The sequence below is a fragment of the Tinamus guttatus genome, unplaced genomic scaffold (genome assembly GCF_059628265.1).
Source record: "Tinamus guttatus ecotype Peru unplaced genomic scaffold, ASM5962826v1 Tinamus_guttatus_pri_ptg000260l, whole genome shotgun sequence".
In the NCBI taxonomy this organism is placed as follows: Eukaryota; Metazoa; Chordata; class Aves; order Tinamiformes; family Tinamidae; genus Tinamus; species Tinamus guttatus.
In genome coordinates, this window is record NW_028288794.1 from 1,650,049 (window position 1) to 1,722,137 (window position 72,089).

At 38.0% G+C, this 72,089-nt stretch overlaps 1 protein-coding gene across 1 annotated transcript; it reads left to right on the plus strand.

Moving 5' to 3' along the window:
- Positions 1-6,717: 6,717 nt before the first annotated feature.
- Positions 6,718-36,424, plus strand: TFPI (tissue factor pathway inhibitor). Its single transcript, XM_088526988.1, has 9 exons — positions 6,718-6,831; positions 15,367-15,486; positions 20,420-20,620; positions 26,229-26,267; positions 27,882-28,058; positions 29,642-29,734; positions 30,199-30,294; positions 35,677-35,859; positions 36,232-36,424. The coding sequence occupies exons 2-9, from the start codon at positions 15,372-15,374 to the stop codon at positions 36,336-36,338; spliced, it is 1,011 nt and encodes a 336-aa protein (XP_088383114.1). The 5' UTR covers positions 6,718-6,831; positions 15,367-15,371; the 3' UTR covers positions 36,339-36,424.
- The last annotated feature ends 35,665 nt before the right edge of the window (positions 36,425-72,089 follow it).

The window sequence follows — 72,089 nt, forward strand, 5'->3', positions numbered from 1 at the left end:
TCTGGAAGAAACTAATACATCACCTGTCTTAAAAAAAAAAAAAAAAAAAAAAAAAAAAAGAAAGAAAGAGAGAGAGAGAGAGATAATCTTGCTAGTTCTGAAAATCAGAAAACAGCATCTAGAATATTAATACCCATACTTATGTCATTCAGACTTCGATTTAATGACATCATTTGTTATAGCCATATCTGCTGCCAGTTCTATTTCTTTTGCTAAACAGTATGGTTTTTGTAATAAAACACTTTTGAACTCATCTTCCTTCCTATCAGTATACATAAATCATAAATTCAACTCTGCTCTGCTACATTTTCTTTCACTTATCCCCTACTATATATCTTGGAATTATTTTCTTTTAAGCTATTTTCGCTTAGTCTTCAGCCAAATGGTTTTACACATATAATGTTTACTTATGCATCCTCTTACCTACAAATAGCAGGTTTTTGTTGGTTATTATAATATTAAAGCAGTAGGATTAACAGTCAGAGGAATGTTTAATTGAATATTTTCTTACTTGTAATTTCTAGCTGTCATTTGTAATGGTCTTTAGCTCACCTCTCTTATAAAATTTAATAATACTTCATGCTTAGTTTCTTCAGTCATCAAGTAAATGTTTCACATGCGCTGACATTAACTTAATTCACTCCTATTAGACAATGAATATGCGTGTTTTGGAATTGGTTGATCTATCCAGTTACTGGAGTATCACCTCTGAACTTGCTAGGTCAAACAAGAATGTGGTAGCAAGTACAATTTCATATAGCATCTTGTTAAGTATTTTTCTCTTTTTAATAATAGTGGATTTTAAAAATTGATTTAATTGATGTAAAATCCATTTTTTAACAAAATGGATTTTTAATTGATGTTTTTAACAAATAAGGGGGTATTGGTTTGTGCAAAACTAGTACGTAGACAGAGGCATAATGATTTGACTGAGGAGATCACAAGAAGGCATATTTCAGTCTGGTCTAATAAAGGGACTCATTCGTTCAGGACTGAAAACAGGAAATAAATATAGACGTGAGGGATATTTCTTTGTAGTGGCATTTGGTATTAATCATTCACATCCTATAAATATATAGGAGCTTCCCACTGTTCTAGCTACTGTATAAATAGCGAACAACAGGTGGGTTACAAGCTAACATTTAAGGTGTGTGATCTGAGTGCCTCATTTAAACTGAGAATGCGTCACTGCTCCTCACACCTGACTAAGATGGCACGTTGTGTTGTCTGGGAAGCATTCACTGTTCCCGGCGTGATGGAGAGCTGGTGCACGGCAGAGAGCTGCCGTTGTCCTCAGCCTTCCAGGCATCACCAGCACTTTGTAAATACCCGTCCCTCAGTCTGTGCTGAGCACGTGCACAGCCGTAAGGCTGCCATGCAGGAGCAAATCGGCAGTTTTTGGAGGAGCTGTTGCTTGTCATGAGAACGTTTCAGGGCTCACTGAACTAGGAGACTGTGTAGCAGCTGAGGCTTACGGAGCACTTCCCAAACAACTTGTCTCCTTTCTGTATCTCCCAAGGGAGCCTCCTGCTCCAAGATGAAATCAGATGTTTTGGCGTTCAGGCAACATCTCCTGCCTCCAAACACACGCCTGCTTGGCTGCAGGACACCGGGGTGTCAAATGTGAGTTGCAGAGGAAGTGCTCAGCCCTGGGGAGTGCAGGCCTTTACCCAAGGGGTTGCTAGTGATGCTCTGATGCCTCTCTCTCTCTCTTTTTTTTTTTTTTTTTTTTTTTTAACTATTTAGTAGGTCTGGAAAAACAATGTACTGCTCACCTATCTGTATTGCCTTTGGGTGTCTGGTTTAGACATTAGGAGTGGGCAGATGAGAGATCACACAAATGAAAATGGGGACATGGAGCTAAGAGCCCCACTTGGCTGGCAGGCACTGCCCAGTGTGAGCTGAGGGGACAGACGGAAGCAGCTTTGGCACCGCAGCGGTGGGGGACGTGGGGTGGGTGCCTGTTTGGCAGGGCTGCTGGTGAGGCCTTCGTTACTAGCAGCTTGGCCTTCCCAGAGCTGGCAGCAGCTCACAGTGTCCTCAGCTGCCATCTCTCTGTTACTCATCCTCTCAAATTGCTTTTCTGAAAGCATATTGTGCAACTCCTGGTGCTGCTCCTTATGTCATAGTCTGAGCATCTCCTGTACCTTCTGGTTTTATTCCCTGACATACCTTACAGCGCGACTTGGTCTTGGAGGCTGCGAGAAGCTGTACTAATAAAAACCAGGGTGACTCACAGAAGATGACTTAGCTTCTATTCCTGGGAGAATCTATAACTAGTGATTCCTAGTCTGAGTCCCCGACAGCAAAAATAACTTTCAATCCTGTTCCTCCTTTGTCGTTGCAAGGGAAGTACCGCCATGAACGTAGCTTGCTTAGAAATCAGAAGAAATTCCAATAAACAGGAAATTCTGCCTTGTTTCTGGCTGCCTATCTGATATCGGGTCCTATTTTGTTTCATTTGGAATTGAGAATTGGAAATGATTAGATAGTGCTGTGACAGTGTATTTACAGATGTTGGTAACTTTGGCGTTTTGAGGGGTTTTGGAAGAGTCTCTATGAGAAACAAGACTCTAACTTCCTCCTAAGATACTTATGCACGTGCTTAATTTCTTGAATTGTGCAAATTATAAACATGTAGATTGTCAGTTTCTTCAGTGCTTTCCTTTTTCTCAGGTTTGTTAAGACAAAGGATAGGTATTTTATCTGTGCAGTATTTAATGCTTCAATGTTTATATGAACCTATCATGAAAACTACTTTGGAATCTGTTTTTAGAAACCTTATTTTGATACTACTTATATGTGTGTGTGTATGTATATATGCTATATTATTTTATATATGTGTACATGTATGCATAAAAATGTATGTAAAAAAAATGGTATTGGTGTGTGTGTAGTTATCTACTACCAGAATTATGTATATTACATGTATGTACAAATGCATTTGGAAATAAGAGTTGCAGAGAAGCAAAACAAAAGAACAAAGACATAACATATTTTAGTCAAAATAGAAATGCAATTTTGAAATTAAAACCCACTTGATAAAATAATGCTTTTTACCCCTCAGAGCATAGATTCGTCTTAAAGCCTGAACAGTTCTCACTCTTTTTGTGAAAAACTCACACTGATGTCATCCCGAACAAGAATTAAACCCATAATATTTAGGCTTTTTATATAAAAGATAAGAAATAAAATGCATATAAGCATATTAGACTCCCTTTTTCCTGACAAAGCTCTTAGTGCTGCAAGAGTGACATCCAGTGACTAAGCCACTTCTAGACTGGATCTGCATTTGAAGTGAATTGTCGTTGGTGCAAAATGAGGCTCACTTGCTAAGTGAAGCCTTTAGTGAAGTCCTAAGTGATGCAATAGACCAACTGATAGGATAAATAGTCAGTGTCTGAGAGTGTAAAACATGATAAATAGTTAATCTATAGGAATGATATTAATACTTGAATATGAATCATGGTGAGGCAGTGCATTATGCAAGTATGTGTAGTTTATCATAAAGCTGATCCAACTGAAGTGTAATATAAGTCAAACAAGAATTCTGATTCAGCTCAAAGTTTTCCAGGAGAAAGCTTTCTTTAGAAGTTGCCTTTTTGCTTCAATTTTTTTTTCTTTGACTGATAAACAACTCTGTTATCTGTATGGGCCATTGTCTGTTCATTCTAATTTCAGCTTTCAGACAGCATTCAAGATATCCAGGTGTAAGAACAAGAAGTTACAGGAAAAAATATGAAAGGGAAAAGTAGTATGTTATATAGACAAGTTTTCAAGAGCCAGCTGCAGGGTTCTGATCTTCCTCTTGCTGAGTATGTAGGACTCTCTTATATATGTATATTGTGAATTTCAAATATTAAATATTATAAACACCAAAATGCAAGTAATGCATTAGATAAGATATAAAATTATAATAGAGTCATTTGCAAAACTCTTATTTAAGGGTCTCTTTGCTCTCTTAGAACCTAGGTGGGGTCTGGAAGTTGCATGTCATGCACATGGACATGACCTCAACTAGAGAGGCTGAGGTGGAAAAGACTCTTTGGGGCTTTGCCTCGTGCATTGACAAGGGACTGCCAGCTCTTACTTTTAAGCTTAGCAGGGCCCAGCTGACTGGGTTGGTTGTGTTTTTCCTCTAAGGTTGCTACTTAGCTCCCTGTGAGCATTCAGAAATACTCATATTTTTTGATCCAGTTAAACACTGAGTACTAAGTTGTGATTTAGTTTGTTGAATTGAGGAGACTGGAAGTTCTTGCCTCTGGGAAGGTTTTAAGAACTAAGCAGTGGAAAAAACAAAGTGGCATCACTAGGTGGCAACAAAACATCACAAATTCTGCTGTCAAAGGACAATGCAGCCTGCGTTGCTTCTGAGGTGTGTCTGTAATCATTTTAAGGAGAACCTGGGTAAGCCTTTGTGTTTTTTTCCCAGTTACATAGTAAATCTTGTATCAGAGATTATGGAATTCCAAAATTATATATAATGTATAGATGACTCCTCCTCCCCTGCCCACCTTCCCTGCCTCCCAAAATAAAACAAAAAACTTTGCTTGCATTTCTAAGGTGGCTCATCCCGATTTTGGGACAACTGAACATGATTTTTTCCCTAAACTTCATGCATTTGACACTAAGGTTAAACAGCACAGGTGTCCTGTTAAAGCTTTTGTCATTAAGATTTTTACTCTTATATGCTAACTGCAGAACCAGTAGTCAGGCTAGTGCTCCAGTTTATTGCTGATGGAAAAAGTGGCTGTATCGTCAGGATGAGCTCCCCAATGAGAACTGCCTTTTAAGAATCTGGAACTGTAGGATCTTTCTTGGTGTCAGACATTAGTTGCTATGTCTTGCTGAGCAGTGTCTGTTCATTCATCAAGCTTTTAATGATGCTGATCTCTCTCATGAACCTCCCCCCCCCCCGATTTGTTTCATTCACTGGTCTCTTGCAGTGTAGTGTCAGAGGACAAAACAGGAATTATCCCAGCTTGGAGCTCTCCAGAGCCAAAACTCTTTTGAGTAAGATTTTCTAGGATTTGTACAAGACCTTTTATTATTAGTCTTATTATTATTATGTCTCTGTTTTCTCTTTCATTACTTCTGCTTGCATCTGTTTACTGAGATACACTGAGTTATAGAGGTCATAAAAAGAATAGAGCCACAAATAAAATATATTTTGATAGAAATGCAGTGTAAGCTGCCTTTATACTAATGAATCATATAAATGCCCTCCAGATTTTTCTGACTGTTATGCTCAAGCTATTTCAAAATAGGCCAGCAGAGAGCAGCTGGCAAAACAAGCTTGGATATTAGGTCTGTACTATGTTCCTCATGTCAGTGTAATCTGTAGAAACCCAGCAGGAAAAAAGAAAAACAGGTAGCTAACCTATTGCTTGTAGGTGCCATAAATGGTCTTTTCTCACACCCGTTCAATTGAGTGTGCAGTTTCTACTCTTATCTGGCTAGGGCCTTGGCTCTGTCTACTGTTCATGGGTGAGTTGGATTGCCTGGTCCTACGAAACGTCCAGAACACTTTTGTTTCCACCTTCACTCTGCTTCCAGTCTGTTAGGTTAGAGTGATGGTGCAAACGAATGCAGAGAGTCTTTTCTGTTACTAAGGAGAACTCCGACTGTGAAGTTAGGAGGACTAAATGTGGAAACAAGAGAGACATTAGCAGAAAAGAAAGCAAATACCCTCATGCAGTCGTCTGAGCTGAATCTACCGACTATTAACTGGGTCAGTAGGCAAATGGATTTAACTACCCTTAAGGGGGCTAAGTTAAATCCACTTGCCTACTTGACCCAGCTGATCACTGATTTATCCTGAAATGTGTTACAATCGGATTGTACTCGTGCAATCAGGAGCAGCAGAGAGGAGGTCACAGAAGGTGGCAGCAGCACCTGGGATGCCTTGCAGAAAGTTAACCTGGTATGTGCTTATGAGAAACTTTCAATCTGTTTGAGTACGGTAACAACTAGATGAATTTCAATCTTCCCTGAAGGTGATCTAATTTACTAATTTACTTCCCCAGAAAAGACTACTTGAGGGATCTGTATGATTACTAATAGTTACTAGCTGCATGTAAGGAACTGATGTTCAGCTGCTCTTTCTGTTGATCTTCTCATTGCCCTAAACCTGATTACAAATTCCCATCTTGTAATGTCCAGGGATTAGCATCTAATCTACTGCCTGGACATCCCAAGTCAACAGGTAACAGTTCTTCAGTCATGGAGCTGTATGACACTTTAGTTTGAGCATATATACTAGTGTGTTTCATCAGTAGGTGGTGTGTTCTAGCTCAAGGCAGAGTTGTCTTTGAAAAAAAAAATCTCTAGGAAATTCATTTGCTGAATGAAGCAAAGACTTAGACTGAATAGGTCATGAATGTGTTTTTTTTTTTTTTTTTTTTTTTTTTTTTTTTAAAAAAAAGGTTCTATTAAATAGCGAAGTCTGCAGCATATGTAAAACAAGGGGGCTATAATACTGTCTCCCCCACTTAAAAATTTAAAATTTCATTTATGGCTAATGCTATTTAGAGAAGAGTTACGCTAAACTGCAGGCAGATGTGAAAACTTTGGACAGGAAGCTTCCCTGCTGCAGCAGATCCCTGACTTTCACCCAGGGCGAGCGCGCCGTGCGAGAGCAGCGAGCGGCTGTGCGCCCGCGGGAAGATCAGGTTGCAACCCTACCTCGCAGCCCGGCACCCCGCGCTATCTGCAGCGGGACCGAGCGCAGGAGAATCCCGCCCAGCGCGGCTTCGGGAATTCTCCCCTTCTTATCCCAAGGACAGTTTCCAGGAGCGTGGTGAGTACTTTGTGACAGACTTCCAGTTTTCCGTGAGTAGTGTTTTTTCTTTACTGGTCAGAAAGGGATTTCTACTGCTATGTTTTCTTTGCTGTGTTAGATGCAGTAGGCAGATGTTTGAATTCAAAACCCAGCACTAAGTGCTGCAAAAAGGCTTCTTCCCCCGCCCATGAAACAACAGTGAAATACATGAAACTTCACTGTTAGTAATAGAGTTGCTGTTTGGCTCTGAGATTCTGAGCCCTGAGATAGCTTAAGCACTTTGAAAGAAAGCCATCCAAAAAGTGAGTGTGCTGATTTGGATCAGTCAGCTGGAGCTGACAAAAAGCTCTCATTTTTCAAAACACCATGTTCATGGCAGTATTGTGGAGAGAAGCCTGGTTCAGGTAGAATTTTCTGCCAGGATTTACAAATCTAAAGCACATAAGACTTGAAGTGTTATTAATATATTTTTTGAAGTTATTCATATATTTTGAGAAGTGCTACAATGTTTTAGGTGAACCAGGTTAATCTGATGCTAACATAAAGCAAATTCACCCAGGATGTTTATTGGAGTTTTGAGGAAACTGAGAATATGTGAAGGGGAAATGAATGAGACTTACAAACCTTGGTGCCGATGTGAAATGAAGAAACAAGCAGAAAATCAACTGTGTGGCTTGTTTGATTGGTTGTTTTATGTAATACCTTACTTGTATGAAACAGCCTTAGTTTCAATTTTAGTAACCGTGATACAGAAAACAGTGATACTAGTTTGTACTTAAAACCTATAGCTGAAAATCAGATAATTGAAGTACAGCTTAAATAAGGAGCAAGAGGTACAAAGCAATGGGAAAAGCGGGAATAGGGAGAACAATAACAATAGGACAGAGGGAGTGTGTGAAAGGTCGGTGTGACTCAGTGCTCTTAGAAATTAGTCACCAAAATGCTTCATGGAAAACATGTAAAGATATAAACCTTCCTTCCTGAATCTCATATGGACAGATGTGAAGACAGGAAGCTCTGCTGCCGGTTTGCCTTTCTCTTTGTAATCCTCCTTTCTTTGACTGAGAGCCCACAGTTCCCTGTGAAAGCAGTAGATTATATACATGTCCACTGTAAATTAAATTATTGTCTAGATTAAACTTGAGAACTGCAGTCATTAAGCAGTTTACTTTGTGCATAATGCTTGCAGTTGGAGCAGCAGTGAGGAGCTGAAGATAACTAAAACAGTCTGCGCTGGCCTTGCTTCCTGTGCAATATATGTTCCATGTGAAACAGGACATAGGAGGTTATGGCAAATGCATAACATAGGCTACTTTCAATTGAAATTAACTAACCCCTGTATCGTTACACTGTGTACTCTATAGTTCGTAATCTGGAGATACTTTATATCTCATTGTCAGTGTAGTCTATGACCTCCAAAGTCCCTCAGTATATTAGTGTGTTCCTCAATTAGTAAGTTGCTCATGAAAATTCACTTGTAACTCATCTAGTTAATTCTCTAAAATACAAAATGGCATACTGACAATGACAGCTTTATGATCTTAACTGAGGACACTTTGAACAATTTATGATACTGAATTTATCCTTAATCTCGCCTGGGAGTTAATATCAAAAGTCTAATGGTCAAAACTTGTTAATGCTTTCATGGTTGAGTGTCAGGCTGAGAGGGAGACGAGGCATGTTCAAAAAGGAGGCAGAATTTTTGTTGGAGAGGAAATTTTAAGAGATCAGGGAAAAGGTGGTTCAAATGTACAGCAGTACAGGTAGCGGTTGCAAAGATATAAAAGAACAAGCTTCCGAGCAGGCTGTCAGAGAAGATACCTAGGGCCTTTAGATAATTTAAAATCTTATCTCTAGTTTGACCAGAGTAAAATCAGTGCAGGAGAATTCCTGGATTCAAGATTTGGCTTTGAGGGCTGTTTATGGTTTGTTTGTTTTTTTTTTTCAATACCTGTTTTGTGTTAAAGGGGGAAACTCTTGGGGAACTATGGGGAACAAACACTGGCCTTCAGTTGGGTTGGGTGCTTATTTTTCCCTCCACTGATTTCTCTTCTGATACTTTTATTCGTGTTTTTTGTTTGTTTGCTTGTTTGTGTTTTTTTTTTGTCTCTGTGCATCTTGAATTCTTTTCTGCATGGGGAGAACACAGGCTGCTCTTACTAACAGTTGCTTACAGCCACGGAGTGAGGACAGTTTCTGGAAATACGAATAATGAATCCTTTAGGGCCAACAGAGAGGTTAGCCTCGTGTCTCATTCTGGGAAGCTGTTCTCATACTCTCTTTTATCAATGATGTTAACAGTACATCCTCCTTTTCTGTGCTTCAAAGTGAAGCAGTAGGTGGTTGAAGTGTTTTTTGCTGAGAGACGTTCAGTGTGTTCTGAGAACTTCACCCAAGTGAGCCAGGACATGTGCAAGAACTGAGGCAGGAAATCATAGAGCAAGAATGCATAACACCAGGGGGGAGTTTAGGGCTTTCAAGAATTAGATGACACTTGGGCATTGTAGTTGCTATCGTAAAGTCTTAAAAGAGAAGTTCTAAGGAAATCGGAACTGGATAGATGTTTTAGCAAGGATTTCTATGAACTGGGATCTGGATATCTAAGGCTCTTCCTTACACTTAAACCAGGAAAACAGAAAAGAGGCAGTATTGCTATCCTAATAAAAGCACAAATTACCCACTGCCATGTGTTTCCTATGAAACTGTGTACTTCACAATAGATGGTGGGACAGAGTATGCCTGGGGACTGCATGAAGCAAAACCATATGGAGAGTTGTGTGTCCTTTCCTGACAGTTATTTCACAGAAAAAGAAGCACTATTTTTAGTTGTCTTAATTTTTTCTTGTGCCTCCTTTTTCTTAACTACTTCCTGTTGCTGTCAATACAGTTCATTTTTAGTGCTACTGCCACCTTCCCTGACATGTGCCGTACATGGCTGACTATACCCCTGAAGTTACCTTGCTAATTTTATTTACTATCAAATAAAATGAAACAAAATAAAACTAGCCATTTGAACATGCTTACTCAGAATATGATTTGGAGCCAAGAAAGTTGAAGGATCTTGTTCCAAAAAACAAATTGTCCCAGAAGAACTGTTTTTAATATGATTATATTGAGAATAGCAATCACAGCAAATAGATTAGAAATACAAACATTATATCAAGGGAATACTTAGCTGATAAGTTTGTGTGAACTTAACAGAAAGGCCTGCAGAAGTTTATTAGCATTTTCTGTAAACATTTGTACTTTCTTTTTGGCTGAAAAACCACCTTTTCTCTCTGTATTTGTGCAGCCTCTAACATAATGAGGTTCTGGCCCGTGTCTTGAACTTTCATCTGTCAGAGAAATGTTATTTGGAAAACCGCAAGAGACAGAGAGGTAGAGGGGAAAGACGAGGCTGAGGCTCTCCGTGCTTTCAGTGTGCTAAGAAGCCCTGCCAGGAGAATAGGCCGCACTCTGCCACCAGTGCTGCCTGTGCAGGACACTGTCCTGTTGCTTCATCCTCTCCTGCCTCCTCCTCCGTGCTGAAAGCAAAGCGAGGAAACATTTGGATGTTTGGTAGGTTTGAAAATGCAATCTATTTGATCATGAGCTTGCGTAAAGTTAATAGTTGTATGTGGTCAAAATCAGTGAAAAGGGCATCAAGTAGGACGGGGAATGTCCTCCTAGGCCTGTCCATCGTATTTTCAATAAGTTGCAGCTTCACTTCACTTTAGTGTAATTACATTTCTATAGTGTATACAATGTGAAACTGCACTCAAATGATAACAAATGTACTCTATGACTCTACGACAGCCGAGACTTCTAACTGTAGCATACTTTGCCGGTCGCTACTGCTGACACAAATGCAGCTTGCAGACTGGATAGTAAGAACATTTGCTACTGGAATGGCCACATGCTGTTTCTAGAAGTATAACTAGTGTTTCTGCTTGCCTGTATTATTTCTTGCTTTTGTGCTCTGAGGGTAGCTCTTACTAGGATGTTGAAGGATTTTGGTGTTTGATTATAGGATTATATGACCTATGACCCTGCTGTCACCATGCAGTTTTCGTCCTTAGCCTAAACACCATGCCACATTACCTGGTGCTTGTGCACATCTTTCTGTGTTTAGTTTTACAAGCCTGTTCAGCACGAAGAGCTCATGGACTGGATTTTGCCTGAAATGTAGAATTTACTTAATCTTAATTTATCAGTTTGGGTACATTTTATCTTCCTGTTGAAGAGAATCAATACGGTTTCTTTTATGCTAAAGATATATGATGAAAACAACGTGGGAATCATATTACCAAGAACAGAGGTAATTTTTAATTACGTTCTTCAGCCTCGTGCACATAGTTCTGGGGCTGAGCTAGTGCTGCCAGGTGTAGGATGCAGATGCAGAAAAGGTTTGTTCTGACATCCAGGAGATCCTGTCTATAGGATCTACTAGTTCTTAGGTCCGTCAACTTCTTCACTGGCAATGCCAGTTGCTTCAGGTTGAAAAGACAGGTTCAAATGTTGCCTGGTTTCCCACCCAAGTGTGAGATTCCAGATGTGGTTTGGATATAGAGCAAGGCATAGTAAGTTTACATGCAATAGTGGTTAAATTTACTCCAACGGTGCCAAGGGTAGGCAAGGACAGGCAAATATGGCATTTGTCTGTGCCAGCAGTTAGAGCTGTGACATGGTATGTCACATCCAGTGATGTCACCACCAAAGATGGTACCTCTCAACCTCAATACCTCTTGTATTTTTATGAATACGTAAGTAACAACAGCAATGTATTTTTCTCTTGCACCTTCAAAGGTGATTAAGTAAATACACACTAGAATTATTTTCCAAGAAATTTCGCAACCTATAGATCTTGTTTCAGTTGCAATGAAGAGCTGGCTAACAAAGTCTTTCACAGTTTGAGGCTTACTGGGAATTTTCATTCCTCATCTTCCTTGAATCCTTAGACAACTTTCCTTACCTGATGTTGTTTAGGTGCTGTACAGCTGATTTTGTTCCTGCCACACGACAAGGATAAGGTTCATTGTAAAATATCAATAGCACACATAGTACAGTGCAGCAGAAACTGTCTTACAAGAAAGCAGTGCTCAGTTCTGAAGTGAACTTATATATATATGTATGTATACAAAAAGGGTTGACACATTTTTCTAGGATAAATTGATCAGTATCTTTATTTTTATAAGGAACAAACCTGGAAAGTACAGGCTTTTTGTTGTTCCTGGTAACAGTTCCTGTTCTGGTTCCTTATTTTTGTTTGTTTGTTTGCCTGTCATGATGTGCTTTGCATTATGCTGAGGAAGGGAAATTTTATTAACTCCTTGCAGGGGGTGGGCTTGGGGAATGTGTTGAGGCTGCAGGATTTCAATAGTCTGACACTAGTCAGCTCTTCCTAACTTTACTGAGTCAAGCTGAGAAAGTATTTTGCCTAAGCTGTGATTACTATTTTAATTTAAAAGGACACAGTTTTGTAGAACTGGTAAATGATAGGATTTTTTTTCTTACATTCTACTACAGTAAATGAGAAAACATGATGCTTTAAACAACTGTAAGATAGGATCTGTAGTAAAATACCGCATTTCTCTAAGCAGCCTGCTGACCTGGTCAGCTGTGTGACAGTATTAGAGGTACAGGCCAATAAATTCCCTGCCATGTGGGTCCTTGTAGACGGCACAAGACATCCTAGGGCAAATATAATACATTCCTTTAGCTTGGTGTGAGAACTGATTAAGCTACAGAAGGATTAGGCGTTTCACTACCAAAATCTTCACCACCACCCCACTCTTCATCCCACATTGCCTCATGCCCGACACAATCTGTTGGGAATGTATGACCCTGAGGGATGGTTTGCAAGAAGATAAAGGAGATTATGTGTTCTGTCATTAGGCTTTGTAAAAGGGCAGATGTGCCATTACACGGCTTATGTTTGCCCTCTTGGGAGATTTCCCATTACTTTCAACAAAGTGCTGTTTTCAGGGAAATGAAGCAGGGATAAGAGCAGAAATGCTGAAATGCAGTAAGATTTTCATTTAGGATACACATTCAGTTATTTATCCCAGTTATTTAACCATTTATGATGGTTATCAAAGGTAATTAATGAGGTACAAAAAATTATTTTAAAGATTCATCTCCTAAGTAAGTAGTAAAGAGAAATTTACTGAGGGTTTCCTTTTTTGACTGATTGATTCCTGTATTGTACTGTTTTGCTTTGTTTTGTTTTTCTTGCCTTGGGAACAGACTTTGGGGAATTTAGAATGGTTGAGTAAAAATGGATTGGCAAGTTTTGCAATCCAGAAGCTGTGTATTGCAGTTTCCTAGGAGGAAGGATCAAGGCCTAATTTTGAATGATACAAACCAAAATCAAATAGAATTTTCCCAAGCTAGTGAAAACTTTGTCATCATGTTTGGAAAAGCACAGGCATAGAGAATGAGAGCTGATTGTCCAACTTGGAATTCATCCAAAGACAACTGAGGTGGTGGGTAATTTCTAAGTTCTTTTGAGAAGAAGCTCATAGCTGTGCCAATGATTGCAAGTTAAGGCTTCTAGGGAAATGAAAGTGCTTATAAAATGCAGCTTTCCCACGTCCAAAAGAAATGCTCAGAATCCTGAAGAGAGCGTGTGCTACTGGGACTGTCATGAAGGAAAACTCAGAAGTACCTGGTGGGTAGCAACGAGGGGGAGAGTGGCCAGATAACACTTGGCCAACAATTCTTGGGAGGGAGGCAGACTTGGTATATGTTCCTATCCAAAGCCAGCTGCCACAAGAAAATAATTATCACATATAATTGTCAGATATCAGTAAGTGACCTTTAGATAGACTCACAAAAAAGCAAGGCAAATGACTGAGTGGGTTATGCAAATTAAAGGCAGTCAGTAGCTTTAAGAAATGTTATTAAATCTACATGTTTGCATGGTAGAGTGAACTGATAAATTGATGATTAAGTTAGCAGATTGCAGATAGCCCAATGACATGGTTCTGCTCTTTGGTTTTTGAGATCCTGTAGAGATATCCTGTGGCTGGAATGTAGCATTCGGTTGTAAGAATTGTAGTTCTAGTCTAGAAAAACAAATGCAGGCGCTATAACTTTTTCTTTGAAAAAAATCTCCAAAAATGAGTGATTCTGGCTGTTGAATGTCTTCTAACATTGTGTGTTTCAAAATTTGAATCAATTTTTTTTTTATGTAAAGAGTTACAGCCCTTCTATAAAGCAACTTTGAGTTACAGCCCTTCTATAAAGCAACTTTTTCTTTTTTTTTTAGAAATAAAAAATAAACATAGAGAAAGTTTGTTTAAAAATCATGAGTTCTAGCACAAAATGGGTTCTGCATTATTGAAGTTTGCCAAACTGTAGATAGATGGAAGATTTTATATATCAGTGCGTGGCTTAAGCTTAAAGATATGAAAGACGTGTTCTTTTAATCAGTTTAGCAGGAAAGCTTTCTGATGAAAAACTCAGCGTGCTCATATTTTCCCATTAGAATAACAGTTCCCTTGATCTCTAAACTCAGTTTCTTGGCAGGGGGGACATCTGTCTCTGTTCAGCACAAGAAATCGTAAAGATTTTTAAAGGGAATTGTCCATAAAGAATTGTCCAAGTAATTATTGCTACTCATGACATGCAGGAGGGAAAAATTGCCAGGAGAGCCTGAAAGATTCTGGTTAAGGCTCTTCTTTGGGGCTGAAGATACAACTGTGACTTCTGGCTCTGCACAGTTTCTGAGTGGTGGTGACAAAGTTGTTAATTTTTACTGTGTCCCTTCAACCTTTCCAGGGCGTCATTGCTTCCTAGACTTTTGCTAGTGCTTGCATGTTTTCTTGGATGCCACAGCTGTAGATTTACCTCTAAATTCATAGCCAAAGTTGTATCGCTCAGAGAAAAGTTTGGTCATAGACATGTTGCCCGCCCCTACAGCCCCTTCTCCAGGCCTGTTGCTGTAGCGCTGCATCCCGAGCTCAGCGACGTGTCGCCTCTTCCCCCGGAGCACCCCTGCTGCCCTCCCTGCTTCAATGTGTCTGCGGCGTCTGGCTCCGAAGGGCGCACGGACAAAACCACTAAGGAGAAAATAATACCTGAAGACCAGAAACTTCCTAGTCCTTAAATCCTTAACTTCTATTTTGGTAACTAAGACAACGTTCAGCATAATCCTTTAAAAAGGGCATATGCATTGGGTGTTTGCCCTATGTACCTGAAGGAAGTATTGATATTACCCATGCACACAGAGTAATATTTATTGGGAAAGATTAGAAATGCCAACCAATTAGTATAAAGTATTTGGCTGGGGAGTTGAAAAATTATTTGGAATAGAAAAGGTTACACTTTATGCTGATAAAACTGATTTAAAGAAATTATAGTAGCAATGCCTTCAATCTATTCTGAAGATGGGAAGATGGGATTGCAGTAAACTGAACACAACTAAAAATCTCATCCTGTTTTCCATTGTGCTTGTGATAGAATTATACTGATGTAACTCGTTATTTCTAAAGCTCACAATTTATATGTTTACCTTTGTATCAATGTACTTTATCGCTAATAATTTTGCACAGCACTCACTTTTGAGGAATCTAACTGTGCATTGTCATTTATGTGTTATTCAGGAAAGATGAAAGAAAGAAAGAGGGGATGTTCCTTATCTTTAGCCTTTATCTTCCTGTGCATCTGGATCATCGGACATGCAACTGCTGACTCGGATGACGAGAAAGAGGAGGATGTTCCAGGTACAAATTTGCAAAACACGACATGGAAAGCTCTCTCAAACAAACCAAAACCCACTGTGTTGAAATGCACTCCAGATGTAATTCGGGGAGGAACTTCCTCACAGTGGAACTAAGCAAGCGGCAGCGCTGAAAGAGCCCTGGGTCATTGTCCTAAGGGGACATGCTTGGAATTTGACAGTATGAGTCACTGTTAGGACTGGGGAGGTTCTCGGAGCCTTACTGCTACAGAGCTGTTGTTTGTTTTAACTTCATCAAAAGAAAGTAAGTTGAGTCAAATTTCTATACTGGATGTCATTGTGAAGATATTTTGATTTCATCCTAAACAACTTTGAGAAAGTAGCTGAGAGAAAAATGCACACCTGGCACATTATTAAAACTTTCTTCTTTCCTTTGAGAAAATTCTTTAAAAATGGTGATGTATTCCTCAAGCTGCAGAGAACTGTCAGTAGATACTTCTCCCATTTAGAAACCTGGCTAGGAATGGAACTTAAGGGAAGCTTTTCATATTGGCACTGTTATTTATCTGCCCATATCTTGTCCAATTTCCAGACAGATTATTTCTGTCTGTCAGTGTTCATTGAGACAAAAATATTAATTCTGTCCAATGATGGCTGTACTACAAATGAAGCCAGAGCTTTAGGACTTAGTCATCACAGTTTAAAATATATGAGTCATTCTTCATTAAGCATATGCCCAACATCCTTGTGTAACTGGATTGTTTCATCAAGAAGAAATTTGCTTCTTTTTTATCCTGAAACACGTAAATTCTCTTTCCTGTGAAAGTAATATCGCATTTGTCTTTGCTCTACTTATGCAATTCTCTTTTAAAAAAGACCTCATCCCCAGCTGCAGTTCAAAAAGGTCAAGTTTTCTTGTTTGTTGCAAAGCAAGTTGGGATTCTAGTTTAATTATTGCAATCTGCTGGATTAACTTTCCCTTTTTGTCCCCCTATGCTTTTATTTTGTTTATCAATAAAATAACATATCCCAATGTCTTTTAAAATAGTTTTTTATTTAAATATTTCACAACCAGTCATTTAAGATTATACTATCAGAAGCTAATTGAGTATGAGGAACAGTTCTGAACATTTGAGTCCAAACTATAAGAAAACTGTGATGCCGAGAATTTAGAAGGCTGTTTTTCTGACTACTAATGGTTCATCTGAAGTACAAATACATTTTACAAAAACGTATTTCAGAGTATTTTGATAATATTTCTGTAATAATAATTAGGTCACTGCTACTTAAAATTCCTCCTGTAGTTCCTCAGGAGTAAAATTTTGTTACCAGCAAATTTAACTGCAAAAATCTCCTAGGCTGCAATTTCACTGATAGCATTTGTTTTCTGACCTAAACAGTTGTATAGTATTAAAACATTTCCCCACAGAGATGTATACATTAAAATATATATATAAAACATGAGCTGTGTGCAACTGTTCTAGATAATGTCATACTTTATGATCACATTGCTATATCAAATGCTATATAAGAATTTCTTTGGTGTATGTTCGTTAGTATTTAAATTATAGTAGTAGTTAAGGTTACAAACGAGTCCGACATGGTAAAAAAGATTCTGAGTGTGTTCTCCCTTCTGGCAGTAACATTGTCATTTCTCCAGGAATCAATTACAATAATAATAAAAATAAAATATACATAGAACAGTTGATTTTGTATGATTTGGGGGCTGGGAGCCCTGTAGGTGATGATCCATCGTCTAAAGAGAATGACTCACAGTGAGCTAAATGTGCTTTTTATTCTAATGTGAAAGTTTATCAAAAATTAATGTGACTGCTTAAAGAAAGGGTAGGAAACACATGGGTAGGAAGAGCACTTGCTGCACTGTGTGTGGGTGGGAAGCTGTCAAATTAAGCTGACAAAGATGGAGAGAGAAAAAACAGTTATCCTTTTAGTGACAAGGTGCTTAGTTTTGATATCACTTATCAAAGACAGACATTTACAAGGAAGCCTGGAAAGATGACAGCCAATCTTTAAAATTAAGGATAGCCACAGAAGCTTATATAAGGGTGAGATCCTGTAACCTAAGCAAATATAACAGAAAGTGTTCTATTTAAAACTCAATAACATCCCAGTTTCAATTCTACACAGTGTAGATAAAGTTTAAATCTATTTTAATTTATATAGCTTGCTCTGAAAAGCATCTGCAATAATCCTGTTGTCTTTCATATTTGTTGTGCCATAGGTATAATGCAGAAATCAATTCCATTCCTAATTGAAAGGATCTATCTTTAACCTGCAGCCCTGCAGATTATCCTTAGGTTCTTAAAGTCATTGAACTCATTGATTACCGTTTATGGTTGAAACCATTTATGGTTTTATAATATTATATTGCTTACTAGTAAAGTAGTGCTTATTGGTATTGTTTATTAGCAAAGTGTGCATTTATCCTCTAAGTTTCATGTGCCCAGGGCTGCTGTGTGACTTGGGTCACACCAGTTTCTCTAGAGGTTTCGTGCTGCTGTTACTGCATGTCAGTCAACAGGCAGTAACTATGTCCTGGCAGCTATGCCTTGAGCTGCAAAAATTGCAGTATGAGTAACGTAAATGCAAGACTGGCTGTGCTGTGTTTGAGCTGTCTTAGCTATCCTGTGCTTGAGCTACTCCATTTCTGGCAGTTGACAAAAGTAGGAAGGCTGAAGGAATGGAGGAAGAAGATGGTGACATAGAATGTGTGTGCTGCACCCATGCTGGTTTGGAGCTGTTTCGTTAGCAGTACTTTGCACTTAGCCAAGCTGTGGGCTGCTTAGAGAGTTATGGCAGGGTGTCTAACACTCCGTATCCTCTGTCATGTCAGTTTACTGTGTATTTCTGCTAAAACATACTGCATCCTTGTGGTTTAGGGTAGTACAGTCCTATACTTTTATAGACTTTTAAAAAGTTTTCTCCGATTGGATAACTAATATAAATTCAACAGGACAAGATCTGCTGTAGAGGCCCAAATACATTTTCTTTTTAAAGAGATAAATCTAAGTACTACTCAAAAATACAAAATGGAAAATAACTGGATCAGCACCTGTATAACAAGGCTCTACTTGCTGAAAAGCAAGTGGAGGTTACAGAGCATTACAAAGAAAGTGTGCTGTTGTAACAAAGACGAGTAATTTATCAGTGTATTAAGAGGGAAAAAAACAGAATTATTATTCAACTCTATCTGTCACTAATTAGGCCTTAGATGCAGTATTATGTTAGCCAGCACACTTGAGAGAAGAAAAAAAGAAAAAAAAAAAAAAAAAAAAAGAAGTCTAGACTGACTGGAAAAGATTCAGAGGAGGGCAGCAAGGCCAATGGATAAAGAGAGTTGACTAAGGAAGTTTATTTAGCACAGAGATATTTGAGAGGAGACAAGGTTCTTTCAAAAGCAAGAGACTGGAGATATTATATTATTCTTCCTATGTACTGAAGGAATACTGAAATTGATTTGCAGTGAAATAATATGTAGGCTGTATTTTTTGGGTAGGGGGAGCAGAGAAAAGAGCGTATTTTGTTAGAAGGATAATGAAATACTGGAACCCGCCACCTCAGACTGTTGGGAATTTTACTCAACTGGAGGCTTTTGGACATTCGTTAGAAAAAATCTCAATGTATTTACCCATTAGAAAAATGGGGAGCTTGGATGAGATATTCTGTTAAAATTCCTTCCAGATTTAGATTACCATCTTCTACTGAAAAAGATTAGCTGACCTTCCCAGTAGTTATCTTCTCTAAATGTCATATATCACGCAGGACCTAAAATGCAGTACGAACAATTTGTCCCCAAGAGGAGATCTTGTACTAACCATTAGTTTTCTCCAGATAAATTCCAGGTGTAAAATAGAGATATGAACATTTGTGTCTATGCAGATCTGGCCACTCACACTTTCCTTTTCATCTGCTGTTCCAGCTTGAGAAACAAAACTAATTCTAGATCCATCTGTGTGAGTTAAGTGTTCCCGGGGGGAATAATGGGGAAGAATTCCATCGCTGTTCCAAGGCGCAAGAATGACTCAGTTCCCTCGAATCCCGTAGAGATGACTATCTTTACCATCCTTTGGTTATTGTTCGGAGGGAGAGGGTCTGGTCCCTCTGGATTTCACAGGGTAGAGATTTAGTCAACAGATGGTGATCTACTATCACTTCTAAGAAAACAACTGTCTCTGCTACTTCATAGATTGCCAAAAGTGGCATCCACACACTCATTACATTTGCAGCAGAAGTCAGTAAATTTCTCAGTGGTTTGGGTGTCACTCGCTCTGACTCCAAAGGAAAGGCCTTGGGAGACAAGGAAAACAATGATTTGGTTTTTGGTTCTGTGGGTTTGATGGGAACTAGGCAAGGAACTGAGACCAGAAAGTTTCCAAGAGAAACTCTCCCAAACTATTACTTCATCTTTACGCAGTTTCACAGCTATACATGCGTGCTGTTTCTGCCTTGATAGCTTGCAACATTGGTGTAGCATCATGTAGCAAGCAAAATGGACTAATGTCTGAAATTCCAGGACTTAGGAAACCTAGGAAGTTTTCAAAGCCTCTTTTGATTGGATTGAACTGAGTCAGTGACAAGGGGCATTTTGAGATGTTTTCTCAATGGATTTTCTCAATGTACGTGTTGTTCAAAATTGTCCATTGGCTCATGTGCATAAGCCACCATCTGTGGCTATTTGTGGAGAGTGTGATGAGGACTTGAAGCTTACAATATGAGCTGTTTTGGTTGAAAAATACAGTTTGGAAATTGCAATTCAGTTTAAGTGAATGGATCCTGTGTTCCAGTGAAGATGAAAATACTCTCTTTGCATCAATATTTCAGGTGTTCAGAACTTCACAGGCTGTGGGACATGCTGTGCCCCTCGAAGAGGCAGGCACACAACCTGGTTTTGAAGTTAGGCTGTGCAGTGCAGCAAACTAATTTCATAGTAATTATGGTACTTCTCCTTATCACAGGTGCTGCTTTACCACCACTGAAACTGGGGCATTCGATTTGTGCCCTGAAAGCAGACGAAGGCCCATGCAAAGCAATCCACATGCGCTATTATTTCAACCTGCAAAGCCGCGAGTGTGAAATATTTGAATACGGTGGATGCTACGGCAACGAGAACAACTTCCTCACACTGGAAGAATGTCAAGAGACATGTGTGGTAACAGGTCAGAACCCATTAACCTCATTGCCCTGTTAGCTCTTCATTTGTGTCTGCTAGTTGTCATACATGAGGCTCCTCTTGATACCTAAAATGATCTTGCATTTATGGGACTCAGGTGGAGTGTGTCTGTGTCGAGAGGGAAGTGATGACTATAGAGAGAGACCGAGGGGCAAAACAACGCTAGGAAGACAGTTCCAGAATAGCCAGCTCATTGAAGCTGAGTGGTAACGCTTAGGTGATTCACCAACCAAGTATTTTTTCCCCAAGTCAGTTCATACCCTGGATATTACTGATGATGGTGATTTATAGAGCAAAGCAGCAGTAGTTTCTTCAGTGAGACTAAGTATAAATAATATCAGTCTGACATGGTGCACTGTATGTGAGCATAAAGTTTCATTGGTGAAAAAGTATCAGAAGAACTAATAAAACGCATCCTTGCTAACAGATTTTGACTGTTATTGATCCCTATATATTTCCAAATAGGAGTCTGCATGGTTTTATCCACTTGCTAAATATTAAGTCTGATTACTTAACCACTTAGACCTGTTTTCTGATCTGCTGGCACCCCCGTGTGGCTTTTTGTTGAACTTGATGCTACTGAGAATCCTCTCAAGGCACGGGCATCCTCACCCTAGAACTGCTGCTTCACGAACCCGAGCCTTTAATTTTTGAGCAAAAGCAAATTTCAGATTTTGTTTTTAATTATTCTATTTTGCTTTGAAACACTTGTGTGTTTGTAAAAGCTCTGACAGATGGGAAAAAAGGACACTAAGAAATGTCTTCAGCAATTGGTCAAAAAAATCAAATCACTCCTTACTACCTGACTGAGTAGTAGTGTCTCAGTACTCTAAGGATTGGTTTGATGCTGTCTTGTAATGACTTCTGGTAGGATCCACTAACTCTCCTGAGAGAGGAGGTGCTCCAAAGAAGTGGCAAGAATCAGTCATTATCTCACACTCATTTCAGGAGCCATGTATAGGTAAATGTAACCTCTACGGTATTTAAATAAGGTTTGTGTTGACATAACACATCATCAAGGAATAATTAAATGTTATTGTCATTCCTTAGTTGTCAAAATAATGCCATCTATTACTTCAAGTCACAAAAGAGAGGATGTAAAGAAAAGCATTCTTCTGAACATAAATATCCTGTGCTAAATGCAAGCAAACATGTAATCAATGAAACTCAGTCCGTCTACCTGGATCTAAATTGGGTCTTAAACCAACCCTTACTGAATTGGCCAAGAAGCGAAAGAACCTTTAGCTCAGTAATTTAATTTATTTCCACGTTGAAGGGTCAGATACTGCTGGAAGTGTGGATTAGTATTTTGGTATTAGATCAGGTATGTGTATTTGTTTCTTTCACCATTAATTATTGCACAACTGTTTTCACTATATATTGTTATTTCTCTGGAGCACATTATTTGTGTCTTTTTTTTTTTCCCCCAAACCTGAGCAAAACAGATACATAATATAGAATTCAAGTGAATGATGACAGATGATGATGATGATGATGACAGGTCTTATTAGAAAATCAGAGCAGAAAATTAGTGCAGAAAAAAAATGAAAGACCCAGTTTGTGTTTATTCAGTACACAAAGGTAACATGAATGACATTTCAGTCCTTTCTTACCTCAGATATTTTGTTTTTATATTGCTGCAGATTGTTCTATAAAAAAATCTGTCTGTTTGTCCTATTCAGAATAGAATTATGCAATATTTAAGGACAGCAAACAACCCTGTGCAGCTTATAGCACAGTTTATAATCAGTAACACCTTTAGATTTGGCTCTGGTTTCTCATAGTTTTGGTAGTTCTATTATCCCTGTATTTGGGTCATTTCCTCTGATTTTAGTGGATGGTAGTAATGGAGGCAGGAACGTGCTGCTTGAAAGGCAGGAGCTGAACTCTTTTTAGATTTGGGCTCAAGGCAGCCACCCACTAAACCAGAGGTAAAGGACTGCTTGATCATTTGCTATTCATCACCTCCTCAGGGGTTTACAGCTACAGAAAATGATATCCTACCTATATTTAACCCAGCCTAATTGGATTTTTGAGTAGGAATTAATATTACTTATTATGTGTGTTTGTCTAGAAGATGTCACTCTGGCCAAACCAAATTATGTTATTTTTATGAGCACAGAGAAGAATTAATATAATTTTGAATAATTTTAAAATGTTACTCAAGTTGTGTCATTAGTATTTGTCATAGTAATTGTGTGTTTACCTGACATTGGCCTTTCTATGCTAAAATTCTTCCTTTGTCATGCAATTAAAGTTTCCATGAGTCATAAGTTTATATCAAGAACTTAACTGATGTTTTCTTTCCATGAACAATGAGACCAAAAGGTTCTTTCCATATTTATTAAACTTTCATAATAGAAATTAACAGAACTTACAAATGAAATCCACAGTTCATATATATGCAAGTTTAAAAAAAGGGTGTCAGCAAGATTGTTCAAAAGAAAAACCTGCCTTTAAAGGCATTTTTCTCACTGCTCTAGTGCTATTTCACATTTTGTTTAGACAGTTGTGATAATCTGTCTCTAGGCATGGCCCCACAGATTCAACAAATACAATTCTTAAAGACAAGAACTGGAAAGCTCTTTTTCCTGATTAGCATCCAGTGTCAGAAAGACAGCAGATTGACTTTTGGCACGTTACTTCTCTTATCTGGTTTTGGGTTTCAGCTGAATCCACAGAATTTTTGCCATCCTTAAAACAGAGTGGTCTGCAGACTGCAGCTGCCAGTATCTCCTCCAACCACACAACTTCCTGGTGGCTTGGAATGCTTTCCCTAAATTCATGGAGGCAGAATTTGTAATGCAGAGTGCACAAAACTCATGATCAGGTGCCATGGACAAAGTTCTATTCCTCAGTCTAATGTTGCTATTTTGAGCAATGGTGGTGTTTTGACCTTAATGTACATGTTGTATTGAAATCTGAAACAGATCTTCTGGGCTAGATTTTGTACTGGCATATAATTGGCTTAACTCTATAGAACGAAAATGAAAGATTATTTAAATGACACATGGCTTTGTGACTGCATGTCAGTGTTCATCCTGAGGTACAGGATTTGGTGATCTGTGATTGGAGAACAGCTAGGAGCTGAAGCAACGTTGACCCATCTTGTATGTATTCTCTGAAGAGAACATCAGGTCAAATGGTTCAGTGGCACACAAAGCACACTGCATACTCAGCCGTGAACCTATCAATTTATTTTTCCCTTACCAACATAATTCAGTAAAACTAAGTCCTGTTCATTAAATCTGACTCTGTGCAGGCTCATAATACATGGCTTTATTCATTTTATCTGAGTATTTCCAATATTTATTACTGAGGAAAGTTCTCTTAGCAAATTTGTAGAAATCACCCTGAAAAGAAAATTTAAGTGATGGGAAAATGCCTAAAAATGAAGACATATCTAAGAGATAGTCAGAGAATTCTCCCTGCTGACCAGTTTCTCGATTCTCAGGATAGAATCTAGATACACAAGAGGTCCTGATCATGCATAGACTAAATAAAGGTCAAGTCTGGTTTAAAGAAAAAGGAGGGGGGGAAGTTGTGAAATTTACCAAGTCAGAAAAAATAGCTGAAGTAGCCCAAATGTCTGATTTTCCATTAGTAAGCACAATGTCAAGAAGTGAGCTGACACAAGTGAATTGCTAGGGTTCTTAAATCGTAGTGACTTTAAAAAAAAAAAAAATTACATGAATAATCCTTCAGTGAAAGAAACAATCAAGTCCCAGAATTAATTAAAGTCACCATGAGAGAGCTCCAAATGTGTTTTCTCTCTGCTTCAGGTTGGCCACTCCAAGTCTCTCTAGGACAGTGTTCTGATTCATGACGCAGTCTCTTAGAAATCAGCAGTGGGGGTTTTTTTTCCCCATTTTTTTTTTTCTCGTGCCCAAAAGTCACCGCTTCAGAGAGACAAGTTTTCCTGTATCCCCAAGTGTTTACTGAATATGAGTACAATCACAAGTATCAGCGCTAGCACAAAGTTCCTGATGGTCAAGGCAGTGAATATATGTCCTAATAAGACTACCTCACCTTTCACACATGGCAAAATACCAGCTGGTAAGAGGTTCTGGACGTGACAACAGTGTTCATGTCTGTTCTTCACACAGCAGAACTACTCAGGAATATAGTGTGTTTGCAGAGAAAAAGTTAACTCAGCTGTGGATTTGGCTTTTTGGATAAAACCAGGAGCAAAAGACACCATTGAAATTTTGGTGAGATTAAAAAAATCTAGGCCTGTGTAAACTCAGAATAAATTCTTCCTGTTTTGTGCCAGAAGAGTAGAGATCACATGCCAAAGCATGATTGCTGATTTGGGTCAGAAGGAGACAGCTGTGTGAAATTAGTGAAATTGCCTGATGTGAGTGTCCAAAAAAACAAAAAGAAAGGAAAAAGAAAGAAAGGTCATGGGTTTAATGCTGAAGGCAGAGCCTGCTACTAACAGGAAAGACTGGAAATATGTTCAAACAAATGCTGTGTGGGCCCAAAGTACGTGTCATGTCTATGAATAATATTTTTTTAAGGATGCCAGCTGCATTGTCCTAGAGAAGGAAGGAAAATGTATCATGAAAGAATTTCTACCAGATAGACTTGCTTTGAAAATATAATACAAGCCATGTTTCCAGAAGAAAAAAGAAAAAAGAGTCTAGAAAAATAAGCTGCGGTAGGATTATGGCACACAAGAAGACTACAGCTAAAACTAAGTACTCTTAGCAAATCTCTTAAAATAGGTGCCATGGCAGATATGACACTGTATAAATGATGGTTACAAGGACTTGCAAGAGACTGTTTTAAATAGTTTGAAAAAAAAATTCTTTTTTTCAACCCTTGTTACAAGCAATAGCTTGGCTAATGTGTAACTTCATGATTAGACAGCCTCCTAGATGGGAATGGATATGGGATTTCAATTCCTGAAAAGGAATGTGAGCTTAAATTCAAATAATTGAGCAAGTACAAAAAAAAAAAAAAAAAAAAAAAAAACAGCCTGTACATTAAACATGTCAATAGAAATTTTATCCCCACTGATGGTGCATTAAAAAACACAGTGCAAACAAGTTTCTGTCTCTACTACCCTCCGGACAATTGTAGGTGCTTGACAATATATTTTAATGTCATGAACAAAATTAAGAACACTTTACTTTGACACTACCTGACATAGCAAAGGAAATTAGGTAGCATGGCTTCTCATGAGACTTATGTTCATCACTAACTACATCAACTCTAAAGCTATTAGCAATATCAAGACAAGGGGTAGCAGTTGGTCAAGGCTACAGATTAAACCAATTTAAAGGAGTAAGATTACCTATCATAGCATTGTGCTTTTAATAAGTTGGGGATGAATTTCCCTATACAATTCAATAATGGCATCATTTCATTCCAGTACTTTCTGAATCCTCAATCTTCTAATACCAAAGAACTGATATTTGAGTCCTCCGGTAGAACAAACTTTTGGGCTCCTTCAATAAAGAGAAAAAAGAGAGGAGGAAGATGAGGTATTTCTCCTCCTCAGCATTCATAGTCACTGCTATGTACCTTGGTATCACATGCAGGTGAGAATTCATTTCTCTCAAATATTCTTCTTTTTACTTATATTACAGAATTTCCTGTGAAGAGGACGTTGGGAAAATTTAAGGAAGGTAATTATGCTTACTCCCCTATTCAATGATAAGGGGATTAACCTTTTTTGGTAGATCCGTTAGCTATAGTTTTGACTGTCTCCTAATAAAAACAACTGAAGTTAAATTTTACTCCTGATCTTCATATTTTATGGACAGTTCTAGTTACCAAAGATGATAGCAGCAATTTCTTCCTTCAAAAGTAAGCACAGTATGGTTGTTTCATTGTCTGTCTTCAGGAATGAGGGAAGAGGTTTCTTAGGGGATGCAAGTCTTATGTGATTAACCATGATACACAACTATTTATAAAGAGTTTGGAAACACTTTACTGTATTCACAGTTGGAATGAGTTTTCCTGTTCTTGCTGAAGCAGACCTGCTTTAGCATTGCCTCTGCAAGGCTGCAGTTCTCTGCTGTTGAAACTCCTGACAGGACAACAGGCTGTTCACGCTAATTTAAATACCACATGCTCAGGTTTCCTAAGTATCTGGTGGAAAGTGATCAACTCCTAATTTAAGCCCTGAGAATGGTCTGTGTGAAACACTGTGATCTTTTGAGGGAACTTTTGTAGCTGTTACGGATTGTTAAATTTGGTTCTTAATCTCGTGATGGTTTATCCCACCTTGCCTACTGCTACGTTTGGGATTCATTTACACTGGGTCCTCTGCCATCTCAGTGTCATTGCTCATGTCTCAATATTCTATAAAGTTTCATCTGTAAAAGTTGCCTGTGTGTCACGTCTGGTATCATTGTGTTATGCGATAGCAGAATACACTTTTTTTTTCTGCAAGGCCGCTCAATCAAGAATCATTTTTCAAAGTTTATACCACCAAGAATTTGAGAATGCTTACGGATGCATGTCATTATTCTTGTGTGTTTCTCTTTTGAAATTACAATTTAGAGAAAAAAATAAATACAATGAAAAAAGCAACATTTGGGGATGGTATTTTAGTTATGTGTTTTTCTTTACTGTCAGAAGCCATGATAACCTATCTTGATATTTAATAAAATGATGTTATATTAATTTACTAACTTTTTATTGCTTGGTAGTGTAATTACAGATTGCAGATGAGGAACTGGAACTGAAAAATGATTCTTAGAATAGCTGCTCTGCCTCCCAGTTTCCTGTATCTATTTATAGCAGTGGTCTGTCGCAGACAAAATGCATTGTTAGATTTTTTTTTTTGTTCCTTTTTTTCAAAAAACACTATTTCCTTTTTCCTTCTATTTTAAAAATTCTTTCTGTATAACTCACACTAGTATTAAGTAAAATAAGTACATAAATAGAATTAAAAAAAATAGAGTAAAAACTAGTTTTCCCCTTCCTAGAGCTTGAGCATAGGAGGGCATGTAAAGATGTCATCAGTCCTCATTTTCCGGGATATAATTTACTGGATCCTGCCTGTTTGAAAAGAGAAGAAAAAGCAACAAAAGTGTCCCTATAATGTTCCAACACAATTTTGCAATATTATAGCTAGAACAAAAGCAGTTCAACAAAGCAGCTGTGTTTAGTCCAGGGTTGCAGGTTTATTTTATAAACTTCTTTCAGTTCAATAGTTATCTTAAAATGTGTGGGGTTTTTTTGCCTTTTTTTCCCTCCCCCCAACCTTGTTCATCCTTTACTGTTGTTTGTAGAAAAGCCAAAGTTCTGCTTTCATGAGAAAGACCCTGGAATTTGCCGAGGCTATTTCTCCAGGTATTTCTATAACAAAGAGACAAAGATATGTGAAGTATTCAAGTATGGTGGGTGCCTAGGAAACCAGAACAACTTTAAGAACTTGGAAGAATGCCAGGCTACCTGCCAAAGCAGCTGTAAGTTGTTGTTGTTGTTGTTGTGATTCTTAGCTTTATTATTGTCTAAAAAAATGCTGTGTTTTTAGGGTTTTTTCAGAGGTTAAAAAATAGGTAACTCAGTGGACCTAGAACGTGCACTAATTTATACTCGAAGCTAACATGTTCATATATTAATAAAAATATATAAGGAAGAAAAAACATTAAGTAAAAAGGAAAATTTTTATAAATCCAAAATGCACTATTAATTAACCAGAGAACTACTTTTTTTTACCTTTTTCACATCAAAAAATTAACTGCATATATTTTAATTTTACAAATTCCTGCAAAATAATTATGTAACCTATGTATGAAAGCACATAGTATTAATTTTTGTAAATTTTCATATCACTGCATATATTTAACTTGAAATAAGAAGCTATATATGTGATACATAACTTGAAAAGTAATGTTAGAGTACAGACAGATGGAGAAATTGGAGTGACATCATTTTCAGCCAGAGAAGGGATATGTTCCACCATGAGTTTCCTCATTCCTTAAAGCATCATACATTTCTCCATTAAATGTGTGATGAGATGATAAATATTATAAACTCAACTCCCTAACATAAAAGTTCCATGAAATTTTTAAATGCATTCTGAAAACATGGGTACCAACACTGAAGAAGGCAGGGTCTTTACAGTAGTGCAGAGAGTATAATAAAAGGGAATCAAGAAACAGACCTATTGTGGTCCTCTGTCAGCCACACAAGGCTTCATAATTTACCTAAGATATGCCAGTTACTTGGCTTTATAATGTTTAAAAATGTAAATATATATATGTATATATATATAATATTTATTTATACATTTGATTATATTCTTTTTAAACTAGTTCTCACAGTTAAAAGACATTCCAAAATAGGAATTTCTGTTTTCACTGTTTTTCTCTTTTGCTGTTTCCTTACTTCCTGCTGGCTTCCCACCAAAGAATCACAACCTGAGGAATGAGGAATGTTCACTTCCTTCTCCTCTGGATGATAGAGCCAGGCCTCTGAGGCTGTGCAACAGGCATTTAGACTGACCCCAGATCATCCTTCTGCTTCCTCCTGCTATGAATTCTTATGAGTTGTTCTATTTCAGAATACAGTAACCTTTGTAACACCTCTGTGTTTCTCCGAGTACTTCATTTTTTTCATAGGACGTTCTCCCATCCCAAGGCTCCAGACACTTTTGTCTTGCTATTCTCTCATGGGCCTTTTTCCAGGACTGTTTCATAATATCCTCTTGGCAAGCTCATTCAAACTTAGAATAAGACAGATCCACTATGGTTCCTTTTTGAGAACTTTAAAAAGTTAGGCCTACAGAGCCTACCTTCCCTGAAGCATTTTTCATGGGCTCCGATTCCGCTTTCATCTCTTGGATCAAAAATTCCAGGATGCTTTTCTTTCCCTAACTTTAATCTGGAATGACATCTCCTTGTAACTTTATATTAACAAGAAAAGGGAGATGCTTTGGGATCATTGCTGTTATTAAAGTAGATCAAAGTACTTTATTTAGAATGGTAGAGATACTAAAATGTTGATATAGATTTTTTTAAAAATCATTGTTTTCTTTTACTTTTGGCGAATTTATTGCCAGTTGCTCCAACTGAAGATCACCCAAACACCATGAACAGTAGTTCCCCAGAAGAGCCTAACCAGTTTCCTGGATTTTTTGGTAAGAATTTACTTTTTTCAAAGTTAACTGTTACTGTCTTTTTTAAATGCAGGGACTCCTCATCTTGCTCACTCACTTTCCAGTGTGCTAGGGGACTTATATCTTAAATCAGTTTTGTAGACGTTTGGTTGTTAGTAATAGTACATATCTTGAAAGAGAGTTACAATTACGAAGGCTAGACTGTTTCCTAGTAATACAGTAATAACCATAAGGTGGTTATTGTTTTCAATTTAAGTCTTATATTAATAAAATTAAGGGAGAAAAAAGAATCCAGCCTAATGTTGCATCAGAACATGGGTTTCATATACTTTGGAGGTCAGATGTTAAGTTTCTTTCTAGTAGTAGTAGTAACACCATGGAGCAGGGCAAATGGGTGCCTGTCACAGGTTACTTTTAGAACTTTGCAGTGTTTAGAAGATCCATCACTTATTGTCCACTCTCCTCATTTTTTTTTTTTATTTTAGAAAATTTACTACCAACTGTTCCAAATGAAAAGCAGTCCAACATTGTTAACGGTAGCTTCCCAGGGGAGGAACGGGACCGCATTCCCAGTTTTTTTGGTGAGTTTTTGCTTTTCCAGTTCCAGCTTTTGATCTGCTAAAGGCAGGCACTGCTTTGGTTTTTCATTTCCACACGTGTTTCAATATATCCAACTAAAGAACAGGTTTTTGTCTGTGTCAAAGATCTTCATTAGCAGAAAAAGTGATGATAAAGTAATATATTGCTTCTTAGCCATCTTCTATGGATATAGCAGACTGCAGCACTGACCAAATCTTGTTCTCTGAAAGTGTGTGCTTCCTAGGAAGATTTAAAGACCAATCTCAAAGACCCAAATAGTGGTGCTCAGTTCTCTCAGTCAAAAGAATACTTTTTTACTGATTGACACCTGATTTAAAACTGCTTTCACCCGTTAAGACCGTATTTGGACTATGAAATATGGCCCATTTTCCATACTAATTTCTTGTTTTCACTAAGGTCACATTAAACCCCATTCTGAAAGTGGTTATGACCAAAGCCAGTGCAAATTACTTTGGGGTCTATTTTTACGGCTGGGTGTGCTGCACTGATGTGTGGCACAATGCAAACAAGACTCAGGACCACAGAGGCTTGGTTTTAACAGTGTAGCTGGGGGCTGTGCACTATAGACCGCTGGTTATTGTGGATGCTGTAAAGGGTGTTTGAATTTGAGGCCTGTCATTTTTATGATCCACAGTTGTGCAAGAGGAAACAAGAAACAGTTGGAAAAAGACTGAGCATTCCTACCAAGAATTTCTGTTGGTTTTTTGCATTTGCACCTACTGGTATTTTTGGGGATTGAGTGATCACTTGCAGATTCACTAAGGTTTTTGTGTTTTATATGGTCTATAAAACAAGGAGATACAGGATAATATTTCTGTGCTCTTTGCCAAAAAATATACATCTAAAGAAGCTTGAATGTGTGTTGTATTCTCTTGTTGATGCATTGCGATCACAGGCATTTTGGGTTGAGGTAAGTTTCTGTGACAGATTTTTATTTTTTATTTTTTAACATAAATAGCATCAATGCACAGTTATCAAAATGTCTTTATATAGAATGGTAAAGCTTTTGTAAGCTTGTTTTACTGGAAATATTTGCGTGATTGAGGATCTGGTAGTAAGCGTAAGAACATGATAGTATATACATTTCTTGAAGATTTTTCCTCACGATAAAAACCTCCCAATCCCCGACATAACTAACCTCTAGAAGCAAAAAGGTATGTTTCACTCCATTTTCTCAGAGGATCCTGAAAATGAAGGGTTCTTGGCTATATCAGGACTACTGAATTTTCTGTAGGATCTGTTTTTTTGAGAGAGAGGTGAAGGTAGTAGGTTGGTAGGAGAAAGACTGAAGGATTAATGGTGCCTGGAGTAAGCATCATTGACTCAGGAAAGAAACATGGCCCGGGAAGGACTGGTGAGTTTCAAAGGAAAGTCTGAAGATTCCTCCCTTTCCTCCCCACAGAAGTGCAGGACTATACGATTGTTGTCCGCCCTGAAGCCACTTACTGCCCTTGTGGTACCAACCTGAACCTTTCAGGCTGTGTGAAGTCGGGATGGACTGTCTGAGAGGGAATGGCTGGTTCTCATCCTCTTAAGCACAATCGAAATACCTGGTCTGCTACCATAAGATTTATTTTTACATGTCGATCAGTCTGTGTGTGTGTGTGTGTGGTTTTTTTTGTTTGTTTTTAATAAATTTAAGAATTGCAAGCAGTTGTGCATTATAGGATGCCTTACCTTGCAATTGAAATGCTATTTCGTCTTGATTTCAAGAAAATATGCAGATTATTGATGGTGTGTATAACTGTGAGAATATCAGATTAATAGATTTCTAATGAAGTTCTTGATCTTCAGAAAATTCCTTCATGGCCGAATGAAAACTAATTTCTTCATTCAATACATAACATGGATCTCCTAGTAGTGTCACTCAGCAATGCACATCCTGCAGAGAATGAAGACTCTTCTGGCCTCATTATTCTGCAAGATCTGAGCATTTATTCTGGGGAAGTCGGAGAAAGTGAACCCAGATACGAAACCTTCTGATTTTAGATTGAAGTAATGTGTGGTGTGACATTACTAGTGCCATACTCCACATCTGACTTGTGAAGTATAAAGAGAATGCAGGCTCAAAAGTCAGTTTTCAGCTGTGACTGTGGACTGGCACGTAGACTCTGTTCCTGTTAATATTCCTCAAAGTCAGGGCCTGATCTTTTGCTGATATAAATTAACACAACTGCATTTGGGATAATGTGTCTGTACCACTTTGTACCGGTAGAGAACTGTTAAGTGACTATTTTGTAACAGCTTGTCTACTTGAAGATTTTTTCTTTTATTTCACTCTTTGCTGCAACCAGAAATGACAAATTTAAATGTGCCTACATCAAAAATCGTGCGGTAAATCTGAAACCTTTATGGGTGTTACATTCTCATGTCTAAAAATGAGAAGCATTAATTCTTATCTAGCTTATGAAAACCATTTTGAGCTGCTTTTGTACTATCATCGATTAACAGTTCATTACCACATGTTTCAAACCTGGCTAGGCCTGAGGGAGAATGTTTATTGTTGCAATGCAGGGTTGGGATTGCTTTAGGTAGGTATAAGTCTATAAAATAAATCTGAATATGCATGTGTCTGAAGTGTGATTGTGTCATCTGTTTACATTGCAGAGAGCATTCAGAAAGAGGCTATAAGAATTAATATTAAACCACACACATTTAAAGGTTGCTTAGGTAACAATGAAGGGTAAGATTAACAAGGGGCTTTTCGTGTCTGCCCCTTATTTCTTATAATTAGTTGATCTCATTTTTCACAAAAAAAAAAAAAATCAAATTTCGCAGTTTGGGAATGTGTTCTGTCAGTAAAACCAAAACAGTGCAAACATCTGCAATGTCCTTAAAGAAGAAGAAAAAAAAAAAAAAAGGCAAGATTTGCACTATCTTTGGTTGTTGTAAAACTTGGAGGGCATCTGAGAAGTTCCTGCAGGGCTAGTGGTGGGAATTCCAGTTCTCAAGCTCCTTTTGAGGTGAGCTTCAAGGCCTAATCTCAAAAGTTTTGATAAAATTGGCATGTGTGAGAGGAACACTTTGTATTTCTTTGTATCAACATTTTCTGAAAGAAAGATTTTCTCTTGAAAAATCTTTAACCAATTCAACTTGGAAGCTTTCATTTCCATTATAAGATTTGCTTGTCCCTTATCTTTTTGTATTTTTTAATATTTATATATATATATTTTGTATTTTTTTGTATTTTTTTTCTCTGCTTGTTCATGAGCTATGTCACATATTTTTTTTTGCCTGATAATCTAGTTTTATGATATTGCTATTGAATACTTAAGGATGGTTTAAAATCACGTACTTGAATAAACAGAATAGCATCAACATAGCATATAAAAGGGGCTGAACCTAACATATTGAGGCCTGTTTCTGTCAATGGAAATACATGCTTGATATCTTTAGGAATTGCTTCAAAGTGGAAGACAGAGCATGAACAATTGCATAAAATAAATTGGAAAGCATTTCTTTACATTTATTAATTTATGGGTTCATTTACATTGATGTTAATATGTAATGATATATGTAATGAGATATTACATAACAAGTTAACAAGATAACAAGTTTTTTTTTTATGGGCTGTCTGCATCTGAATGTAAAGAATATGCAGATATTTTGAATATGACAAAGATCAACAGAAATAGTTCTTTAGTGTTGGGGGCACTTCCCTTATTGATATGCTAGACAAAGAACAATACAATTTTTAGAAAGATATGCATATGCATTACCTAAGTAATCCTTATTCGTCAGTAATCACATCACTACTTGCTTAAGGCATACTATCAATAGGAGAACTTCATGAGGGGACTCTGGTGCCTCTCTGGAAAGCCTACATAACAGATAAGTAATTTATATTAAAAAAATATATATTTACAGTCTACTGAATATTGAACAAACTGATGCAGCTTGCCCCTCTCTTCACTAGCAAGCCTTTTTATTTTGTTCTCTTTAGGTTCACAAATTCTCAGGTTAAAATAGGTAAGTATATTTTTCTTTGATGTTGCTCAACACATGCTTTGAAGCCTAACATCTTCTCCAGACAGGGTCTAAATGAAGTTAGTTCTAGACACAAGAGTTACCAGTTACAACTGGTAGAGTTTTTTTTTTTTTTTTTTTTTTTTAAAGTAGATGTAATATGATTATTAAATTGGTCTTAAAAGACCAAATTGTTTGCATTTTTTTGCATTTTTAGGGTTGATTTTGAATAGTGTAATGTTGATGAGAGGGCGCCAAATATAGTAATAATTGTATTTTGCTTTCCACAAGTCACTGTTTCATTTTTTCACAGCACTTTATGCTTTTTCACCATGTCATTTCAGTTGTTATACTTAGCAGACAAGCCTTTTTCAGATGTTACAATATCTGTAAGACAAGTAAAATGTAGTACTATCATTTGGGATATTTTCTTGTCAACCTCTTGGATTGGGCAGGTTAATTCATGACTTATTGCTTGCAGTCACTCGTCTGGTTCCTACCTTGTCTCTTCCAACAAGAGGATGTCTTCAGCTCTGTTTTAAGCTGAATTACTCCTTAAAATTTTCACTTGGTCTTTCTGCAAACCATTTTTTGACAGTTACCTGGCTTTGTAACTTTAAAGAAATCTTCCACCTAGCCTGATATTTTCCTTTTATTATACATTCAGACCTTGGAAATTGCATCCCCATTGCTTTGTGCCCTTACTCTTCAACTTTTGATAGGCTGCCAGCTCCAAGCTTTCTCATGCGGATTCCTTCAAGTTTTACAATAGCGCAACTTCTAGTACTAAGCTTAGGTCAAGCTTTCCACATTCACGCAAAGACCTACATTAATAGTACATGAGATATGCTGGTTTCTTTCACCTCCTGTTAGATTTCAAAATGCCTAACAGCAAATAGGAAAAACCACTTCAATAATTTTCATGCATATTTACTATACTTTTAAAGCTTCCTAGATTTTGTTTCTTTTTTCTATATTGTGTTCATTTGAATCTTATCTAAATAAATTTTGATATTATCTCCTACTACAGAACTACCATTTTTATCACTATATGTAGGAAAAAAAAAATCCTTTTTCCAGGTAAGATTTCATTTGCTATTGGACTTCAAGGCCAGGATATTTGCTTCGGTATTTTTTTTGTATTTGTAAGATGACAGATGTTTATTTGAAGTAGTGTGTATTTGCATACGAACAGAATTAAATTTGCCTTTAAATTTCACATAAATTTTGAAGTTCTATGAGCTTCAAATCTCATATATAATATTGTCATTACAGAAAATTTTGTTCGTCTTTGTTAAAGTCCACTGTGTGTGTTTTATATGCAATTTCGCATTTCCAGTGAACTATTTGCAGCACTGAAGTAACTGGTAAAACTTATTTTTTCTTGATATTCCTAGATCCATCCCCTGTCCCTTCTTTATGTATGACCCCTATGGACAGAGGACTTTGCAGAGCCAAAGAGAGAAGATTTTTCTACAACTACGTAACAGGAAAATGTCGGCCATTTCACTACAGTGGTTGTGGTGGGAATGAAAATAATTTCACCTCCAGAAAATCATGCTTGAGCATCTGCAAGAAAGGTATGGCTTCTGGTATTGCCACAGGCTTTGTGTTTACAAGCCAAACATTATGCAGGCTGAAACATTCTTGCAACCTTTGCAAATCACTACTGGTATGCTAAAATGTAGTGGAGTTTTAGAAGAGTGTGAAAGAGGAGAGAGCGAGCTAGAGAGAAAAGGATGGACAGTAAAAGATGTACAAGAACAGAAGTAAGACACCCAGGCATTGGTCAGTCATATGAAGACTTTAGGTAAGACAGAATGTTTTTTTTTTCTTCAAGTTTTAAGAAAGTTCTTTGAAAATAAGATGTGGTTTTTTTTTTTATTTCAGATAATCTTGTGTATATTTCAGTCGTGTTATATCTAAACTTATTTTCTTCATTTTACCTTTAGGATTCATTAAAAAAAGAAGTGAAAGAAGATTGATAAGAATCAAGAAGAAAAGAAAGAAACAGTCAGTAAAAGTTGTGGGAGATGAAATCATCACTGAAAGAATCTAAACTGATTTTTATAGAAATGTGAAGTACCTACTACTCATCTGTGAATGAAAGCCTTAAGTGTATATCATTTATATATATTTACTGTACTGATTATTTTGATTACCTGTTATTAAGTTGCTTATGTTTTTATTGTATATTCCTCATTCATTTTAATAAACATTACCGTTTACTTTGGTTAAAGCTGTTAAAATGTAATTTAACTGTACGTACGAGAGCTGAAGCGGGACAGAATAGACTGTGTGGGTGTATAACTCAATGACTGGAAAGTAGCCAGGATTCAGTATTGCTTTATTGGCCCATTATTCTTTTCTGAAAACGGGTTTTGTGCTAAAAACAGCCTAATGCTTGTCAAAAAAAAAAAAAAAAAAAAAAATCACTTGTCAAGTGCAATTATTTCAATCTTAGATTTAGAGAACCTACTCTTAGAGAAAGTACTCTTAGTAAGAAGAGGAAACAGGCACTGAGTTTGTTTCTAATTGTATTTCTTTTAGGTCATGAAAGCTAGATGCAACTCCACTGAAGTGCATAGAGTTACATTACTGTAAAATGAATGCGAGATCAGAATCAACCCACCAAGAGCATAAAGAGAATGTTCAAGGTATAAGTTGGTACTGCAGTGTGACATTGACATTTTGGGTACAAATGCGATGTTTAAGGATGTTTACAATGTTTTTAAAACACAGTTGCTGAGAGTTAGTTAATCCTTGTTACTGAAGTAAACTTATGGTAAGTCAGTCATAATTTCCAGAAATAAGTGTTTAATTCTTATGTAAAGAAGAACAAATTCCATGCATAGATCAAGAATTAAGAACAGCTGCTTTAGAGGTAACATTACACTTACACTACAATTAAAAAGTTTTTTATTTTTATTTATTTATTTTTAAGATTGATGTGAAATATTGGCCAAGTCCCTGTCACTCTCTAAAGCATCTCTCTGATCTATGGCAAATCTTTTATAACAAGATTTTTTAAAAGGAAAGAGAAAATAAAGGTAATTATTTTCCTAATATTCTCAGAATTTCTAGCTGTGAAACAGAAGATAGCAGGACATTTCTCCTATCTTCTTTGTTGCTAAAAAAGTCTTCATTATTATATCAAAATTTTCTTGTTTTGCTTAAGAATCAGCTGAGAGAAGTGACACTGCCTTTTGCCAGCAACGTTATGCGTATCTGAAAGGATGGGAGGGGCTCGGATACTATGGCAAGGGCCAGGGCAGCAATGTCAGAATAATTCATGAATGGTTGTATTAATCTACCTTTGTATGTATGCCATGAATTGCATGTGAGTTTCAGAAAACATATGTTTTTACGTGCCTGAGGATCTTTGGAATCTCCACAAAGAGATTAAGCTTTACTGTTGGAAGTGGAAATATTTACGCATTCTAAAGATCTGAGGGGATAAGTGAAAGTAATAGATTTTTATATAGAAATTCTCTTAGTCCCATTTCTGATGCCTAAGTTCTTTTGCAACACTTTTAGTTTAAAATGTATGAAGTCTGATTTGAAAAATGCTCATGAAAGTGAAAGGTACACCAAAGCTCTTTAATGTACAATCTTTTCATATAAAACGTATGAGTACTATGGACTTACAGAGTAATAACTTTATGAATTGGACAACTGCAGTTCTCTCAGGGGAAATCTGTAAACATCATATACTGCTGAAGAAAAGTAGTGTCATTTCAGCACATGGAATTAATTTCGTGGAAATATCATGAACTGCTGTTTTCAGTTCCAGTTTGACACCTTCCGGTTGTGGTTCAGCATTTCCATTGCGTGGAACGTTTTTGTACAGAGCTGTTACGAGGAAGGCAGTAAAAATGCTTAATTTTCCATGCCTAATCATTACCATTTCCTCTGGACCGACAGGGTTTCTTACTGTGAAGATGATACCTTTTTTGATTGCTACGTAGTGTGATGTGCCCAGGAGTGGGGGGAGAGCTATGCAGAGCTGCTTCTCCAGGTGCTCCGTAAGAGCGTCCGTAGGCTCTGCTTTGAGGTTAAAGCAAAAGAGGAAGCCAAAATACAGCTAAGAGCCCCATGCTTTCATATCTCCTCATTATACTATACTAAAGTCACTCTGTACTAAAGAAATATCATGCACATTCATTTTTGTATTAGCAATTACACAATCATTTGTGGAATCTCTTACAATCTCTGCAATTGGTGCAACAGGAAAAACTATGTGGCACTTCTATTTCAACTGACTTAAAATATTATGAAGGGATTCACTTTTTAGGCTTATTAGTGCAACATAGAGTGAAGACTGGAATCAGCTGTTGACTTTTTATACATTTCTCATTTTCTTTTAAGTATGTAAGAGTATAAGGCTGTTTGTGTCTGCAGTAGGATTTGTGGTTAGTTTAGGGGTTGTTTTTTCCCTCTGTATTTGTACTAAGTTTAAGAGATTAAGTAAGTAGTGTGGTTTTCTGTCATCTGTGTACTTGATGCTACATGGCAAGCTGGAGTTTTAAAGCATTCTGTTAATATGGATGACGCTTTCTTGAAAATCTTTGCAATTAAATGCCTTACTTATTTGGCTGACCAGTGACATGATTAGTTGCCAACACGAAGGAATTAGTTCATGGGATGTTTATGTTTGAAATCTGTTCTCCTTCTGTTCAAAGGAGAACATCAGTTCCATTGGAAAAAAACTTTAATCCTATATTAATAGTGTTTGTTATGTCTGTTCCAAACAAAGGATTTTCACAGATCTGGCAAGCTACATGGATCATGGATCAGGCAAACTACCTTTAGGTCAGGCAGTTAAATGAGTTTAGAAAAAGGCCTGGGAATATGGGCTGGCCTTTTCTTTTTGCATTTTCTTTGTCTGATTGCATAGAGGGGATGCTTATTTTTGTCAGTTGAAGCTAGCATCACTTCCTCTGTAATTGAGAAGTTGTTACATGTAACCATCCCATACAAAGTTAAGTTAAAAGGAGGGGGGGAAAAAAGGTCTACAGAATATCAACTTAGGATTTTTTTTTTAATTGCAAAACTACCTGCAGCATCATCTGATTGTATCTTGGTCAAATCCAGAAGTTTCTTTCATGCCTGTTGTGCCTATTCACCTCGTTTCGCTCCAGTGTCTTCAACATGGTATCAGCAAGAGGCAACCTCAAGAGGAAGTTCCACACATTTCTCAGAGAGTTAAAGGGTGAACATATATGGGGAAATACGTGGAACATATAGAGGGAATAAATGTGGAATAAGAGGCAAAATGACAAAGAGGTCACAGAATCAAGCTATGCAAGGATGTTACCATGGCTGTGTGCTTAGAGGTGACTAGAGCCCTTTCATTCAGTCCTTTCCTTCTAGAATAGGCCCTGGTTGCTCTTGAGGAAATACACAAAGTGCTGTGAAATTTCTCCCACATTATATGATGGTAGCCAACAAGCTGCAGCTTTGAAGTTGCAGAGAATTGACAAGTTTCCATGTATCATCCAACCTGCATAAGCTTGGTATGGATACCCAGTCCAAACAGATGATGAAGCAACTAACGATGTATTTTACTCAGCTTACTTTTTGCCTTATGTTTTTCCTGGTTTGCCTTTCTTTTCCTCCTTTTTACTCTTACTTTCTGTACTGTGATTCTCTTTCCATTTCTTCTTGAATCAGCATCTCTACTTTTTCAAAGCCAAGGCACTGATTTACATTTTGAGTATCTCTTCATCTGTCTAGAGCTTACCTTTTAAACATATATTAATGAGACTGTAAAGTTTATGATTTATTTGTTTTGCTGTTACCTTCTTTTGAGAAAGAATGTGGGCAAAAAGTGGATATTTGTTGGGATATATATTTATAGTAGAATATGTGTTGAGAATTGAAGAAAATGGAGCGTATGTATTTGGCTGGATAATTTTACAGCTTAGTGTTTTATTCATAGGCATGTATTAACAGTGCCAGCTTCAGAGGCAGCCTTGGTTTTGATCCCATAATCTCTCTGGACCTGTAGTGCGTGGAGCTTGGGCTTGGGCATGGAGACGCTTCTCCCATGACTCTCCCTTGGCTGTCCTCGCTGGGGACGCTCCTCTTGGCCACACAGCGCCTCAGAGGCGTGAGGAGGAGCGCGGCTGCGCCAGGGGGCAGCCCCGTGCCGCGCTCCCGCTGCCGGCCGGAACAAGGCGGCCCTGGGACAGTGTGGGGGCCCTCCGGCCTCCTTTGAAGTGCAAATTGCACCAGCTGGGATGTCTCAAATACCAGAAGAGGAGGTGTAAGGAAGTCCCAGTGACAGCTGAATCAGTGCAATAGAAGAAAACTTAATTTACTACTGGAAAAGAAGAAAAAGTCCACCAGCCCAACTGAATTTGGCATGCCAAATCGAACTTGGCCTGTATAATAATCTCTGGGGTTTATTCAGATGATAAGCTTGTCTTGTACATATGTGCTTGGCTGGAAGACACGGATTATTTTCATCCTGTGCACATTGCAACGTGTTACATGCATGTAGTGTTGCTGTCTCTGCACCCTAGATTGGTCTAAAATAATGCAGCCTGGCTCATTTCTGGTGAAAATCTACCACCTGGGGTGACACTGTTTATTCTAGAGAAGTTAGTTTAACTTGTTCAAAATTGGATCTAATTCCTGTTTTATTCCTGTTTACATTGACAGAAATATAGAGTGCCAGTTCTTAGTTCTTCACTGATTATAAAACTCGGAAACAATTCCCTGGTTGATGTAAGATCCTAGAAGCACCAGCATTAGAATGTGCCAAATCAGTATTAAAGTCATATGCCTGCTCTTTTGGTGACCTTAGAATGTGATTTCACAATTAGGATGGTCTAGTGGCAATATGGATTTGAAGAACTCCTGGCCCTCCTTCCTCTTTTCTGCTTCTTCCTGACCTTGGCATTCGTTTTGTTTTGATACAGGTTTTTCTTCATTTTTAGAGGAAAGATTATCAATGGATAGACCAATTCCCTAATCCTCCTGCTCACAACACGTTCCATGAACATTTCTGCAGGTGAAAGGAGTGGATGAGCAATGGGTAGTGAGGAAGAGCCAAAATGCTTGTTTCAGGCACCAGCTAAGTAGTTGCAATTGCTGGGCACTTCTTTGGAAACCCCAGCCTCAGGTAGGGAGCATCAGTTTTAGAGGTGTTCTAAAATACTTGAGCTTGTTGCTCAGTGAACACCCCTGTGCTTAGCACGGTGTTACCGTGGCCACACTCCAAGCATCCATTTATTTGGAGAGTAGATTCTGACTCTCTGTGTGCCACAGGTATCCATTATACAAAGAGCAAGTTGATAGAAACGCTGGAAAAGGCAGACTTCTAGGTCCTGATGTAAAAATTTTTGAAGCTATTATAAAGATTTCCTTTAATCCACCTTGTTTTCAGTTAGTTCAGGTTTCCAAACTGGATAGATTGTAATTGCTGCTCTTAAATCACTGGTATTTTAACAAGTGTATAATAGAGCTCAGCAAAAAAAACAGAGCTGCTGCCTTTTGTTCTCTCTTGATATTTCAAAGACTGTTTTATCTGAGTATGATATCATTCTCTTGAGGAAAAAAAAAATTAAGTGGGATTTTTAACCTATGCACTTACTTAAATTTGAAAATCAGATTTGGATCCATAGTGCAGTTTTATGTCTGAAAAATAGAAGTATTTTCTAGCATAACTTCTAAGCATTTATACTATGGTATGTGATGCAGCCTCTGCAGGTTTTGTCAAAGGTGGATCAGGGAGGTCCTCTTAAGCTATCATATATGAATAAAGACCTGAGCTGAACCACTGTTGGTTTGAAGAGGAAAAAAGAAGCTAATTGCATGATGGTGAAAAGACAAATTCTGCTGTCTCTATTTAGGCAGAAGGAGCAGTTTCTGCCTTGCTGCAGAGCCTTGGCTTTTCTCGGGAAGGGCAAGCTGGAGCTGCCCTGGGAGAAGGTGCAGACACCTCTCCGGAGATGCACATGGCCCGCGGAGAGCTGCTGCTTTCCCGGGATATGCTATTTGAGAAAGAAAAGTAACTTAACACGGGCTGCAGGCGGGGTCACGGTGATGTAACAGGAAGCTCTGATGTTGGGCGCCCGCCGCTCGCTTACAATCTGACATCGCTGCCGCGCAGCCCAGAGCCGCCCGCCTGCCCGAGCGGAGCCTCCTCGCCCGGCAGAGCCGCCAGCTCCGCTACCTGGATTACACCGAGGGCTTCGGGTTGCCGGTCCCTTGTTTAGCTGGCGGGGAAGGAAAGGAACATCTCTCTCTCTCCCTCCCTGAAAGGGGGAATAGAACCGATCGTCCAAGACTTTATTTGAAACCATTCTCAGGAGACGCGTGTGCGGTGAGTACAGACTGAAACTGTGCTATCGGCGTGTCGTGATATCTTGGTGCCTCTGAATTGCATGTATTTTTAGCTGTATTAGAAGGAAGAGCTCCGCATGTGTGTGCTTTTGCATTAACCTCAGAGTGTGATATGCAGTCTGCAGGGAGAGAGGACTGGGAGGAAAAGTCTCCGTTTATTTTTAGTGAGCAAGCTGATTTTATAACGTGTGCTGTTATAATATATCCTTGAGGAAGTAGTCAGTGGTAGGTAGGTAGGAAGGGTGGTAAAAATACTGCTCAACACTCAAATGATTCTGTTTGAAACCCTAATAACAGCTAACCAAATTTTGTCGTTGCATCTGGAGAGAATTAGAGGCTTATTGAAAAGGGTCCTTAAGACTAATTCAGTACAACTGCAGCTCTTTGAGGAGAGGATGATTTAGGTGATAAACTGTGGTAGATTTTCTTGCTTAAATGTTGTCTTAATCTTGTTGCTTTTATTGTATGGGAAAGAGATCCTATTTGAGTAATTTCACAATTAGGTTTAGTGCCCTAGTGATAGGACTTAAAACATACAGCCTCTGTTTCATTTGGGCTTTGGTTGCTTGAGAAAAAGCTTGAGTTTGGAGCTTGTTTGTGTCCTGGGGTGTTTCTATGTGAGACTTTTCCATACACACACTGAACTGATTTGCTGGAAGGTAGTTCCCTGTCCCATCTCCTGGAGAAACTATGGTAATGTGGACCATGGGAAGTGTGTGATTCGTGCCTTCCCAAGTAAAGAGCTAAGAGAGTTTGGTCACTTCTACCTCAGCTTTTCAAATAGATCTGATTTAACGAATAGGCTTCATTATTGTGGTTGGTACCATCATATATTAGCTTTGGTACAGCTGGTTTTCTTATGTGTGTAAGTGAGCAATGGAGCTGTAGAGTCAAGGAAAGGACTCTAATTTCTGAAGGAGAGTTAAGAAATGGTATGGGCCATAACTCACTTGGATTTGACCTGCAATGATTTGTTTAGTCATCCATATATTTTATAAGGCTAAGATTGAGTTAATGATAGAAATAGCTGAGAGTTTTCTTTTTTCTTTTTTTTCTTTCTGCCCTAATAAACTTACTCCAAATGCTTTAGGAACATGTTTTGCTCTTGTTAGAGCAGTACCAGTACAATCAGTTTTGCGTCACATTGTGCCTACTGGGGGATCTTGTCATTCATTCACGCTAATAATGTATTTAACAATTTAAACCTGGGGGTGATGTGCTGAAAGACTGATCGTTGTGCTCTGCATCTGAGGTTCTTGCAATAGACTCAAAGCAGTCACACTAGGTCTGGGTAAATATGAATGAGAACAGGTCTGAATCAGTGTTTGTTGTCCAACTACATACACTGATATCCTGTCTAAATAATAATAAAAAAACCCTGTATTTCCACCATTTTTACTTCTGTTCTTCTTGACTCCTCTGGATACAGGAGCAATCCCAGGCTTTTTATCCTACTTTGAAAATCTGTAGCACAAAAGGCAGTAGGTGCTAGGTCTGGTACTAAGCCAAACAAGGAAACTCAAAAGTGTTTTGTTGCAGTTGTGTTGCAGGAGATGCTAGATGATTTAGGTTCTTACTTTATCTTGAGTGAGAAGTTTTAGGTTGTGGTGGAACACCCCCATAGGCAGTGTTAGACATATGCGTGTTTGCAGGCCAGAATCTATGTAATTTGTAGATTAAGCATAGATAAAAATCACGTAACAATGTTGAACAGTTTGGCTTCAATATTTAGTGGTATATGAATGTAAAAACATGAATATAAAACATGAATTGCAAGTGCAAGCATTGTGTTAGGCAAGTCTTGTTCATCTCAAAATTCTAATGTATTCTGAATTCCTGATAAGCAGGAATCTTGCTTTACACTAAGGAACGTAATGTTGGTCCCTTTGAAAAGACTTCTGATGCAGGATAACTGCAGTTAGAGGCAGTGGGAATTTTTCCACTGACTATCAAAAGGCAGGATATCCCTAAATGTGTGTATATTTTTATGCTAGGGAAATATTTAATCTGATTAAAAACATCATCCAGTTGTTGTTGTGTATCTACTAGCAGGTATTTTGTGATAATTTCTGTAATTTTTGAATGCTTAAGTTTTTTGGAGGAAAATGCTTCTATGAATGCATTTTTAATAATAAAATGTATGCTGTGATATTTTAAGAATGTATATCTAGCTGCTTCTATAGTCAATATTGAACTAAACATAAGCTATTTATAAAGGAAGTTGAAGGCAATTCTCCAGTGAAAAGTCAAAGCCTACAGTCAGGAAGGCAAAAGAGACTTTCTCTTTAAGGAGTTTATACCATCTGTTCCCAATGTGTTTACAGTGTTCTGGAGCAAAATTCCTTCTGCGCTTCGGATGAGCCCTCCTTTCTGTGGAGCGCATGCACATCCCCGGCTCTACCTTGGTGTTTCGGTCCCCTCTGCAGCATGTGCAGCTCTGCCATTGGGTTTCGCAGGCAGGGCTTTCCTCCGTTAAACTTTGCACTTATTGGAAACAGCCTCCTGGTTTCTCATGTAGCTGAACCCAGAGACTAGCTGTGTCATCCATTCCCCAGTGTCAAAGAATGGAAGGATTCTTGTATGGCCAGAATAGGTTTGAATTGACCAGCAAGTAGCTTTCTAAGTGGTAAAATGAGCCTTGGAAGTCTGTGTGTGTGTGTTCTTGTATAATTCTCTATGTTGTCATGACTTTTATTATTCCAAACATATCAAATAAAGGGATAATATATACTTTTAACAAGATACTTTCAAAATAGATTAGTCCTAAACCTCATTCTTTGTTTAGAAAGCCATAAGTCACAAGTATTAATGTTTAAATTGAACACATTTAAATACTGTTTTCTTCCAGTATTTAAAGGGAAAAGGAGAAAGCTTTCCAGGGGTGGTCTTTTTTTTTTCCTTTTTTTTTGCTAGTTGATTGTCATGTAATTTCTATTTTGGTATTTTCTGTGTAAAGAGCATCAGCAGAAATTAGCCTGTTATTTTTCTACTTCTTTCATAGCGAATTCTACAACCATTGTGGTAGAATATAAAATAATCTTATTAAATTTGTTCCCACTAGAGTATTTTGTTTTTAGCATTAGTTTTTCTCTTATTATGGGATCAAGAGCAAAACCAACAGGCTAAGTTTTCACGTTTTTGGTCACAGCTTTGTTTTCACAGTGTTCTCTCATGCCTCCCTGCCTTAGTCTCCCAAGCTTGTTTACAGTGTTTACATTTTCCCAGCAAAGTCATTCTTTCCTGCCCTAGTTCTGTGCAAACACTTTCAATCATTGCTGCAGTATATGCTGTCCAAAAGAACAGAAGTGATTTATTTGAAGTTGCTTTTTCCTTGGAAAGACGAATTCAAAATGCATTTAGCTGAGTGTGATACATAAAAAAAAAAAAAAAAAAGAAAAAAGAGACAGACTTTACAGGAGAAAATCAATGTATTCACTTCAAAAAAATATATATATAGAGAGAGAGATTCTCAGCTGGGGAAAATCCAAAGTGCTTTTGGAGCTGTTACCTTTTAATAAAGCAAAGATAGTACCCAAGATGTTTCTGATGGTTTTGGTCACTATTAAATCATAACTAACAATTAAGATACTAATTACATTATAGAAAAAAAAAATTGTATTTCTGGATACATGTCTCAACCTCCAGGCCTTACTTAAAAAATATCTCAACCAAATATACTGTCCACCAAGGAAAAGGAGCTAAACACAGTGATTAGTGCTATTTTATTTTATTTGCATAGCAGTTACCTCATGTACTGTGGGATCTGGTAAGCTGGTTTTGGACTGCGGGTCCCTTACAAATCGTAAAAACTGCATCCTCCTTCCAGCATACGCTTTGATAATTCCTCACTTAAACACTGCACGTGTTCAACGTTTGCATAGGCACAGAACATCACTCTGTTCATTACCACTGCTGTCGTACCTCTATTTAACTGTAGTAGAAACTAATCTTAGAAACTAATTAAAATATTGTGATAGTGGCAATGCATATGGAGATTCATTAAAGAAAATCAAGAAATATGCTGAGGCTTATTTGTTCTGTCCAAACTCTTTGGTTTTAGACTTCAACAATATTTTTCTCTTATCAATGTTATTAGAAATGAATGTAGTTTGTTTCCGAGTTCTAGTGTACAAAATGACCAAGAGCTTTGAATATCATGATTTTTCTTTTCCCCCCTGCATGGCTGCATACATCCCTTTCTTTATAGATCTAAATGGACCAAAAATTGTGACACTGCACAAACCGCCGTTACCAAAAAGGTGAGTTTTCTCCCTGATTGTCCTGAAGCGTTTTCCTTAATGGGGTCATTAGTCCTTTTGTCTCTTGTTAGTGAAAACCAGCAGGTGTCACTCTGGGGATTAAGAAAGGCTTATTTTACAAACAAGGATAAATCCATTTAAGATAGAGGATGTAGAACCAAGTAATCTTCCAATAGATTTTTGCAGGATAACTTTTTGACTGTGCCATTTATTTTAAATACCTTTTTTGATTCCATGCTTTTAATGTGTGTATTCATTTTTCTGTGTATTCCTTTGAAATACTACAAATGACATGTTAGTATCAGCCATTTAGGAGAAGTTTTGCTCACAGACATTGATTTGGCTTGGGATTCCTTGAAACATTACCTTTTATCTGCTTCTCTGGGAACCAAAGATGCTCTTAATGTCGATGGAAACGCCGGTTGCACACATAGTGTGTTTTCAGCTATGATGCATCCAAGGAGGTGCTCTGCGGCGGGCTGCAGCAGGTGAATGTATTTACTGAAACAATCCAAATTTTCTAAGTTCAATTAGCTAAAATTGACATGATAGGTTAGTAATTATTGAATGTTTCTCTGTAAAAATATTTGGAGAAGAGAAAACTTTCATGTTCCACCAAGTTGTTTGTACAAGAAAGTTAATGCTGTGGTTTTTTGTAAACACGTGCAATGTTTGTTTACTGCATAGAGAGTTTTTTATCGATTAGTAACATTACATGATTCTGGCATTCTGGTGGATTTTTGCATGAATGTTGTAAATCTATGGAATTCAGAGAACATGATGTACGGAGCAGCAGTGTAACTGTTATGAACCTGATTGCCAGAGGGAATCCTTGTCTAATTCCCATATAAATACTATGTAAGCTTTAAATTCACAAATACTTTTCAATTAGAAAGAAGTATGCTTCCTTTATGGACACACACATACATGCGTGTGTGCACACACATGTTTATAGGTATGCGCATATGCACACATTTTATATATAATTATATAAATTAATCCTACATTATTACAGAACTTGTAACCTCAAGCCATGTTAAACAATCCCATTTCCTTTCTCTCACTTTTTTTGCCTGTCTAAGCCCCCATCCTGTTCCGTTTTTTATTATATTCCACTTCCTTTCCTGTGATGACTCTGAGTGAGTCATTTTGCCAGGCATTAAAAAAGGGGCTTGACAATATTTCCAAAAGTTTATCCTACACAGGCTCTTTTGCATGGAATTAACCTCTGCTGCCTCCTTCCTTTCAATGAGAAGTGTTTGTCTTCAAATAGGTCTAGTTTCTTGGAAATGGGGAGAATGTCCAGTTTCTTGGAAGAGGGGGGAACTTTTCAATAAATTACCATCTACCGAAATTCATAGTCATCTTCCTTGAAAAGCTGGAATGACAGAAGTGTACCGTAACTGGACTTCCACACTTTAAAAAAAAAAAAAAAAAAGATTTTGTGGAGAAAATGGTAGTTTAAAGAAGTTCAGGAAAGCCAGAATTAAGGTTCCTTCCTGACTGTTTTTCCAGCCTGACCACTATTTTGCATTCTTTTTTTAAAAACAATTAAACGTGTTCTTTAGTGCACTATAATACACCATTGGCCACTGGAGCTATCCTTTTTTCTAGGTAACTAGCAGCCATCAGAGAAAGCACATGCTTAACACCAGTTGGGTGCTGAAACACTGAACTAAACTGTAATCTTTCATCTCTCTTGTAGTTATTTGCATGCCAGTGCAGTATGGGATTTTGTTCTTGTTTGGCGGTTTAGGAATAGCACCTGCAGGGCGCTGAGTGCCTCATGAAGCTACAGAGTGTCTTAGTCCTCCAGTAGTTTTCAGTAATGAAGATCTGAAGATCCCTTCTCTCTTTTTGTGCGTGTTACGTTGTAAGAGTGACCTGCATTGATGTGAATTAAACACCAGTGAGAAAAGTAGTAATGACGCTTATTTCTTATCACAGTGGAGTTTTTATATAAGACAAGAGTAGTGGTTGTAATTGGAAGACTTCTATCTTGAGAGCAATCATGGGATATTCATTTGAATTTACACATGTAGGTTCTCATACTGGCGATGATTAATTTCTGACCACAGATAGCGGTTTGGTCAACTTTCAAATCATGGCTGTATCATTCCTAGGTTGATTGCTGAAGTGACAGCACTGCCTTACAGCAGCTTTAGGACCCCCTGAATGTTGGATGTGCTATCTCAGTCTTTTCTGAGATTCTAGTAAAATAGGTAGAAATTATCACTCAGATGTTTTAACTGTGTAGTGTGAGCCACTGGGGTAGTCACTGGGCTTGCTGTTTTCATTTATTTATATATTATTTCTAAGTGATTCAGAAAAGATTGTGCAATAGAGACGATACCTCTTCTAAAACCGATGTGTGCAACCCAAGGAGTTTGACTGGGCACTCTTTACTTAGAGCTGCATAGATAACATTAATGTGCTGACATGCTAAGCTCTTCCCAGCGTCACATTACAGGCCAGTGAAGGACAGGACGGTATTTCAGGGTTTGTTGGGTGGGCAGCAGGATTCTTGCACTGTCTCGCTGGGGGCATTAGGGCACCAGAGCAGGCCATCAGTGTAGTACCAGCAGTGGATCGAGTGTATCTAGTTGGAGTGAGTTCAGCATCAAAAGAATCCAGATTCAAAATAGATTTTAGGACCCAATTGCAAAAGTCTTTCTGAGTCTGACTAGCCACTGGGATAAGAAATGGGAAAAGAATGCATTTATTCAAGAAAAACAGGCAGGCATGATTGATAGTAATCTGGGATAACCCAGCTTCCTCAAGCAGCACACATTAGCCAAACCAAAGTGTTCAAAATTGCATTATGCCGTGCAAATTTATGGTTTAGGAAGTCCAATAGAGGTCTGTGTTTGTTTGTTTGTTTAGCCTTTCTGTTTCTTAGATCATTTTTACAATTTTAAGTGTTGATAACTTTCAAGCAGTACAGTTTTCCAGTTCCAAGGCCTGAACAGTAAAATGATAAAGTGAACAATAGAAGGAATGACAGAAGCATAAGAAAAAAAAAAAAGTGGAACATAAATAATCTCAAAATGTAATTTTTGTAGGAAAATAAACTGAACAAATCAGTATCTGGAATGGTGCTGCCTTCAGAATGACCTGATTCTGGACACTGTTAGGTCTTCTGTGGCCAAGCAAAAGACATTTCTTTACCACTTTGATACACTGAAAGATTCTAGCTGTTGAGCAGTCTATTTGTAGAAATGAATGGCATGGATTCACAGCAGGGCTGCTAGATTAATTGTCTATTTGGTATTTTAATTTGGCAACAAAAGCAGACAGGACGAGGTCTGAATTTCATGATCTAGTAAAGGTGCCAATAATTGCTGCTTATACTGTCCTGCATAGCCCACAATAACTTGCATAGACTGAAGGTGACACATGCAGTTGTCACAAGTGGAAGATACTTATTAGCTCTTCTCTTCTTAACCAGCACAAGGGATTCTTCCTGTTTCTGCTGCCATGCTGATTTTAAGTGTAATTAAATCCATGATGCATCAGAATTACAACCTGCAATTTTCCTTTCTCATGTCCCTTCTTCTTGTCCTTTATTACCCATTATAGGCAAAATGATTCTCCTTTTTGGTGTTTACAAATCCTTCCAATCCTGCAATTGTACGTGTGTGTGTGTATATATATATATTCTTTTCATATAATAGTTATGCAAATGTGTGCCATCATTCTGTAAGGCTCCACATCCAGTTAACAGCCGACTCAAAGTTTCTCTTGGTTTGCCAGTCTTTTTCTCAACTTTGTTGTGCCGTGACTTGTGCACGTGCAGTGTAGCATTACATGGGTTCCCTTGCTCCCATGCATCCGTAATTAAAAAAAAAAAAAAAAAAGCTGAATGAGAGTAATAGGAGGAACAATGGCTTTTACAGGATGTTCAAGGCAGGGTCATTACAGTGTGATTTGTTTTTTTTTTTGTGCAGTTTTGTTATGACCAAGCTACACATTTACCAGCCTGCTTCATTTGTCAGCATCCTATTACTAGCGTTCTAAGGCTGACACCGTCCATTTTCTCAGGAACTGTTCAGTCTGGTGAAATTCAAATTTTATCTACTGTTTCTGGAAAAAGCTGCTTTTCATTATTATAATAAACGTGTGTGTGTATATATATGTATTTTCAAATGATTAGTACTTATCATCTTTGCTAATGAGACATAGGGCAGATAAAGTAATGACAATAAGAGCCTAGATAGATATGTTACAGACAAATGCTTTGTCTCTTTCTTGAAGTTTCAAAAGAAAACACCTTATTTGTCAGGTTGTTTTTGACATACAGAGTATCCTAATATTCTTAGTATGGAAAACATATTGGTCTTTTGATTTTTTTGTTTTGTTTTGGTAATTTTCAGCATTTGGATACAAAAGGATCAGTTAAATGCAAAAGGTGAAGGTAAGAAGGTCAGTTAGTGGGCCTGTTTCTGTGATCTGTGGTTAAATTTACACTTCCGTAGCTGAATGACTCCCACCAATGGTCACATTTGCACACATTAAACAACTTGATTTCCAAATAACCTGGAACAAAGAGCCAAGCAAGGGGATTCAGTCAACTCTGTGAAGACCTGAATTTAGGATTGGAATCCAGGCGTTGATAGAACAGATAAAACCACTGGGGTTTTGGATACTGATGAGTGTGACAAATGTTTTCAGCACTGTGTGAAAATTTCTCAATCTTTAATGGAGGAACATCATTTACTTGGATGTAAAAATAGTCTTGTTTCTTTTTGGAATAAATACAGTCTAATTTGGCTGACCCATATTTACCATATTTGTGTACTAGAGTCTAAGGAATGGAAAGCTGTAAGGGTATTGTAGGTCAGGGTTGAGAATGGTAGACCTGTGAGTCTGATAGCTAAATACCCTACCACATGTCCCAGTGCTGCCTTCTTTTGCATGCAAGGTCAAAGTGGGGACAGCAGATGGAAATTGGCCACTACATGACCATCTATGTGAATCTGGTTCTTGCAGAATAAGAATTGTCAGGAACAACATAATGAATGTAGGTAAAGATTATTTTTGTTTGCTAGCTTTATTTTTAATTAATTAATTTTTTTTTTTTTTTTTTTTTTTTTTTTTACTAGCGTAAGCTATAACTAATTGCCAAAGGATTGAAACAGCTATCACCTGCACAGGCTTGTAACATGCTGTAGCAACCTGTGATTTAGAAATTGCTGATTCATACTGGATTTCTCAAGGGAACAGTGATCATCGTAGTTAAATGATTAAACGAATTAAGCATAGACATGAATAATGTACTTCCACAGAGAATACTGTTGGAACTTTTTTAAAAAATTGTTCTTTATAAAAAGTGAGACTTAAAGAATGTTTGCAATTTTTTGACATTGATCCATTTTTTCAAGTTCTGATTTTGGAAAACAGCTTTATACATGAAACAATGGAAAGGGCTGCAATCCTGTTTCTTAGTTCAGCTAATTTTTTAAAAAAATTAGCGAGTCTAGCTTGCAAGCATACTGGTTGACTATAAATTAATTCCAGCCCTAAAACAGGGGAAGAATTCGGCTTGTCACAGACAACACTAATTTCCTGACTCTGGGCATTTGGGCAACAGCTTCCAGTGCCTAGAGGTGTCGCAGGTTGTATGGATTCTGTGTGTTCATAGCCCTTGGGCTTAACAGGAAGGTCACTGAGTTATCAAGCAACTGCTGCCTGTTTGAGGAGATTCAATTGCCCTTCTTGCCCGGCTGTTGGAGAAGTTCAACTTCCAAAGGAAAATTCCAGATTCACTGCTCTAGTGAATTTGCCAGTATCTAAATCTTGTTTTCTAGCTAAGAACAGCAAAAGAGATATTAAGCCTTACTTTTATTTCCTTCTTATTTCCTTTAAGTTCTACTTGTTTCCATAGGTGTTGTTTTCAGCTAACATAATCTTTGTGAAGTAATCAAATACACCTTGACTGTATTTTTATTTTTGTCAGAGCTCTGAGCCTTGGACTGGCATCTTTCCAAAGCTGTCTCTATCCCCACATCATTAGGAGCAAGATTCCTATTGCCCTGTAACTCAGACAGAAGCTGCCATGCTTCCCTCCCCAGCAAGCCCTATGGGCGATACAGAGGCTGCATGAGCCAGATTCCTGCTTTTCCTCAGTAGACGTTTTCGGTTATTTTGTCCACAGTGCATGAGGACATGGTTATCTGAAGATCTATTTCCAGTAGCTCTTTCAATGACAGGCGAGCCATGCGTGTGGAAATGATAGTTATATGGTCAATGGTGCGATCGGTTGATGTAACGACCTCTTCTTTTCATTGTAGTGAGTTGTGAGTAAGGAATGTAACCTTCACAGCATGATGCTTTATTTACCACATATACCTGTAGGCTGCAGGAATCGTGTGTGTGAAGTCACAAGTCCATGCCTAAGAAAGAGAATGGAAAAACTTGATGGTTATTAGGAAACCATTTGGTAACACAAATAAAACTGTGACATCTGTCAAGTGTTTTCTCCCCATAGTACAAATTAATATTTTTTTTCAGAACTAAAAGGAGATGATGTGATTAAACGAAATCAGGAGAGAGCAGAATTGTCTCTCATCTTCCCAAAAATTCAAACTGCACACACTGCCCCTTGGTAAGGAAAGGAGAAAGAGTTTTATTATTGATCACTCTTTTTTTGTAAAAGTTCACGTGCTTCTGCAGTTCCTACTCTTTTGCTGAAGCTGGAATCAAAGTACCAAAACACTACGGAAAGAGACTGTTCTTGCATTATTTCTGGAAGACTTAAAAACTGGAAACATCTAGAATATCACCAGAGAGCCAGTACTCACAAGATTCCCATGCAAATTTCTTGACCAAGAAATCCATAGCACCATCCAAAATAGTATCCAAAAAGGAGATAGTAATATAGTCACAGCAGAGTTTGTGGTTGAGGTTTTATTTTCTTTTTTTTCAATACTTCCCTTGTCACATTTTATGTAGAGGTTTTGCATAATTTTAGCTATTTCCTATTCTTTTATTCTTAGCAAAACAGATGTGTAAGAATTTCCTTGTGTCCCTTTCCCATGCTAATATATTTTTAATGCAAATTGATCTTTCTACACTCCCCTAGAAATAAGAAACAGTGTCATTTTCAGGGAACAACTATCTGTTGAATTAAGGTGGAGTTAGATGGGAATTTTGCAGTCTGTCTTCAGAACACGGTCATCTCTGTCCTCTTTATGTGCAGATCTGCTGTAATAAAAAACGTGTTTTCAAGCTAACTCAAGTCAGAGAGGGCTTGATGCTAATGGTCTGTTCTCAAGCATGAAACAGCTTAGGTGGGTGCTTATATTTGGTGATAACCTTGGTTTTGTTTTGCTTTGCTCTTGTACAATTTGTGAATTAGTTATTGCACCTAAGTAGCTTAATTTTTATAAATTTTAAAGGGTTATCAGAGAACCTCATTAACAGAGGGAACAGAAATTTGCTGGCTTAAGAAGTTTCTAGATGCTGTTGGGCTATATAGAATTGCAATCACACTATGCAACTGTAGCTTGGCAGATGCTGTAAAGCTGCCAAATCTACCAAGTCTGCAGTAAACAAAAGAAAATGTGTGAGTTTGTTTACACACACTGGGACTGATCCTCCTTTTTCCCGTCCTTACCTTTCTTCCAACACAGATGATTTTGTTCTTTCGGAGTTGGCTCCCTGACAGATTCTTCATAAGGCAAATTAATTTTGTTGTAGAAACATATGTTTTTGATTTGTTAGCAGTGACATGCTCTTTTCCAGAATCAAAATATCACAAGGATATTTTATTTTTGTAATGTAACTCATGCTTTTCATGTATTTAAGACTTTATGCCATTGTCACAGGTATAATTAGACTGGGACTTTACACTCTAAATGGAGGATTTGCCATTTTGAATCAAATCTCGGCCAGCAATCTTTAGTGTCGGTCTTTGACTTGTGTCTGTATCCTGTGCATGATGCTTCCTGAAATGAAGAAAAAAAAAAAAAAAAAAAAAAAAAAGCTTCAACTTAAGGAGCTTGGCTTATTTTTGCAATGCTCTGCATAACGAAGAGGAAAAAAAAAGCCTTTTTTTCCTTAACACTTTCAGGAACTTACTCATTACTCTGAAACTCTGAATCCTGTGCATCTTTATCTGCCTACGAATGTCCCTGACAATGATAGTGTCATAATATTACCCAGGCTTTTTATGAAAGCTGATGGCTGCACTTGCATGAAAGATGTTCTGTGTTTGTAAGTTGCAGGGACAAGCCATATGCAATGCAATATAAAGTCAGGTATTTTTATAATTATCAGTCATTAATTTTGTTGACTTCCTCTTTCTCCTGGAACTAGCACCAAGAGGAAGCCGAGTTTGTGTTCTGCTTAAAACCTTCATCAGCAGTTGCTGCCTAGAACTTTCTTTTTTACTTTTCTGAAGCCTACTTGCTCATAACGGGAATTTGTCATCAGGGCAAAACTCACGTTTGCCAGCTAGACAGCAGCATTTTTAAGCTTCTGCTACTCCTGCCCTCATTGTACAAAAGTAAAGCTGTGTACAATGGCAACTGGAGCATCTAGCATTATTCAGTAGTTTGAGGGAGTGATAAATACACCAAGACTTACCTTTGAAAGCATCTCAACATGTTCCACAGTTAAATAAAAAGATGTCAGTGAGAATTGTTTAAGGTACCCAAAATGATGGGACTTTCCATTAGATTTTAACAGTGCTAAGGAGCTCTGAGCTCTTTAACAACTGTACTGGAAATAAACTATTCTGAGTGCTAAGACTTGCCTTCAGAAATACGACACTTCTATCGTTTAGACAGTTTCATTTTCTTCTATAGTTTTTAGTAGACACAAAAAATAGTGTGCATGTGATACTCAGAGTTACTGCTGCATTGCAGCCGTAGACACAGATGCACTTGACATTGCAAGAGCATAGTTCTGAAGAACCAAATTCTGCAATTCATAGCTCGGAGAATATCGCTATGCAAGAATTCCTTAGTTATCCCCATAGGATGTGGTAGATATAGCTAGGACGAGGAATGCTAACAGACCTTAGGCTGGAGCAGCCTTGACGTCATATCTGCTTTTGCCAAGAAACTAACCCAAATCCCCCAGCGAGCAGCTCCACCTCTGTCACAGTCCTGGAAGGGAGGAGGGACGGTGCACAGAGACAAATGCGAGAGCCATTTTATGACAGGAAGGAGCACAGATACGCGGCTTGTCAATGAGACTTTCATATAACTCAGATATCCTTTTTGCTTGAAGCCTACCACAGTTTGTCATAAGGAAAGCTTTACAGAGATATGAAATACAAATGTTACGAAGCAGAGCGCAGAACAGACTTTTCACAGCCCAAGTAAGATAGTTTTTCCTCCCAAGGACTACGCAAGAATTACACTGTATGGCCGGCAACACTAATGCCTCAACATACTGCAAAATGAAAAGTTACACAAAATCATGGTCTGATTTTTGTGGAATATGATTTTATAGATTACAACCTTAGTACATAGTGCGTAGCATCTTTCATGAACACTTTACGCGATTAAAATATAATTATGTGAAAGCTTTATAAGCACAAAGCAGTTTTAACTTCTGGAAAATATATTGGGCTGGACCTTGGGATGCCTCACATTGCTGTCAAATAATCTCTTAGGTCTTTAATTTCCAGCTTAACAGTCACCAGAATTCTATAGAAAAGACCTTGAGCAAAACTTAGACCTAACTGAGCCACACATTTTGTTCTGTTTTTAGCATTTGTTTTTAATATTGGGTCTATTGGGCCCTTTTGGTTTTTGCTCATATGATGAGAACTTTCTGATTTAGAGAGTGTTTGTATATGTCTGTCATCTGTATCTTTTTCAAATAAGGAGATACAGTATTGCCTCTAAAAATACATTTATTTTAAGCTCTTTGAGGGGATAGGGAAGGGGGTTCTATAAGATTATCACTTCAGAACTATTTTTAGGGCTGCTTGGCAAAGCCCAGTAGTGTCAATTGCTGCCACAGAAGCAAGTTCAGCAGGGAATGATACTTCAGTATGACAAATCTCGGCTGTAAAAAGCTGCCATCCTTTTCTGCAGTACCCCTCTGTACCTGGGACCAGCTGAACCTTCTGCTCATTTACGCTCTATGAGGAAATATTGCTTGCAAACATGACTCCATATTTCCCCATTTGTTAGTGTTTCTGGTGTACATTGTTTTAAAAAGTGGTCTTTTTAAGCAGGACAAATTCTATACTGCCTGCAGCACATGACAGGTGCTGGAACATGGCACAAGTTCTGTTCCCAGTGTCCCTCCAGCTGCCTCCTGACAGCTATGAGCAGTGATGTTTCAGCTCTTTTGTTGGGATCTCACCCAAAATTTCCCTAATGCTCTTCTGGCCTTTGCTGGAGTTTCTCTGTAATTTTTCCATACCGATTTTCCCTTTCCTTGCTGTCTCTTGAGGTGATTCTGACTTTAAATGCACCCTCTTTTCCCACCACCTTTCTTTCTGAGGTGTTTGATTCAGCTCTGGGCATGTCGCGATTTAGTGACGTTAGTGAAATTGCTAGGAAAGCCCAACTGTAACCGTACTGTGTATTTTGTGCACCTCAGCATCTTTTCATTTCCGTAGGTTTGTGTGTGTGTGTGTTTGTTTTTCTTTCTGCCTCTTCTGTGGGGCTTCCTGCTTCTTCAGCTGATCTCTTTTCTTGGAAGCCACAAGTGCAGGAGGGATCTGTAATGATAAATATGCATGCAAGCAATAAAGTTTTTATATATATAATGTATATAGTGACATTTGTGCGTTGGCAGTTTGGGACCTTGATTTAAGTGGAGCTAGTACTAGGGATCAGTTATGTTGCTTGCAGTTTAATGAATAACCAAAATGAGAGCCAACATGCTATTGCATTTTCTGCAAGATTAATTAAAATGAAAGGTTTACTATTTCCACTACTCTATTCCATGCTGTGGATGTCCCCAGTGTATTGTTTGGACAGAAAACTGTTAATACTGTAGGTATTTTAAAAGCTAAAGTTAGCCTCTGAAATTAACACCCTTTTGGTCCTATTGTTTTGTATAAGTGCAGGATTTTGAGAAATCCTTGGTTTAACAGGGAGATTTTAAATAAATTCCCACCACCGAAAAGATGGTGATGTTTGCTTTTGAGTTGACCCTTATTTTGAAAGAGCACTTCAAATCTAAGGGAAGATTTCAATCGTAGGTCTGTAGCTTTTTTGAATTGATTCACAATAAATATGAGATAACTAGTTTATGAATCTCCTGCAATGCAACATGGCTGTCTTACATATATTGTGCATAATATGCTAATGTAAGTTATATTTTATTTTTGATTGCAATGCTTTTTACATAACAAAGAAAAAAGGGGTATTAAATTAATACTTTTTTTTTTTAATGATTCCTGTCTTTTCTTATCTTTCTTGTTCTCTGATACATGTTTAAAAGCTAAGATTACCTTTTTGCAATAGTTCATTTTGGCACAATAATTATATCACTTATAATAGAAAGGAGAAGAATTATGAGCTTGATACTGTCACTAGGGGATTGCTTAGAAATCAAGAAGTATTTAAAAATAATGTTTTTCAGTTCTTTTAGTTTGCCTGAGGTGCTGTGGAGGTGCATTTAGTGGATTCTCTTCACTCACAATATCTTGGGTGACAGCTGGGATTGCTCTGTGATTATGTATCTAGGCACAGGGAATTTTTGATTGATCGTGAGGCTGTATTGGAATAATGAAAGTATCAGGACAGTTGGTGTAACTGTAATTACCAGATTGTTAAAACTGTGAGTTTGAATAGGCTTTATTGATGCCTGTGTGTTGCAGGTGGCTGTTACTTACTGGAACATAGCATTAGTGATTCATGACACTTTACTGATTCATTACAGGGCAGCTAGAGCGGAATATCTCTCAAAAATTGCAGTTAGTGTACACGGTGTAAGGTGTAGTCATTTGGTTATCAAGACCTTGTTATACAATACGTGATTAAGGTGGCTAAAAAAAATGGCATATATGTCACTACTATATGTTATTCAGAACACGAGTGTTGCTGTATAGTGTGTTCAGATAATGTAAAGTCACTAGGTCCTGATCAATCAATATTGACAATGCATTAGACATTAGTGTTCTTTTTTTTTTTTTTTTTTTTAATTTAGTAAGCATGATTATGTTTTGACTAGCATCTTTTTAGGAGCACTTATCCATTAACCAAGCTCCTGCTGATATTTCCAAGGTAAAATTCTTAACAGCTTGGTAAGTATTGTATGACCTTAGTTTTCACAGACATTAACAGGCAAGTAAAATGCAATACTTCCTTTTTTTTCTGGATTGGGTCGACACATTAAAATAGCTGGGATAGAAGAAAATGGTCTAAGGAAGGTCAGAGAAGGAGAGGTCTCTGTTGCAGTGGCCATTGTCAGTGATGTTAAAGATGATCCTAATTTGGATTCTGCCTGACCAGTTTGAGAAATAATGGATCAGACAAAGACAGTATAATAAAAGCACTTAAAATTGTAATGCTGAAGTTGATCTTCCTGTAGGGGACAGAGTAGCAGTGGCACTAAGCACTGCTGGCTTGGGGAAGGCAATTTTGTAAATCCACCATTTCATGTTGTTACCTGGAATCCATGAGGATGAATGCTCCAGGCAACAGACCCTTCCCTACTCTAGGCCCCCTGTTATAAATATTTCCAGCCAGGATTAAAATGGTTCAGTGCCTAATTGTTGTTTAAATATGCAATAGGTCTTCTTACTAAAAGCGAAATAAGTTTGTAGGCATTGCTTCTCATATCCACTGGTGGTGTGTGCCCCTGGTAGTGCTACCTTTTCCTGAAATCCTGCTCTGCTATCTGGGTGCTGTGATAAAACAAGTCACAAGTTGTAAGGTCACTACAAGATAATTCATACATTGCCTGTGATAACTTTGCTTGCTGCAGTCTTTGGGGTGGGTGTTTATAACAGGGAGCAAGAGATGAGAGAGGGGTTGAGCAGGTCTCGCGAGATCACCTCAGGTAATGATTAGTTCTTGGTAACGTTGTCCCTGAGAACAGACCTTGGGTTGTTTTTTGTTAGTCTTGTTTGTTTTGATATGACAGAACTAATTTTCTCCATGCTGCAACCATTCCGCATCCAGTATAGTTTCAGTAGCAGATTTGGCACGTGCATTAAGGATCAGTTTTAATTTCCCATTGGTCTGATGTTCTGATTTTCAACAGATGTTTTAAGGTTATCCTTATGGTAGTGCCTGACCCTCCAAGATGACTAGCCAAGTGGGGTTCAGAGTTCAGATGTCTGGGTGATGACCACTTTAGATATAAAGTTTTCATATTCCTTTAGAACACTTGTTTTTCCAAAAGTTTATTTCTCTTCTCTGTAATCTTCTACAGAGCCTGAGGGTCAATAATGTCTTCAAAGTTAGCAGTTGTCTGGTAGCAACATCCTGGAAATTAACTTAATCTGCTGTTTGCAAATGATACTTACAGAAATCTGAATATCTCACAAAATTTAAATTTGGGAAAGGATGTCTTTTAGACCAGGCCGAACCAAATGCAGCCAAACTTGTCAGTGCCACTCTTGATCACAGCCTGTCTCTAAGGCAAGTGACACTTTGCTCTGGTGAAGTAGGAAGTTCTTCACTTATAAAATACGCTAATACTCTCTTGAGAAAGGAAAATATATTTACTGTAGAAGTATGCAAGTTTTATTCCTGCAAATTTTGATTTAGTTTGAAAAATCGGGAGGTACTAGGGCAATGAGAAGATAGGTCATGGAACGACATCAATTCTTTGTGTGCTGTAGACCTGCAGCAGTAGCCTAGTGCTTTTATTTCTATAGGAATAATTTAAAAGGTCAGTAGAGCACATTTCTCTTACTTATCTGTAAGACTTATATTCAGTTAAGAATTAGCCCAGAAATTTTGTGTGTGTTCTTGGTCCGGTTATGCATCCGGATGATAAAGGATGTGATAATTCCTTTGGAGAAAAAAAAAAAAAAAAAAGGAAAAAGGAAAAAAAAAATAGCTGTCCACAGTTTCTGCAGAGAACAGGGTTATCTCACCACCATATATGCTGATTAATTCAGAATATCACATTCATTACCTGCTGCGTTTCGGCAAATATCCTGCTCCATCAACAGCAGGAGGAAGCCGATGAAGGAGGAACCGGCACTTCACCAAAGGAAGCTTGGCACCAGCTACCTTGATGGAAATAAACGCAGCAGCTTTTTTGTTTGTTTGCTTCGGCGTGGTTCCCTCGCCTGGAATCAGCTGGGCCGTGTGTTTTCTGTTGGCTCCCGCAATGTCAAGGCCATTGATGATGAAAGTTTTGTCCTGTTTTTTTCTCCCATTGCTTGGAAATTTCTCTCCCTTCCCCCCTAACCCCGATATCCCTGCCAAGCCAGCAGCTGTGAACAAAATCTGTCAGCAAAAGGAATCCGAGGTTTTGCACGCTCGGTGGAACAGGATGCACCAACAGAGCTTTGAGCAGGGGACGGCTGAGACGCACAAATTCAGGCCCTCTGAATAAAAGGTGTGTAGGAAAGCGATGAGCCTTTTAACATGTCCTGTAAGTTACAGCGTGTAGAATGGAAGAATGCAAACATGAATTTTCCATAATGACTTCTGGTAGCACAGTCTGAGAAATGCTAAGTCACACCATCTTAATGCCCAAGCTTTTCTAGTAATGGCAATTAGCAATTGCTTCTGAAAACTCCTGCGCACCAGTGGCAAGGACTGGTCTGTAGAATTCAAACTTGGTTGATTGTGTCATGATTAAATTTTGGTAGACATTCTCCCCATCAGAGATTCTTAGAGAGTTTCACTAATTTTATTTCAACCAGGGTTTGTTTGAAATAGACAAAAGGGAAGTCGGTGTGAGAATTTTGTATTTTTTTTTTTCTTCCAGGAAAATAAATGCAGGATGTGTGAGTGCAGAGAGTATGCTCACCTATATTAAGGCTATCTAATATTTTCCATGCTGGTAATGGAAATTTTCAGTTGCTTGCAATTTTGAAAGGCCATAGCTGGACATTCCAATGATATGTCCCTGCATTTATATTATTGTCTTTGACATTTGAAGAGGTGAACAATGTGCCTACATGTAAACAATGTATAGCATTTATATGCAGTTTATAACCAGAATAGCTGTGGTGGCTTTCCCATTCTTCTGTGCTGTGGTTATAGTTCTTGTAATAGTTTGCTATTACATTTGGAATGCAATATTCCATCTTCATCAAATATCTTGTCCAAATGAGAGCTGGCTTTTATCGAGGTTGTAATTTTGTGTCTGATTTATACAGTGTTTGAATGCTCATAGTTAATATTTTTATGTGAGTTTGTATTCAGGTAAGACTGGGTGGAATAGTGCAAAAGGATATGGAAAAGTCTGTTTGTAATTAAAGGAACACTAATTGGGCTTTGGGGACCGTGTGTAAGATAGACTAGTCTTTCCCACGGCCACACCCTGAGCATATGATCTTTGACTGAATTCATGGAAACATTCAGGCTGCTTCCTACAGACTGCAGCTGGCTCTGTCTATAAAATCTCTGCTTCACAAAGAGCAGAGGATTTTATGTGATAATGTGCGATGATACATTTCATTCTGCTGCAGTGTTACTGTACAGCTGTGTGAAACAGATGGAATACATCAAATAAAGACCGAAACACGCTGGGTTGCATGGCCCTGCAAATAACGCTGCAGTGCTAGTAATGATCTTCCTTGCAGTTCCCAGTTAGAGGACAGGGAAACAGAGCAGTTTTTCAGCATCAGCTATGCATCCAGCTTGCAGCCTGCATGCCAACCAAACTCTCACCAACTGCTTTTGCTATTTCAAAGTTCTAACATTCTTCCAACAGTATATTCTCTATAAGGGGAATTTTTCAATGGCACAGCATCTGCTTTGTATGAACGTCGGGAAAATGTAATATGATGGCAACTGAACTGTAAGGCCAGTAGACCTGGGGCTCGTTCAGCCTATTACCCTAGCGTTTCTTAGTTTGTTCAGATATGGATTGGCTTGTGCACTTTCAAGGGGAAGAGATCTTACTCAAGGGGTATCGAAAAGAAGATTCCAAAACATATTTCAAAGGTGAAGATGTTCTGTATTCACATGCTTGATGCGTTTGGACAGATTAATTATCCTCATGATAAAGAGACTGGTACACTGGCCAAAAGAAAGGATAAAGGTCATCATAAAATTAATTTCTGTTCAGTTGAGTTTAGCTGTCATCGCTGACTCTTTGGTGACTGTACATAACAGCAAAAGTTTTGAGAATCACAGCTTTATGCTGATGCGTGTGGCCAGTTTTACGTGTTCCCCGTGTACATTGTCAAATCGGTGTGAAGAACATGTAGGGCAGGTACTGCAGGAGAGCTTAGTGTACTCACAGGTAGTGGTTTGCTTTCTGTACAAAGCATTGCATTGCTTATTTTAAAGTGACTATTGGTTATTGCTATGATCCTGTACTTCATTTTTTCAAATAAGTCTAGCAAAGCAAATGTTTCTCTGCTCCGAGGAGCCTGAAGCGCTGCGAGAGTTGTGCTCATGTGAACATTGTGGGTGTGGGAGGGTGTGGATGAAGCTGAAGGGAATTCCCACTTAGAAGACTTTGAAATATTGAATGGTGTTTTCTGCTCTTTGTCAACACTAATGCAGATTATTGCAAAAAGATGTAAATGTAAATGTTAATGTAAAATACTGTTGGCTATAACAGTGCCTTGGTACGTGCTGCCACTTGAAGGATTTGTATATAGATAGCAGAAAAAAAAACTTTTATCACTGTCAGACTTATTGCTACCTTGAGATTTTTGCAGTTAATTTGTGAGGAAGAGAATTATTACTGTATGTAAAAAGCCGTGGTTATAAATCTGGCGTTGCTGTGTGCTTCATCTGCTTGAGTATGCACACCCATTCTTTTCTGGATGTTAGAAAACATCCACCTGTCTTTGCACAGTGTAGTAGTTTGTTATCTTTTAGCCCAGGTTATAACCCCAAATGCCTAATATTCAAAGGGGAGAATATATCAGATCTTGTCCTTTCAACTACTGGTATGTGAAATTATAATTTTAAGAGGAAATGTTTTGAATTTTAGTTTTAATTTTAAGAGGAAATGTTTTGAACTGTGGTAACTTAGGTTGATCTAGGAAAAGGCTTTGAAGTAGTTGGCGGTTATGTTTGTTTTGAATGAGTGTATACCAAATTGAATCTTTTTAAAGATTTCTTAAACGTACCTGAACTTTTTTTGGAATATTCGAAGCACCAGAAATAGCCTGTGTGAGAAAAAGTTGACATTTTGAATGAAATTCCATCTGAAAGTTCATTTTCAGCCAGTCCAAAAACTATAGTGGTGAAAAGGCACTGATTTTAGGAGTTTTAAGTATTTGGTATGATATTTAAAGAAGAATCCAACACAAAACCAAAAGACCATGGTGCTTGACGTATGCATTGAGGGTTTACCCTTTCTTTTGCAGTCAGTTCTGTGCAGGTCACTAAGCGATAGTGAACCCCGAACGAGGACACGGTTTTGCCGCCGGGGTTTGCGCTGGCGTCAGCAGGTCCCTTTCCTGGCCACCTGCTCCCTCCCGTCCCGCTCACAGTTGTTGGCGTGGGGCAATTCACCTAAGAATTGGTGACTTGTAAAACGTCATGTCAAAAACAACTTTATAAAATCTTAATTCATAGTTGGATCAGAGTATGTTTGTGTAGATTTGTATGTAAATGCTCACATTTCTAAAGTTTGGCCCAGAATAAATGCTGATATAAATCCTATGTGTTTCTTAGCATAGGATTGGCAGTCAGAGTGGGGTGGGAACAGGGAGGGATTAGTGGGAGAAACAGTTTCAGGAGTAACATCTGTGGAGTCCTGATGCATTTTGTTTAAACCATTCTCCCCTTTGCATTGCTTTGTTCTGACCTGGGGAAAAATCTTTGAACTGCGGGAATGCTGTTCTTGTAAAATTAGCACAAGTCCGTGAAGAAACAAAACCCCCTAAAAACCTTTAAAACTGGGCCAGTTGAGAAAATGACTTCATGCTGTACAAAGAAACCTTTGGATCTCTTTTCAGTCATTTACTTGGTAAACAGCATCAGAGTCATTAAAATAAAACAAAAAAGAAGGAGGATTCGTAGAGCAGCACAGTTTACTGTGCAGGCTGGAAGATGCAGTGTCTGGAAAAAATAAAGCTTCAAACATCTGACAAAGGGTTTCTGTGCAAGTCCTATGTGGTCTATTTGATGAATTCTTGAGTTTCTATTGCCATTTTTGTAATTTAGAACAAGAATGATTTTGCCAAAAGGTGGAAAAATGTCCTTTGGAGAAGGAGAGAGGTAAATTGACTTTTTTTTTTTTTTTTTTTTTTAAATAAATCCGATCTTTCCAGGTTGGTCTGTGCAGGAAAGAGAGCGCAGAGCGAGAGAGATACAAGACTGTTGTGGAAGAAGGGAGACCCTAAATAACTAAGGAAACTTATTCTCGTTGTAGCAGTTGTACGGATGTTGGTATTGCTGGGTACGAATCTTTGCAATATTCAGGGAGTGGGAAGACAGAATCCCGGAATTTTTCAAGGAATAGTGTTTTATGAAGCCATCAGCCAAAGCCTTAAGATGTTCACAGTCTGGAATATGCAGCTGCAATGAAGCAATAGGGCTTGGGTCATGCAGGAAAATTGGATGACTCCAGTGTCGCAGTCATGATGATTGGCTGTCCTGTGAAACTGCTGGATCTGAGGTCGCATTAGTAACATGGCCCTGTGGATGCTGAGGTCTGGCCAGGAGGTTTTGGTGCGCATGTCTGAGGACATTTTGCTCCAGTCTCAATTATGATTTATTTCCTTGAATGCATGATGAGTATGGAGAGAAAAAGGGTAATAGGGCATTGAAGTGCACCTAGTAAGAAAACTGCGGGAGCTCTCCAGGTTTTTCATAGCATGAGTCCTGGAAAAGAGAACATGTCATGGGCAATCCCCTCTATTTAAAATAACACGTTAATTGGAACATCCTTGTTGCAACATAGCAGTTGCTTTAGAGGAAGAAAAATTTTACAACAGTTTACAGAATATGTTTTTAACTACTTTTTAAAATTATAGCATAACATTAATTATAGGAAATGAGAAGGACCTGCACAAATCATTATAATCAATCAGATTAAATTGGAATTTAATCTTCCATTAATTAATTCCATTAATCTTCTGTTGTTATTGTTATTGCCTTTAATAATCTTTTCTACGTCAGTGTTTGATGGTGGTTACTCCAACGTTTTATAAGTGATGTCCTTCAGCAAAATGGGTGAAGTCTAACATAGCATATTCCTCAACAGAATAATAGACAAACAGAACTCACTGAAAAACCTGTAGGCATTGATAACTTGTTTTTTTTAATCTATTCTTGTGTCCCTGAGAATAATCTGCAGAATTTAAACATTGGTCTGTTGGCAAACATTGCCTTTGTGTAGCAACTTTAACAACTAGTTCCTTGAGAAGGCAAACATTTGGGGTATTAATTCCAAAAAAAAAAAAAAAATCAAAATACATGTATATATACTCCTGTTTAAAATATGTAAGTAATGTGGGAAACCTTATCCTACCTGTTTTAATGTATTTTGATAGAATATGTGAAAAATGTGTTACAGGGGAACTGATTTTTCCAGTACAGCTTCTTTTATGAGAGCTGTCAGCTTCTGCTGCTTCATTTAGTCTAGAAATGAAAAAGTTGTTCTATATTGCTATATATCAGACTGTGGTGGATGCTTCTCTTTAGAAGATAATGAATACTGTTAAAAGAAAAGGCTAGCCCATAGAAAACATTTGTAAAATTCAAAGTGTCTCACTTTTTTGTCTCACTTTTTTTTGTCTCATTTACTCTAAAATTTACCCTAAGTAATTTTACCTTGTCTTTCATACATTTAATTTTAACATTACTTTAACATACTTTAATATTAACTTTTTTTTTTAACTTTATGCATTTATTTGGCACAGTTAGATATCTTGTGAATGAGCCTGCTGAATTGTTACCTTCATTTGAACTGGGTTCTGTACAAATAGAGCAAGTAGGCAGAAGAAGCAGGCACAGGCATTCTTCAGTTCTGCAGTGATGATGGTATATATGATGAGATATAATGCATACAGATATGCCCTGAATGGCTTTTTATCGATGGAAATCCCACCAGTGCAGCTCCAAAGAGCTGGTGGGGTGGGCAGAGATGTTCCAGCTTTGCAGTCTGTTATGTGCAGGGCAGCAGCGTTGCTCAAGAGCGTAAATAGCTGAAAATTGCAGGGAGAACCTGCGGAACTTCCATGAGGAAGAGCCTCGTGGAGTTTTCCCACCCTGGTCTCTTATCCTGAAAGTTTGGGAGAGTGGTGGTGGTGGTGGGAAGTGCACACGTGTGCTAACATGCAGATTTTTAACTGGAGAAAATGGTTACATTTACAGCCTGTAGTTCTTGAGATAACTTGCAATCTCATCCAAACCTGTGAACTGAGGAAAAGGGTTACAAAAAGAGAGTCTGGTTTTTATTTCCAGAAAAACAGCACCACCATCCCTTTATGTTAGATTCTTATGATATAAGTATTATTAAACAAAGCTAAGAGCACTTTCAATTACTGCCTGTAGTATCTGCTGAGTATCGGAGATAAAACTTAGCTGAAAGGTAGCCAAAAGCTATAAATGGGAAAAAGTACACAGGAGTAATTTAATCTATGTAACTTTATCTACAGGCAGTTCTACACTATCTGCAAGGCCCCTGGCAAAAACAAACAAACAAATAACCGCATGATAATAGATTAAAAGATGTGAAACATCTTTGTGAACTAGACCCAATTTTCCACTTGCAGTGAGCCTTTGACCTTCAAGCACACGTTGTGTGGCTTAAGGAATCAGCAAATATCAGCCTCTCCTTCCTCCAGTGCAGAAAGGTCTGAGTTTATCCTATGTAAGGCATTGCATTTCTCAAGCAAGTCCTTGGCAATGCTCTTGCAGGTTGCTCAGGGTGGACTCTCACAGCACCACCAATGCATCCAGCACGGCATTAGGAGCATTTCTGATTGCTCCTGGTGGGTTTCCTGACACGTGGCTCCATGTAGTTTGATGTGAGAAGTCTCAGACCTGAGTAACTGTAGCGAGGACAGGAATGTCTCCTTAAGGCAATGCCATCAGCATTGCAACTGAGTTGCACCAGGGTTTTAACCCAGGGTAGGAAGTTAAATTTTGTGTTTATCCTGAAGTACAGCAATGTGTGGATCTGACATATTTGGATAAAGTACGTTTATAAGAAGACAGTGTACTAAAAAAAAAAAAAAAAAAAAAAAAAGCCTTGTCACTAACTGGCTGAAGAGAGTGGTGCAATGAGATCAGCTGGAAGCTTTGAACAGCTAATGCTCCTGTACAGTAACTACTTTTTTAGGGTTCTCCTCTGTTTAGGAGTCGACAACTGCTGGTGCTTGTCTTAACTCAAAGTGATGATGAATAGGGAATTCTAGTATGAAAATGTGCTGCCCAGAGATGAAAACCCCGCTAGCTTTAGTAAGTTTGTTCCATAGCTCTTACTGAGCCTGTTTAACTCCATGGCTATGAGGAGGGTGGAGAGATTCCCACACACGCAGCTGTGAGCTCTTGTGTGGTATCCTCACCAGAGCAGCTAGATCCAAACCCTAGCAGCAGTGGTGCTGGCAGACACTGGGCAGACAGTTTACCTGAGTGGGAAGATTTCCAAACTGTCTTCCATTGCTCTTTAGAAGCGTAGGTCTTTGTAGCCCCTGCTTTGGGCTAAAGGAACCTGTTGCACATTAGGAGATGGCAAGTACCAACCACTAGCAAAGCTGGGTTTGGTGGAAGGGAATCCACCCCTGAGGCTCAGAGCGTTTGCCCCAAAGTTTCTGTGAATGGAGAGCTAAGCGAGAGCCCCGACCGTGCTGCCATTTGGAACAGGGACGGATTTTCCTCCTGCTGTACTACAGCAATTCAAATTAGGGACACTTGGAAAGGGTTGGGTGCTTTCCAACTTGGTCTTTTGCCTGCATCTTGGGCTGAAACAACTAAATCTTGCCTGGGGTTTGAAATGCTTTGAGTTGTATGCCACACTTTAAGCAGAACCAGAAATAATAAAATACCCTTTGTAGCTCTTATTTCTCACAAATACTCCAACATAGACAGAATCAGGGAGTGCTAGAATAACAGCAAAAAGGGCCTTTGGTCAAGAAAACAACTATTCTGATGCCCTTTTCAGTCAGAGATCGGGCGTAGTTGCGCATGTTAAGTTCAGTGTTGCAAGCGCAAAGTGTTTTCAAAGAGCACAGCATCCCTGCAAGCTAATGTAACTTATTCTAATTTTTTTCTCAGCTGAATCAAAGCTTACCAGATAAATAGCCAGTGAAAGATATTTGTGTATATGTGTGCATACACACGCAATGACATAGTTGTCTCTTAATAAATTCAAGTTAAAGGGCAATGCTTAAGGTAGGAGAAGCATATGTTTTTTCTTTTGTATTAAATGTAGTCAAGTGATGAAAGTTCAAAAATAGCTTTTCTTGCGTTTAAATTAAAGGTAGAAACAGCTGATGATATAGGCAGGATGGCTCTGTAGAGAAAGCAGGAGGCAGAGAACCCAAATATCATCTGTTAAAGCTGTATACTAGTGGCCCTTTTGGCTAGGTTCAGGCTGCAGAGGCTGCTGAATTCTGCCTCGTGCAGTAGATGCCATTGCCATTGTGGAGAAATGTTATGAATGTTTTTGGAGTATCACTGGTCTGGGCAAGGGAGAGTGGAGCTAAGAGGAAAGCCAGTCAGTTCATATGTGTGTTTTTATGTTATCCCCTTATTCAGTACCACATACACGAAACACAAATACGTGACTTTGAAGATCTGTTTTGCTATTGAAATTCCTCGTTCTCTTTCCAGTGGCATTGTGTTTCACGGAGAAAATATTTAAGGCAGAAAAGACTGTCAGGATGTAGCCCTGTTGATACCATTTAATATCTATCGTGTAAACCGCGGTCCTCTTGCTTTTTTTCAGTCCCCTGCTCTTGCTGAGGGGCCTTTATGTATCCTGAATGATTTCTTCCTTTACGCTAACATTTATCACTTCCAGATTAACCTCAGCCCAATACAGGTGTCCTTTTCTTCCCCCCGAATCGAGTTGTGGAAGGTGCTTAATAGCAGAACAGCCACTTGGGTGGAAAGGTTTATTTATGGTCAATTCCTTTGCCTCGTGCATTTAACATCTCCCAGCAAGATCCTCTGAGAATTAGGTTTGTTTTTCAGATCATCAGAAAAAATGATTAATAAAATACAGCCTTATTTTCTCAGCAGTATTGGCCCTCTACCACAATCCATGAATTGTGCAAGAAATGCTTTGTTTAAGTCCAAGTACGCGTCTGACACACCTTCACCCTGCATTTTGTAACTAAGTCCAGGAACAGGCACATTCACTAGCAGGATTTTATTTCTATATGTATATATAATGAGTTTTGGCTTTGATGTTGATAACCCTAAGGAATGTGTAGAAAGCATTGAATTAGAGATTTGACTTAATTGTTTATCTCCCAGGAAGAATTAATAATTTAGTTTGAGGCAATGGAATAGTTAGTATGAAATGCCTACAAAACAACTAGATAGGAAAAGCTATGGACCTCTAAGTAACTTGGCTAAGGAGCAGCTTTCAATATCGTGAAATGGAGATGTTCTTGGGCGGTGGATCACAGCAGAGAAACTGCCTTTGTTTATATGACACAATATCTTTTAGATAAATAAAAATAAGCAAGGCACTATTGAATTTACATTTTAAATTTGTCATGCAACATTTGTTTTAGGAAGAGGATTTTGGAAAGGTTACAGAGGATTTTTTTTTTTTTAACTCCTGTCTACATATATGGGCAAACACACATTAATTTATTCTTGCTGTGTTCTACTTGATTGCTCTCTCTGTGTGTCTTGCACATTTGTTATATGTCTTTTAACCCTACACAGCTGTACTTGGGCATATCTTGGAGAGAGAAGGTTACTCTGTTTATTACTTTGTATGCAAGTATACTACTTTATATCTTTAAAAAGTCTTTTTTCCCCTTCCAGGCACAACTGTAATGACTTAAGATTATAATTGATTTGAATTAACTGCACTTCAAAACTGTCATCTAGTGTTGAAATCAAATTGTCTCTTCGATAATTTAGAGATCAACATCTACATTTGCATTTGGTATTTAGTAAATCTTTAGCCTTTATGATGCAGATGTTTAGCTTTTTCAATTATTAACAATGTCTCCAGTGAGAACCACTACAAATTTTATCATTCTATATGTACTAGATAGTAATTTTTGCAATAATCTGTTTTACAATAGTTCTCATCACATATGGATTTTCCTAGAATACTGTTAGCTTGCACTGCAAGTATATTTCATGCATGTTAATTGATCTTCCTGTTAGTGTTTAAGAGCCTTCAGAACAGCATATTGAGTGTCAGTGTCTCACTAAATTACTCTGGCAATTTCTGGCAATCAGTGTTAGAAGATGACATGCCAATGGTAAAAATAGATGGAAGTTTACTGATACAGTTTTGCTGCAGGCTGAACGGGCACAACACTAACTTGTTTTATATTTGCATCCAACTGTACAAAAAACAGCAGTGGTGTATTATTTTGTATATCCTGGAAAGGGCCACAGTATTATTGTGCCACAGAACTGTCGAGAAGGCTGAGGCTCACTGTAAAAAAAGAAAAACAGACACCTTTTGACAAGGGGGACTTTATGTGAAATTACCAGGCTGGGCAGCCTGTTTCCAGTTGTTTGTTATGCACCAGCCTCTTGTAGGACCTGACTTGGGAGTAAGACAAATTTTGGAGGACTGTAATTTGAGTCGGATGGGAGGTTTTTGTGTGGGTACTCTGCTCCACACAGGCTACTTGCCTCAGTAGCAGTTGGATATTTGAGCAGGGTATGTGAGTTTTATATCTTAAGTAGTGATGTAGTGTTTCTGGAGATTTAATCTGTACGGGGGAGTTAAGCTTGCCTGTATCTGGCCTCTTTATTATCGCTAATAATAGTTTTATTACTAGCATAGCAAAATACTTTAGGTTTTGAAAGGCTGTTTAGTTGTAATAACTTCATCTTAGTGTGAAGAAGTCTTTTGCTACCATGCAAGCTCAAGAAAAGTGCAGGACTTCATGTATCTCTATTGCAGCCTTGGCTTGACTTGGTGGTCCTCTGAGGACAGTGTGTGGGTAAGAATGCACCCAGCCTAGGGGAGAGGAGGAT

Excerpts from the sequence above, each read along its gene's own strand:
- TFPI (XM_088526988.1), top strand. The coding sequence starts at position 15,372 with ATGAAAGAAAGAAAGAGGGGATGTTCCTTATCTTTAGCCTTTATCTTC. Across the intron at positions 28,059-29,641 it reads GGCTACCTGCCAAAGCAGCT|CGAATTTATTGCCAGTTGCT; the intron begins GTAAGTTGTTGT and ends TTTTACTTTTGG. Across the intron at positions 35,860-36,231 it reads CTTGAGCATCTGCAAGAAAG|GATTCATTAAAAAAAGAAGT; the intron begins GTATGGCTTCTG and ends TTTTACCTTTAG.